The 71,653-nt window shown below is 46.3% G+C and overlaps 2 protein-coding genes and 1 long non-coding RNA gene across 5 annotated transcripts in view; 1 reads left to right on the top strand and 2 right to left on the bottom strand.

The window, feature by feature from the left end:
• Positions 1-28,437: 28,437 nt before the first annotated feature.
• On the top strand, positions 28,438-58,950 carry SLC49A3 (solute carrier family 49 member 3). The gene is made up of 10 exons (XM_032767099.2): positions 28,438-28,804; positions 41,343-41,501; positions 42,372-42,591; positions 44,809-44,885; positions 44,992-45,129; positions 45,662-45,778; positions 47,203-47,355; positions 49,375-49,532; positions 51,337-51,449; positions 55,338-58,950. The coding sequence occupies exons 1-10, from the start codon at positions 28,658-28,660 to the stop codon at positions 55,472-55,474; spliced, it is 1,419 nt and encodes a 472-aa protein (XP_032622990.1). The 5' UTR covers positions 28,438-28,657; the 3' UTR covers positions 55,475-58,950.
• On the bottom strand, positions 41,417-47,289 carry LOC116817211 (uncharacterized). Its single transcript, XR_004371870.1, has 3 exons — positions 47,158-47,289; positions 46,903-47,029; positions 41,417-41,499 (listed from the first exon to the last, which is right to left on the bottom strand). It is a non-coding gene; the product is annotated as an uncharacterized LOC116817211 (long non-coding RNA).
• Positions 58,951-64,961: 6,011 nt separating the features above from the next.
• Positions 64,962-71,653, bottom strand: part of DGKQ (diacylglycerol kinase theta) — a 144,833-nt gene continuing 138,141 nt past the window's right edge. For all 3 annotated transcript variants that reach the window (XM_032767097.2, XM_075067398.1, XM_032767096.2), the window contains exon 23: positions 64,962-71,653. This exon is cut by the window's right edge and continues 1,808 nt beyond it. The gene's annotated coding sequence lies outside the window, so the exon portion shown is untranslated.

The raw sequence follows: 71,653 nt of genomic DNA, 5'->3' as shown, positions 1-71,653 counted from the left end.
GTCTTCTGAAGACTGAAGATTTGCTCGCACACTAAAAAAAGTACTTGGGAAGACAAGTGTAACAGCTCCACATGGTGACATCTGCCATAATTGCTCTTTTATATCTCTAATTTATACAGTTCTACAGGAAGTGTAATTTCTTAAATAGCTTCTTAAAAAGAGACTTATAACCACAACTCACTTTTCCATAAGACTTAGTTTTAATGAGCATAGGCTGAACTCCACATCCTGGCCTAAGAGCCGGGCACATTTCATTCAAACAATAGCTATTTTCTGGACTCCAGAAGATGCATCTAAAACTATCTTTAAAGCTTCTCTCAGGAAGCAGGAGGAGATTTAATTTAAAATGTAGGAAATAAAATCTTAAGCTTTACTCTCAGGCTGAGCACCTTTATTGCTAGTTTGATTTTAAAAAAATCCAAGCATTTACACCTGTGATTTAAGTGGTGCAAGAAGGTTTCAAATGTAAACACTCAACACAACCCTTCTAGCAGCCCTCGGGTAAGTAGGCGCAATTCCACCAAATTGAACCTCAGTTCAACCAGTGGAATTTGGTCCCATGCTGTTAATGAATTGCAATACAGAGTAAGAAAATGAAATAAATACTGTACACAAGGTAATGATCAACTGTTAGAAGCCAAGTTCATTTCTTACTTAGAAGACAAAGGTAAGTAACTATTACAACTAGTTTTCAAAACCAACATCGCTTAACTTTCTGACTAGTAAATGCAGCTCTATCGCCTCTTAGGACTGAAAATCTGGCTAGCCATGATGTTAAGATGTTTGCTATAAAAGCCACAGAATTGCCAATAAAGGAGACAACATACTTCTGTCAGTGCTCGTATGTCTTTCAAGGCCTAGGATGTCTGGAAGGAGTATGAGCAGATGACTTCATGTGCTTAGCTGAATCAAGGCTTAGATCAACTCTAATGATCCATCCATGAAGAACATAGCCATTTCTCCCAACAGATAAAAAGCAGACTTAGGTGAAGTATGGATAAGGTGGCACACGTGAACTGGGTTAATTCCATGGTCACCATCAGGACATCTAGGAATTACAGGCCCTTCGGTTGCCTCACTCCATGTGGTACCAGTCCATAAACTCCCTGTGGCCCTGCTCTACTCCTATCTTTGCATCCCTCTCTTGTTGGGTTTTCTGCTTCACTTGCTTCGACCTTCTGCTATTCCTGTGCCCTCATTATATCACGTTATATTACTCCCCTTGTAAAACATCCCACCCTGGTCCCCCTTTCTCTCACCCCCCCCATACCACTTCTGCAGCAGGTGGGAGAGGGGGAAGGACAGACAGAGGCCAAACGAGTGATTCAAACAAAGCCCTCAACATGAACTGTATCTGATGCAGGCTGTTGAACCAGCAGCAGGAAAACTATCAGCAGCAAAACTATATCTGTATTAGATGAAGGACATACAGTTTTGTGTGAACTTCCGGTGCCAGTCAAGCTCTCAAGTGTTGACTTTCACTGCCCCCGTTTGGAAATTATTAAGATAGGCAAATCCTATCTTAATAATAGTAAGGTAGTTCCTCGCCTGAGGTATTTAACAGATCACACGATTTTGACCTTCTAATGACTGATGTTTTAATTTGGGCTATTGACCTGAAAGACCACAATGAGAGGCCAGGTGGGTTCCTGTTCTCTACACAGTTTGTTCAAGACCATGCCAACTAAAATATTGGTATAACAAATCATCCCAACTGGACATAAATCAAACACAGATAGCTTAATGCTGAGTCAGCTAAAAGAAAAGCAAGCGCCATGATTCCCAAATACAGAGTGCCCTGCAGAGCTGTGGGTGGGTGCAGCGAGGCTCAATCTGGAGAGTTTCATTCCAGGGTCAAAAAACCTGTAAGGTAAAGCCTGGAAAGTGACAAAGCCTAGGGCATCTGGAAGCCAAGCAAATGGGAAGTGATCACAGTGCGGTCAGCTCGCACAGTTTTATCACAAGTCCCACAATAGTGATGTTATATTTGTAGATCACAGAATCTAGTGATTACTTGAGAATCTCAAGCTTTCAATTAAAAAAAAAAGCTTGAAAATGAACCAAGTGCACCCTAAAAGCTTAGACATCACAAGGCAATTATGAAATCAACCATATTTTATAGTTCTCATAGACTCATAGGTCAGAAGGGACCAATATGATCATCTAGTCTGACCTCCTGCACAAGGCAGGCCACAAAACCCTACCCATACACATTTATAACAACCCCTAACCCATGACTGAGTTATTGAAATCCTCAAAATTGTGATTTGAAGACCTCAAGCTGCAGAGAATCCACCAGCAAGCGACCCATGCCCCACGCTGCAGAGGAAGGCGAAAAACCTCCAGGGCCTCTGCCAATCCGCCCTGGAGGAAAATTCCTTCCCGACCCCAAATATGGCGATCAGCTAAACCCTGAGCATGTGGGCAAGACTCACCAGCTAGCACCCAAGAAAGAATTCTCTGCAGTAACTCAGTTCCCATCCCATCCAACATCCCCTCACAGACCATTGAGCAGACTTATCTGCCGATAATCCAAGATCAATTGCCCAAATTAAACTATCCCATCATAACATCCCCTCCATATACTTATCAAGCTTAGTCTTAAAGCCAGATAAGTCTTTTGCCCCCACTACTTCCCTCGGAAGGCTGTTCCAGAACTTCACTCCCCTAATGGTTAGAAACCTTCGTCTAATTTCAAGTCTAAACTTCCTAATATCCAGTTTGTACCCATTTGTCCTTGTGCCTACATTAGTACTAAGCTTAAATAATTCCTCTCCCTCCCTAACGTTAATCCCCCTGATATATTTATATAGAGCAAGCATATCCCCCCGCAGCCTTCTTTTGGCCAGGCTAAACAAGCCAAGCTCTTTGAGTCTCCTTTCATAAGGCAGATTTTCCATTCCTCGGATCATCCTAGTAGCCCGTCTCTGAACCTGTTCCAGTTTGAATTCATCCTTCTTAAACATGGGACACCAGAACTGCACACAATATTCCAGGTGGGGTCTCACCAGCGCCGTATATAACGGCACTAACACCTCCTTCTCCTTGCTGGAAATACCTCGCCTGATGCATCCTAAAACCGCATTTGCTTTTTTAACAGCCATATCACATTGGCGGCTCATAGTCATCCTGCTATCAACCAATACCCCAAGGTCCTTCTCCTCCTCCGTCGCTTCCAACTGATGCGTCCCCAACGTATATCTAAAATTCTTATTATTAATCCCTAAGTGCATGACCTTGCACTTTTCACTATTATATTTCATCCTATTACTATTACTCCAGTTTACAAGCCACTCTTGAGATTTTGGGGAGGGGGGGTGGAAGAAAGAGTGTTTTGTTTTGTTTTTAAATGCTTGGGGTTGGCAAGATGGTTATTTCCAACCCACCCATTTTTAAGTGTTCTACTGTAATTAGGGTGGTTACGATGCCTGGAAGGAGATCTTGTGCATCAAGTAACTTGCACAAGATGTTTTGTTATGTGTCTGTGGGGGGCAGGCTTTTTCCAATTTACGAAATGCTCACTTTCATAAGGCCATCGTTTTTCCCACTTACATTTTTGTGTGGCTGGCTCCCAGGTATACATCGCCTCCTGTTCAAAGCTTTTCATTTTCAAGAGTGCAAACATTAAAAATAGCATCAGTGCAAGGAGCGAAAGATCACCATTCCAACAAGCTTGCAGCTGTTGACTTGCCCCTAGGTTCCTTTACTGCATTTGTATTCACTGTTCTCAGAATATATAATTATCCAAGCCGATAAACATCGATCTTAGAGAGACAAGGTAGCTGGAGCAATATTTTTACTGGACCAACTTCTGTTGGTGAGAGAGAAGTTGCTCCAATAAAGATATAGGCTCACCTACTTTGTCTCTTCAATATCCTGGAATCATCAAAGCTACGACAATACTGAAAACCAATATAAATCTCATGCGCATCCTGTCTCCCTTGGAGAATGTCGCCGACATGAATCTTGATCCAAATGCTAAACAGTTGTGATTTTTCTTATGTGCCTACATCAGTTCGGAGCACAATTCTTTTTTAAAGTCAGGAAGACTTGCCCACCTACGTTATTCAGAGTCTGTCTTCACTGCAGAGTTAACATGGGTTCTTACTCAAGTATTGCCCCTACCTCCCCTCCTGTCCACACACAGACCCCTATCACCTGAGTTTATTGGTGTTTCAAACCGGGGTGGCTGGCGTCCTCTTGGAAGAAGACTCTATTAATGCAAAATAAGGCCCTGTAAGTTTACAGTTGCCGTGTCCACACAGCACTTTGGTGCGCACTGCTGTTCAGACCCTCTTAGTCCTAACTGGTGTGGAAGGTCCTCAGTCATAAGATGTTCTTAATTTTCCTACAGATTTGATTAGAGTAAATAAAGAGGCGGAGAGAAGGATGGAATCACTGTCTCTGTCAGGGAGATAGCGAGACCATTCATGTATTTGGGAGCCTCAGCTCCAGTGCTTAAAGTGGGGGTCATGAGAGGTTGTAGACATAAGAAAAAATTTCATTTCAAGTCAGGGCACTCCCTATCCTATTAAAGCTGCTCCATAGGCTATAGGATTGAGAATTTTTTAGGACATAGCATTGAGGCACAGGATTGAGAATTTTTTTAGGACATTTTAAAAATCTTTTCCCCTCCTAGCAGGAGAGGCCACTGCTAGTAAAATTACCTCGATCCAGAACAGGAAGCCTCTTATGTTTTCTTTAGACAGAAATTAGTTTTGTCGTGCATCAAATCTGAGCTGGGGGGGCCCAGAGTAGTTATCCCAAATTAGTTCCAAGCCATTTTCACTAAAATATAATGGGACAAATGAGTGGTGTTAGGGTTGTGATTCCCTACTGGGTTTGTGGTTCACCAAAAAGTGAAAAACTTCCCTGGGACTCATCCCATCCCTACCAGACCAGTACAGTGGTTCTGAATCTGGGTCTGCAGGCCACAGAGCTAGGAATCCATGTAGCCATGATGCTACTAACTCTGTTTTCCAGTTGCTGAAGTGTTTTTTCCAAGTCAAGAATGACTGTACTTGCCATAGAAATGTTCACGATCACCACTGGGGGTCTATGAGAAATCAAAATGTGGCCCAAACTATAAAAAGTTTGAGAACATTTGATTTAGTAGATTCCTCCTCTCGCCCAGATCTGCCACTTACAGAATAAAGGACAATTCTCTGCAAGGAGCAACCCAGTAAAGTACATTTTCACAACAGAAATTTCCAATTATTGTTTGTTCATTGTTATGTTCCAAGCAGCCACTCCATTTTATAATATATTAGTGATTCATACTATGGTACATATGTTATTCAATCATGTTGTATTAGATAGTCTGGCGTTTTCTTGATCAACTCTTAGTAACATCCTCTCACTGAGAGATTATTGGCTGTAAAATTAAACCCGGAAGACACCCTTATTTAGCAAAGCACTTACATAATATGGGACTTCAGCACATGTTTAAGTGCTTTTCCTCAATCAGGGCCTTGGTGATTAGTTTTCTAATGGTGGTTGTCTACATTAATCTTGATCTTGAACCTAACTAAAGCTGGGTAGGTTTATAGGGCCTTTCACTGCCAAATTAGCATCACCTCACTCATCAAAATGTCCTTAACTTGCAGATTGTGATGTAAATTAATCAGGGGCAGAAGTTGGGAAATCAGAATTCTGGAAGCTTAGGCAGCTGAAGGAACTTGCTGCAGTTTTAAAGTTTGATCCACATTGGTAATTTAAGTTCCAGAGAGGAAATAACATTCTGGGCTGGGCCAAAATATGTTTTTTACAGCTGGAATCAGCTCCGTTTGGTGCCCATATGTGCTTGATTTTAGGCATGAAATCTGCAAATCAAAGCCGAGATATTTGCCATTTAGATGAGCAAAAGAAGCATGATTTTCGCAAGCTATGCTGAAGAAAATCAAGATAGGTTAAAATTGTAAACCAAATCCAAGTTACAAAGAGCTAAGGTTATACCGTCTCCTCTACAGTTCCAATACAAGCTCTGGAGGACACAGTGACAGAAACCTTATTACCTATAACACTTTTACATGTAACCCTTGCTCCTGGGCTAGCTGGAGTCAATTATCATGGACGCAGTGAGGCTCTGGGAGGAGACATTTTGCTTACGATCACCAAAAATGGGTAGTTGAAATTAGTCTTCTAAACCCATGCCTGAGTATCTCAAACAGCCTGTCAAGGGTGATGAGCACCCAGCAGCTCCCATTGACTTCAAAGGACCGCTCACAAGCATCTGTGTGCGCCGGACTGGGACCATAGCAACCTTCTGGGCCTTTCTGAGAGCGAAATTGATGGGCTCTGCTATACAGAACCATCCTCATACTAGTCCATGCACAAGTAAAGGGGAAAGACAGGAGGAATTCCTCCCCTTCCCACCCTTCCCCCACAACACTTTTGGCACAACTTTGCACCTCCCCCCACGCACCACCTTTGTTAGGTCCTTGTCTGATTTTCAGTGCCAAATGTTTGGTGGATGTGGCTGAACAAGATTCCCAATGCCCTTCAGGTTGGTCACCCAGTATTTTAAGGAAATGTTCTACTGTGAGAAAACTGAACAGAGCTTGATTTATTACCACTAGAAAGCACCCCCTTGCACTGTGGGAAACTTGCGTCTCAGGAGACAATGGAAGCTTCTGCTGGAATTCACACTGCTTCTGGAGCGGGAAGTATGTGGGCACATTTTGCGTTCTACCAACGTTATCCATTTCTCTGAAAGTGTAGGGTTAGTCCTGCTTTGAGCAGGGGGTTGGACTAGATGACCTCCTGAGGCCTCTCCCAACCCTAATCTTCTATGATTCTATGAAAACTAAGCCTCCCCAGGTCTATGAAATGGCTGTGCCTGAGTTATCAATTTACATACAAAGAAACTGGACTTTACTGATGATCTTTCAGTAGCAAATCAGTTTGTCTAAAAATGCAAGTGATGGCATGCTCCTTGTGGAAATGTAGAGATGGATTTTCAGAGCATTAGTTTAACATCTTAATAATTGTCTTTCACACAGTTTTTGCTTTTTATTAGTATTGAATCAGTATAATATAGTGAAATACCCATCTGAATGACTAACTGCTGATTTTGCTATTGTAATTTGCATTTGTTTTTACAAACAATCAGTTCCACATCTACTGTCTTTGCAGGCCTATATGGTTCAAGATTTAGCTCAGATATCTTTCATATCAATTCCATAAACCCTCTCTGTCGGTCTGAACAATGCTAGAATTCATCTATTTGAGATTTTTGTAATTTACGGCTGCTACTACTTAATGAATCTGCAAATGAGATGCATTTCATTTTTTAGGGTCCAAGATTAGGCCATTGAGGCTAGTATGAGGCATATTAACGGAACTGGGCAGTTCTTAGAATGTGAAACTGATTTATATTCCTTTAAGGAATTTTAAACTCCATCTGGATAACTTGTTGCCATTTTTCTGTCCCTGCTCCCTGCTTTTAATTTGTGCTTGTGGCTGTGGCCATCTTTATCTGGAGGAAGAGTTGTCACAAAATGGGACATACAAAGGAGAAAAAGAAAGGGATTATGGAGAAGGAGATCAAGAACAGTTGGGTTGGGTTTTTTTTTTTTACTGACATATCTACTCTACAGACCTTATAATCACACATCTGTACCACTCCAGCTGTGCCACTGTAAGGTCTCTCATGTAACCACTCTATGCCAGCAGGACAGAACTCTCCTGCCAGCATAATTAAATCACCCCTAACTACCGGCAGTAGCTATATCGGCAGTAGAGCGTCTTTCTCACCGACACAGCACTATCCACACAGGTGCTTTTGTCAGTGAAACTTTTGCAGGTCAGGGGGTGTTTTTTTCACTTCTATGCAAATTTTGCATATACAAAACAGGTCCCTGCAAGCACAGTGCTCCTAATAGCACACCATTAAAGTGAACTGGACTCTTATCACAGAATAGAGCTGGTTGGAAAATACCATTTTGACAAAACTGGAAATGTTCACAAAATATTATTTTCACAAAAGTCTGTTTAAAAAAAATTAGAAGTCCCATTTACATATTTTTGGAATTAAAAGATTTGATTTTTGTTTCAAATTTTCTTTTCTTTTATATGTTAAGAATTAAGGGTAAAACTCCAAACAAAACATTTCAATTGACCTGAATTTTTTAATTTTGGGGAATTTTGTTTTTTTGAAGTTTTGGCTTTTCATCCTGATTTGGGATAAAACAATTTTCCAAAATTTAAAAATTTCACAAGCCAAAACCTCTGTTTTCTGACCAGATGTACTTCAGAGCTTTTGTGGGCGCTACTATGAGGAACTTCAGGGGAAGCCACATGGGGTCCTTGTTAAATAATTACGCCTTGATATACATCATTTGTTCACAGTAAAGCTGAGCTTTTCCACAAAATAGAGAGTAGTGCAAAGTTTGCCCCCTAGAATACAAATGGTGCTGTATAAAATAAAATTCTAGTCTAATAGGTTATTAACAAATATTACAAGATGCTATTACGTATTTTTTGGCAATTTCCTGGCTCCATGACAAAGCCAACAGTCACTGAGGAGTATAAAAAATCTCAAAAGGGGAGGAAAAAAAACTCTAAAAGATTATTTTAACAAATTGGATTGAATCCCTGGTATATTTGAGCTCTAGAATAATAACTGTTATGAAAAATATCAGGGCTCCCTTTCCGGCCCCTACCCCCAATAGAAAAATAAATAAATCCCATATAAAAAAACCCTTTCCTTAGCTGTGAAAAAAGACAGAGCAGTTCCAAAGCACAATCCCATTCCACAAAAATGAGCCCCACTAATCAAATATTTTTAACACAAAGCATGCTGGGAAAGGAGCAGAGCCTGCAATCCTACAAAATACCACCTCTTCTGTCTTTCACTTAATAGTGAAAAAACATTCCTGGGACTAGAAATGCTGGTTGAAGTAGGGAGGAAAATACTAAGAAATAAGTCCAACCCTCCCTCCCCCCAAAACCCTAGGTAAGACCCTAGAATGCTTCTTTCATTTGAAAAGTTTTAAGTGTATTCTAGAGATACTAGCTGTGACTCTGTTGAGTTTCACACTTAAAGCAAGAACTAAATTACTTTACTATCCTGTATAAATACAGCATATCTACTCCAAATATCTAGCATCCTTGAGGACAGAAAACTTTCAGACTCTATAGGTAAATATTCAGTGGGAGTTGAATTTAATCAAAAAGTCACTTCAGAAACTTAGTATCTTGTGGGTTTTAGATTTTTGTCCCAAATGCTCCCTATTTACATTTTCTCTAAATACACAACACAGAGCAAAATAGATCTGGGCTTTGTAGAGTGGCATGTTCTTGAAAAGAATACGGTTTAAGAATCACCACTTATTACTTTTCATGGCTGAAAGCTTCTCCTCCAGCAGAGGCTGAGAACGCTTTCGGTGAAACTTGTGCAGATTTGCTTTCACTCAAAATGTCTGCCGTCTCCTGATTTCAGTGGGATAGAAGTGAGACACTGCTCTTAGCAAAGATAGCCATCTTACTTCATCTTTTAAGTGTTCTTTGTCTCCTGAAAGCACAGGGGCTAATACAGGGGTGGGCAAACTACAGCTGGGGGCCACATCCGGCCCTTTAGATGTTTTAATCTGGCCCTCGAGCTCCCGCCAGGGAACAGGGTTGGGGGCTTGCCCCACTCTGCATTTGCCATGGCTCCTGGAAGCAGCAGCATGTCCCCCCTCCAGTTCCTATGCATAGGGACAACCAGAGGGCTCCGCACGCTGCCCCTGCCCCAAGCGCCACCCCCACAGCTCCCATTGGCTGGGAACCACGGCTAATGGGAGCTGCAGGGATGGTGCCTGCGGACAGGGCACGCGCAGAGCCACCTGGCCACACCCCTGCTTAGGAGCCCCGGGAGGACGGACATGCCCCTGCTTCTGGGCACTGCTTGAGGTGCCACCCAAATCCTGCACCCCTGACCCCTTCCCATGCCCCAGCTCTGATCCCCCTCCCACCCTCCAAACCCCTCAATCCCAGCCTGGAGCACTCTCCTGCACCCCCAACCCTCATTCCCGGCCCCACCCCAGAGCCCACACCCCTAACCAGAGCCCTCATCCCCTCCTGCATCCCAACCCCCAATTTTGTGAGCATTCATGGCCCACTATACTATTTCTATTCCCAGATGTTGCCCTCAGGCCAAAAAGTTTGCCCATCCCGGGCTAATACTTTTCACCTCTATTAATAATAATGGGTGGCAAGGGCCTTCTCTGAGAGCAATCTATGATAATGGCCATTTTAAAAAAGAACAGTTCTTTGTGAGTTTCTCCCAACATTTTGCGTTAAGAAACTTGTAGATGTGAAAGCAGCAAAGAGTCCTGTGGCACCTTATAGACAAACAGACATATTAGAGCATGAGCTTTCGTGGGTGAATACCCACTTCGTCGGATGTATTCACCCATGAAAGCTCATGTTCTAATACGTCTGTTCGTCTATAAGGTGCCACAGGACTCTTTGCTGCTTTTACAAATCCAGACTAACACGGCTACCCCTCTGATACTTGTAGATGTGAGAAAAATTAGCCTTGGTCACAAATTTCTTTCTTTGAAAGCACCTGTTGTGCTTTATCTACCCGACTAAGAAGGCAAGAAGGAAAAAAATGATGTGTGCGCAGGGGAATGTGGAGCAATGAAGTAGAGAGGGGGAATGTGTATGTGCAGGGGAATGTGGAGGACAGAAGGGAAAAGGGGATGTGAGTATGTACTCTGACTTCTTTGTGCTGATCTGATATTGCAAAGCAGCTGTCAGCCCAGTTTAACTGGCCTATATAGGCCGGCTGCTTTGGGCTGCTTCAGCATAGGGTAAAGCAGCAAGAGCTGAATCTGGCTATCCATTGGGAAAATATGTAAGAATGATACTTCAGCTCTTCAGAACTATTACATGGCAACATCCTCTGTGGCTTCTTACTTAATGTTTGTCACAGGCTGGACTGAGCCCTTTAAAAGAGAACTGTTCCAGCCCACCTGTGTCTCATTAACAGCCTCCAGATGGGGCCCGATAGGGTGTGTCTACACTAAAACCCGTGGCTGGCCTGTGCCATCTGACTCGGGCTAACTGTCTGTTTAATTGCTGTGCAGATGTCTGGCTTCAGGCCCAGGCTCCAGGACCTGGAGGTGGGAAGAGCTCAGAGCTCAGGCTGCAGCCTGATCTAAATGTAAGCGGGGGAATGGTCCCACTATTGGGGGGAACTTTCCTGGCTTCTGCACTACTCCGGTGAAGTGGGCCGGCGAAAGGATCTGAGTCCTCACTCCCACTTCCTTTACCCAGAAGCCTCCCTGCCCTTGAGGACTCCCCTTCCACTCTCCTGTTTGGCAGAGTCCTCGTAACCCCAACAAGGCTGGGCCCAGGATTCCCGGGGGGCTCAACCCCCACCCTGCTGTGGTCACCCAGGACAGGGGCTAGGGTGTCCCCACCCCAGGGTACTCTGCACTGCGCACCTCCCTGACCCACTGACCACATCATACAATTTAAAGCAAATGCAAGTTATTTAATTAACAATTAATTTTAAAAAAAATAAGGAAAAATGGGAAAGGTTAAAGGGAAACACATCACCCTGCTCTGTGGCAGGGACCATCACAAACAGTGTCTCTGGACATCAGGGCACTTCACAGTCTGTTCCTTGTAGGTCCCAGGCCTCCTTCTCAGGCCCTGGCTGTGCTGCAGGGACGCTGCGGGTTGGACACTTGCTCTGGCGGTGGCCACACTCTCTCAGGCTCTGGGTGGCAGGACCCTTCTCCCCAGTGTCACCCCCACTCTGTCACGGTTATGATCCCCCTCCAAGTCTGGCCTGCAGAGCCTCTTAGCTGAGGCGTCTCCCTGTGCTGGGCCCACTGCCCAGGGTCCCACTCGCTCTCCCGAGCTGCTCACCGCACCCAGCTCCGGACTGCTCCAGCCCCAGCTCCACACTGCCTCAGCACGGCTGCTGCTGCTGCTGCTCTGCCTTCAGCTCCCTCTCTGGCTCCAGTTGCTACAGCTCTGCTCCCAGGGCAGGTCTGCTCTGTAGTCTGCTTCTGTGACTCTCTCTCAGCTCTCACCTGCTTCCTGGGCTGCTTGTCTGGTCCCTCTGGCTCTGGCTGCTGCAGCTCCCCTCCCAGGGCAGGTCTGCTCTCTCTGGGCTGTGCTCTGGCTTTGTGGGCTGCAGCTCTGCTCCCAGCAGCTTAGCTTGGGCCCCTGCTCTCTCCTTAGCTCAGCCCCACTCTCTGACCCAGGCAATTTCAGCTCACAGGGAGGATGGGACCCACCCTGGCCTTCTGTCTCTTTGATTAGCCTGCCCACCCTGTCAATCAGGCTGACCTGGAGCATTGGCCTCTTGCCATTGTTCCTGGGGACTATCAGTCTGAGGGTCCTGATTTGCCATCGATCCCTCCCCTTTTAGTGCTGGGAGCTAGCAACCAAACACCCCCACTGAATGTTAGTGAGGTGATAACAGTCCCCTTACATAAAACATCTACACCGCAGGCCATGAAACAGCCCTTAGCCCAAGCCTCTTAGCCTAAGACAGCTGGCATGGGCCAGCTGCGGGTGTCTAATTGCAGCGTAGCCATGCCCATGGGGAGGGAGGCACTACAAAGAAAGAGGAAGCTGGGGCAGAAGCCCTTGAGGACTATGCAGACACTGAGCCTGTGAGATTCCAGGTAGAAAAGCCTGGGAATTCCTGCAGAGATAAAGAAGGGAAAACACTCCAGGCAGGAAGGCCCAGGGGTAGCTGCTCCATGAACAGCAAGGGGTGCTTGAAAGAGTGGAGAGCCTGAGCAGAGCCTAAAAACTGTGCCCAACTTGGAACTGAAAGACAGACAGACCTCAGCGAGAAGGGTCTGAGCCCAATGTGAGCCAAGGCTGGAAGACTCGTGTGTGTGTTGAGTTTCATGTTAATAAACCAGACCCCAAGTGTAGTAAGATGAGACCCTGAAACATAAAATCTTGTATCAGAGGCCCAGTATGAGGCCTGAGGCCTGAACTAGAGTAATAGTCAAGACATTGCTAAGCAAAGCTGGGCTGTGAGCCAGAGGCAGGTCCCACTCACAGAAGTTGGGAAGAAGAGGGCTGCTAGATGTACATATTAATCACTAATAAAATGAACATGGGCCAAGACGGCACCAGAAGAGTTGGGTATGAACACACAGGGCTGGCTTTATGAACTGCGGGGCCCGATTCGAATACCTGGCGGCGGTCCGGGGCTTCAGCGGCACTTCAGCGGCAGGGGGTCTGCTCTGAGTCTTCCGTGGCACTGAAGGAGCTCCCATCACCGAAATGCCGCCGAAGTCCCAGAACGGATTCCCCGCCCCACCGTCGAAATGCCACCGAAGACCCAGACTCCCCCCCATGGGTGCCAGGTGAAGAAAAAAAATTTAAAAGTTAAAAAGGTGCCTAAGGTGCAGGGCCCTCTTAGAGGTAGGGCCCGATTCCCAGGAATCGGGGGAATTGGCCTAAAGCCAGCCCTGCGAACACATCCCACACAGATAACAATGAACAGGTAGACCTAGCCTAAAGATAGTATAAAAGAACAATATGACATGATGGATAGACAATATGAAAGGACAATAGGATGGACAGTTTGTTCGAATCAACCTGTGCCAGGAGAAGGCAACCTCCTAATAGAGGGGTTGTACCTCAATGCGTCAGGAGTAATGAGTAATCTGTTTGCAAACGTGTATAAGAATGCATCCCTGAGTGGACATCTTTGTCTGGCCAAGGGGGCAGTGGAAAGTCCCGCCACTGACTGAGCTGTGTCCATTGTCAGGGGGCACATATTCGTAGTATGTCCTGTACAGTCTATAGCAGGGGTCGGCAGCCTTTCAGAAGTGGTGTGCCGAATCTTCATTTATTCACTCTAATTTAAGGTTTCGCGTCCAGTCATATATTTTAACATTTTTAGGTCTCTTCCTATAAGTCTATAATATATAACTAAACTATTGTTGTATGTATGTAAGGTAAATAAGGTTTTAAAAATGTTTAAGAAACTTCATTTAAAATTAAATTAAAATGCAGAGCCCCCCAGACCAGTGGCCAAGGACCTGGGCAGTGAGTGCGCCACTGAAAATCAGATCATGTGCTGCCTTCGTCACGCGTGCCATAGTTTGCCTACCCCTGGTCTATAGGAAACTATTACTGTGTTTCATTTGACAATAAACCTGGCCGGGTGCCTTTGTACCTTATTAGAGTCTGTGGCCATTGGGGGTTCTCTTGAGGTCTGGTGTGCCAGTGATCTACAGAGTCAGGGCAGCACACAGGGAGAACACACACGCATACAGCCGACTGATATCAACATTGAACAGAGCAGAGCACCACACTGGTAGCATCTGATAACACCAAGAAAGGATATTACTGGACTCATGTCTTCGTGGAGTTACTGAGAAACTCTGAGGGGAAACTGAGGCAGGCTGCCAAGGAACCACCCAGGCAGGCAGCAAACCCTGTCAGTGTTCATAAAATGTAACTTTTAATTTAAAAGGAAGCTCCCAGATATAAAGTAATTAATATAAAATTGAGGTTGGCAGTATATATCAATAATTTAGGGTAAACTACATGACACTAAAACTAGGAAAATCAAAGAGTTTAAAAAAAAACAACACACACACACATGGCCGGACATGTCCAATTTAGGTACCCAAACAATTTCAACTGTGTCCCTTAGAAACATCAGTGAGAAAAAAAATCATAAACCACACTGGCTGGGAGTACAAATAGTAAAATGCATTATCATAACTCTATGATCATTGTATGGCATCCCTACAGGGCACAGTTAAGGTTGTTTGCTTACCTTCACTGTTGACTTCTATTCTGTAGCATCTTTGCAGTTCTTTTAAGCTTAACATTAACCTTGACTTTCCTTTATAGTGCTGTATTTTGGAACAGAGTATCCCTGTAATATATTCTATTACACCCTAAATTCCTGAAAAGTAAATGCCAAGCCTTAATTCCCCATGTAATGTATTTTTCAGCAGGGGATAGGCAGCTTGTGAACAGTATCCCTGAACACTCTAGAGGAACTAGTCTTTATATCAGATGGTTGGTGTAACACTTAAAAAAACCAAACTGCTCCATGCATCCTTTGTCGTATGTCAAGGCAGGTATTCTGCTCTGTGTGGGTGAGGGTGGTGGTTGTTGACTTTCTGGGTAGAGCCATGTTCTGAGCTCAGCCATCAGATACAAAGGCTCAAACAGGCTGACTCGCTGCTGTACCTAGTGATGGCTTCACTCCAGCCTAGCAAGTAAACATGGGTGGAATGACACAAAAGCTTGTAACACTCAGAGGCCCCATTGCCAATGTAGCCAGCTCTAGAAGCAGTGTCACAACATCAACAGGCTAGAAATTGAATTTAAGGACCTAGTCAATTGGTCATATGCCAAAAAATATAGAATATGATCATTTAGGGAGAACTACATGGTCAGTCTCTATGATCTTTATCGATGCTTTAGTTGAAGTCTGTCATCTATAACCCTGACTGTATTTAAAAAATGGCATGTGTATAGTTAGGGCTACCACACCTGGAACACAATTTTAAGTAAACACTGGAACTTGTGAAACAAGTTTTACAGCTGCTCATGTTTGTTACAGTCAGGCAATTCTAAGGGCTCCCTCTGCTGGTTAACTACAAACAAGAGGAACACCCAGGCTTCTCTCAAAGTTATTAACCTTTAGCATGCAGGACCTAGAAAGTATTCTAGGGCAGTGTTTTCAACCCTTTTTTATTTGTGGACCCGTACAAAATTTTGAATGGCAGCACGGCTTCTTTGGAAATCAGATAGGGTTACCAACCCTCTGGGATTGCCCTGGAGTCTCCAAGAATTATAGATTAATCTTTAATTAGAGATGATGTCATGTGATGAAACCTCCAGGAATACCTCCAACCCAAACTGGCAACCCTATGCGCAGACCACAGGTTGAAAACCACTGTTCTATGGTAACGACAACCTTTCACAGACCCCTTAGACATAGTTTGTGGAGCCCAGTGGTCTGCAAACTACAGGCTGTAAACCACTGCTCTAAATGTTAATACAGAAGTTTCTGATGCTCTCAGATAGACCTGAGGATTTATGATATGCCATAGATTAAGCATAGGAACTGAACTTTCAGGGCTGGATTCTCCCTCTGGAGATATGGTCTTGTTTCCAGTAGAACAAAACAGCAGGCAGGTTCCTTCAAAATTCCCCAGGTCTCGTACTCCAGGGAGTCCTGTGCCCAAGAGTCTCTCTCTCTGTTTCCTCTCATGGTCATATCACAACTGCTTCTCCAGGTTTTCTGTTCAGCCCACATGGTTTAGCTCTGATCTGCTGTATGGCTTGGGCAGCCCCTCCATTGGTTGTAGCTGTCCCAACAATATATGCATAGAATCACAGAATCTCAGGGTTGGAAGAGACCTCAGGAGGTCATCTAGTCCAACCCTCTGCTCAAAGCAGGATCAACCACAACTAAATCATCCCAGCCAGGGCTTTGACAAGCTGGGCCTTAAAAACCTTTCAGGATGGAGATTCCACCGCCTCCCTAGGTGCATACTTAGCTGCTCCTTTGCTTGAGTCTGAAAGAGTGGCTGGCACTAGAGAGAGTGCACTGATTTTTTTTTTTCAGTTCAGCGCTGAACTGAAAAGTCTGAAAAAATGTTTCGTTTTTGGACCAAAACTGACTGTAGGTTTTTCTCGCTAAAATGAAAAAAAGAAATATTTTGTTGATTCAAAACATTTCAAAAATTTGTTTTCATTTTTTTTTTCTGGCTGAAGCTATTCACCAAATTTGACCCAAACTTGCAAATAGTTTTGATGTAACCAAACCATTTTCTGATAAATGTACTACTTGCCAAAGCTCTAGTTGGCATCCCACAGATTTCAAGGAGGTCTGTGATTGCCTCTGGATCAGACTCACCAGACAGTTGACATTAGCACCTTTTAATCTACCAACTGGCTTTTAACATGGCCATGGAAGTCGGTGTAGTTCTGCCACCTACCTGGGGGCCTCACTGCGTAACTTAGGTCTAAGGTGGCACAGTTGCCTCTCTACCATTGTCACTGCCTCATGCATGCTCCCTATGATACTGAGCCCAGCTACACGGACTCCTTGTCCTGTAGGGAGACGCCAGCCCCAAGCTCCTGAGTGGAAAGGGGAGAAGAGACAGCTGGGCTTGGGTCAGCCTTGTAGTAGAGAGCTGGCAGTGACCACGTTCAGTCTTGTATTTGCTGAGCTCAGTACCGAAGAGAGGCATAGATTGAGTAAAACTCGGGCAGGTAGCAACCCTGATGGTCCAGGTTTTGGCTTCTGTGTCCGGGTGCCTTTTAGGGTTTCCAGGTGCCTGGTTTTCAGGGACCTGGAAACCGTAAATGGCACCTGAACCAAAAGCCTGGTTACCGTGGGGTGTGGGGAGGCGCCAGGTCATTAACCCACGCCAGCTCCTGCTCAGCCAGGGCCGGCTCCTACCTGCAGGCAGGCTCCTGGAGATGATCCAGTGAGGGGGAGAGGAGCTGGCAGCAGGGGTGAGGCACGGCCTCGGGGCTCCGCTTGCCAGCAATTAGAAAGGTGGCAACCCTAGGCCTCGGAGAGCGGCCATTACCTACTGTAGGAGGCCAGCCTTTCTAAAGCCTGCCTGCCCTGTCAGAGAGAGGGAGCAGGAACAGCCTGGTCAAACCCAGTATCACCAGGCAGCCGTGGCACAGGAGCAGGGAGGCAAGGCCAGGCAAGAAGCGGGAGGAGTCTGGTAACTGGGCCTATTCTCAGGGCAAGGTCTTAGTATCATTTAACATTTATTTTGCAGGGCAGCTATCTGGTCCGGGGGCCACTGTAGTAGGAGTTGCAAACTCCTTGTTGTCAGTCTGCCAAGTTGCAGCAGATTGCAGGGCCTTACAGGCCAGTTTCTCATTGGAGGAGGGAGTCAGTGACATAGAATCTAGGTATTTGGTCTCTTATGTAAACTATTACATACAAAAATTGCATTCAGGATGCCAAATCAAACTAGGGTGACCAGATGTCCCAATTTTATAGCGACAGTCCCAATATTTGGGGCTTTTTTTTTTTTATATGAACTCCTATTACCCCCCATCCCATCCCGATTTTTCACACTTGCTATCTGGTCACCCTAACTCAAACAGCAATTAGGAAATGCAAAAAATGAAGACTGCCCCTTTCAACCTCATTTCATCCCACTTATGCATATGCATGATGATATTTTTCATTACATGATCACATACTTTTTTCGGTCCCATTCATTGCACAGGGTGAATGATGCTGGGGGATGAATCAGGGCCGTGTAGTGATGTAGACTGTGGTCTGTAGGACTCCTGGACCTGTTGTTGCAGAAGCTGGAATGTGTGTGATATAGGAGTGTTAGGATATAGATATTCAGGCTTGTCTGCAAAGGCCTCTACTTTAAGAATTCAGATGTATTCTTATCACTTAGCTAGTTATAGAGGTATAAAAGAAAGAATCAAAATCACTGTCTGTCTGTATAAGGGCCTTCTCTTATTGTGACAGTCTGAGGCCTGGCTCTTAGGCTAAGGCCTTCAGCTAAGCAGCAGAGGCCAGCCATAAACTGGGAAGTGTGTGGTCACATCCTCACATTCCAAACTAGTCACATTGAAATAAGGTGCTATTGGACTATTATCCTGTCCTGATATTCCTATCAACTCCAGAGAAAGGGAAGAGCCTAGAGGATGTAAAAGGAAACTTAGTTTGATAGCATCCTGTCTGGCAAGAACTCACTTATCCAGGGCCGTCCTTAGGATTTATGGTGCCCTAGGCGGGATTATTGAACTGGTGCCCCTGTGCCTGTCTTGCTCTTAGCAACACGAACATAAGCTTACAGTATTGGAAAACTTGCCACATGCATGTTACTAAAACCAGTTTAACTTAATTAAGCACACTGTAATGCTGATGAACTAGCACTAAAAAGTAGCACTATAGAAAAAATTCTGATTTGACAGAATGATGCAAATAAAGTTAAATTTCAGTAAAATGATTGATTAAGGTATAGCTAAGCAGAACTCAAGTTTTACTATATAGGCTGCAGTCAGTTAGGAAGTAAGAGGGGGCGGGGAATGGGAACGGGGACTGGGGTGGGGGAATTGGGATCATGTTTTGCTAAGGCGGGGAATGGGAACAGGAACAGGGACACAGGCAAGGCTCTGTGGTGTCAGAGCTGGGAAGGGGGACACTAAGGAAGGAAACTGGAATCATGCTTGCTGAAAGTTCATCCCAATAAACATCGAATTGTTTGCACCTTTGGACTTTGGGTATTGTTGCTCTCTGTTCATGCAAGAAGGACCAGAGAAGTGAGAGGGTGAAGGAATAAGCCCCCTAACAAGGATTAAATCCTATGGCACCTCATTGATCCCCCCAGCTTGGGTCATAAGCGGGTTTAGAGCACAGGTGCTCTCCACATGAGCTAACAGAGTCACTAGTAGAAGCTGAGTGTGAGGCTCAGACACTAGAGGGAGATGAGAGACAGTTTGCCAGTGGGTTCCACAGTTGTTTGCTGAGAACAGATGAGTGTTGAGACTATAGACTCCCTGGTCCCACTCGCATTCTGAGCGGTGTGCTACAGAAGCCACAGAGCCTTCTGTCCCTGTTCCTTCCAGGCTGTCAGACCCCACTACCCTCACAGTCACTGCAGTCAGGCTGCAGCCTCCTCCACACTGCCCAGGGGGCACTGAAAGAACAGGAGAGACAGTCTCTCTGCTTGCAGTTTCTGTGTCCTGGAACAGGGTAGGCCAATAGCAATTGCAGGGTAAGTGTATGGCTATACTTGCACGCTTTGAAGTTTCGAGTGTGGTTGCAGCGCCAGCATGTACTCCACATCCTCTACGGGTGTAGCTTGCAGCAATGGGAGCCGCGCTCCCAGCGCTGCGGCATTGTTTACACTGAGGCTTTACAGCACTGTATCTTGCAGCGCTCAGGGGAGTGTTTTTTTCACACCCCTGAGCGCGAAAGTTGCAGCACTGTAAAGCGCCAGTGTAGCCATGGCCTAAGTCTTGTTCAGCCTCTACACCCCTGGGATGGAGCATGATCACTTAGGCAGTATCTTCAGAGAATTTAGCTGCCGTATTCTGACTAATCTCCACTGAGCATGTGCAAACCGAGATGTTTCAGTGACACACAAGCTGGGCAAATTTTCCCAAGGCTGGCAAGAGGCACTTTCCTAACTCCAGAGTGGCCCCCGGCCAAATATCAAGTGCCTGGCTCCACAGCCTGGAGACTTCAGAGCTCACCAACAAAACAGTTAAGCATCCTTAACACGAGCAAACCACCTCTTTTTCTCCAGGCAGGTTCTGAGAAACAACTGAACCATTTTTGAAGAATCTTTCCCCAAAAAATTCAGCCAGAGGCAGACACTCAACACGGTCTATTTCTGCCCAAACCAATCCAGAAACTGGATGTGTCTAAAAAAAAGCTAAAACAGTGTCTGGAGCAGCGTGCGAAAAACAGTATCCAGCAGGAGATTTACACAGCAGTGGAGGGAAGCTCCTCTGTATCCCCTGCAATGTTACTGTTGATCAGAAAAGGGTCTATAAACAGGCATCTATACTCGGGTACTCAGCAAACAAGAGAGGTGGAAATACACAGCAGTATAGCAACTGCTTTACTTGTGACAAAACAAAAAATGGTGACATTTTGTTTCACTGTGCTTCATGGGTTTCAGTGGCATATCACTCCCTACATTTTGACCAGACAGGCCTTTAATCGCACAACCATCCCTCCTGAAAAACTGGACAATCAAAAGCGAAGGGAATTCTTCAGATGGGATGCAGCAAATGGAGCGATTCCTTCATCAACCCAGCAGAGATCAATTTTTATCTAATGCCGCCAAGTGTCACAAGCAGGAGATTATGGAATGAGTGAAGCAGTCAGGTTCTTTGTCTGGTCACTGACTAATCAACTGAGGCCTGTGATCAGACGGTGTAACCAGGTGCCGGGATGGACCACACTGAGAATGCCACGCTCGGGGCAGACTGCAAGAATTAGGACAGACAATCCCCAAATAATTATATTCACCAAGCCAGTAACAAGAGAGCTTCTGCAGTACCACACTGGTTGACCAGAAGCCAAACACAGTCTGTTAGGCATTTCAGCTCCTATCCCAACAAACAGATATAATATAGTGAGAGGCTAGTGAAAACCCATTTCACCATATGCAAGGTTCTACTAATCCCAAAGGATCAGACACGTATCCCCAGGTGAACATGAAGCTCAGATCTTACCCAAATATCACACTCTGTCAGCTAATCCTCAGTAAACTCACTAAAGGTTTCTTAAAAACAGAAAAAAGAGAGTTCTAAATGGCTAATAGATCATATACATACAAATGATTGCAAAATCCTTATACCGGGTGCGTAGCAGTGATGGACTAGAGAGCTGGCTTGTAATGTTTCTCTGGTGACTTCTACAAGATTGGAACATCCTCAGTCCTTAGTTCAAGATGATCCTTTTTGTGGTAAATCCACATTCCAGAGAATTAGAGCAGGAAGGCAGCAAAATGGAGTGTCTCTATGATCTTTTATATCCTCTGTCCTGTGCATGGAAATGTTCTGTCCCAAACAAAGCCTACAGCCCCTGTACATGGAAAGTCACTGGCCCAAGGTGGAGGCCAGGGTTCCAGGAGCATATCACCTGCCCTAACATGTTTTGCTGAATCACAGGGGCCCGGCCATTGACTCTTCACTGTCTGAGGCACCAATGGCCCATTGTGAGAGTGGAATATCCTTGATGGGCCGTCAACACTTGGCTGTCTAGCCCTAACATAAATGTATCTGGGAGGGTGTCACCCAGCAAAACAACACATGTTTAAGATACCAGTAGCCAATATTCATAACTTCAGATACAAAGATACCTGCATATAAACAAGATACTCATACTTAGCAAATCATAAGTTTTCTATTGACATCTTACATGACATGCTTTGTATAAGATTTGTTGCAATTTGCCCCAGGCCCCACAGGGGCCCCCATGAGAGTTTTCGGCGGGTCCTTCACTGCTGCCGAACACACCCGGAGTGAGTGAAGGACCCACTGCCGAAGACCCAGAGCTTCTTCCGCTGCAGGTCTTTGGCAGCAATTCGGCAGCGAGGGTTTCTTCCACTCTGGGTCTTTGGCTGCGGTTCAGGGGCGGGTCCTTCATTCGCTCTGGGACCCACCGCCAATGTGCCCTGAAGACCTGGAGCAGAAGGACCCCCGCCGCCAAAGACCCCAGGCCCCCTGAATCCTCTGGGAAGCCCTGAATTTCCCAGACATTTAAGAAGCTAACAGGCAAAAGTTTTTAAAAACCATCTGAGCAGAAATTTGCATTTTAAAGAACATCCACAAAGGGCAGTGCAGGCTGTGGGTTCAAATCTTCCTGTGAAATCACCCTCTGAACCATTCCAGCAGTGCTGAGTCCTCACTGAATAGATAGTAGCCCTGCCTTACCAATCCGAGCCTCCAGCGGGGATGCTAGCTCTAGTGCCCTCTGAGAGCATGGCTAGAGCTGCAGGTCGCAGCGCTGCGTGTTTCCAAAATCACACCATGCCACGGCAGGGAAGCAGCCGTTGCACATGCAGAATGTGATCTATTGCTCTAACCGGGGGATTTCTAGGCTTGTTTGTAGCTTTCCTTTTTGCACAACTGATAAGCCCTTTAGACACGCATAGGGTGACAGACAGCAAGTGTGAAAAATCCGGACAGGGGATGGGGGGTAATAGAACCCTATATAAGAAATAGACCCAAAAATTGTGACTGGACTGTCCCTATAAAATCAGGACATCTGGTCACCCTAGATACGCATAAGGATTGGATGTCGGGAATTGGGGCCTGCAGAAGAGGCAGTTTCCAGGTGTAACCCTTCTGCCCCTCTGAGTTGGCAGCAACAAGGGCCGGGTTCAGTATCCAGGAGTTCCGTTTCAATAACACCGTGCATAACCGGCTCGAGCCCCCACCCAGTGACCTGGGACACTTACATACCACACCCTCCTGAGCGCCTCTAGGAGGCAATACTTCCCCACTCACAAGCACAGAGTCTGAGTGTAGCAAGATCTTTTTAATATAGGAAGGAATCAATGCGGCATCCCATTGGAGAAACACCACAAACAGAGTTATAACACAAACCATAACCACCCCCAAGTACATTTGGCAATGTCCTTTTCCCCTTAGGGTCTTAAGTCCAATCACTCCAAAGTCCAACAACCCAAAAGTCTCTGGTCAATGCCACCCCAGAATTCAAGAGTCTATCTGTAGAGGTCCCTCCCCCCAGCCTGGGTGAAAGGGGCACCTTACGTGGTCCAGGGCCAACTGCCCTGCCTCTCCGTGGGTTCTGCTTCCGCCTTCTCCACGAACTGCTCCGCCTTACCAGCCGCTCCACTCTGCTCCTCCGGCCGTCCTCACAAACTGCTCCGCTCCACCAGCTGCCTCGTGAGCTGCTCCAGTTGTCCCAGCAAACTGCTCGGCTCCGCTCGCTCTGTGGGCTGCTCCACACGCCCCACAGCTACTCCGCTCTGCCAGCCGCTCCACTCCACCAGCTGTCCTGTGGTCCGCTCCAGCCATCCTCATAAACTGCTCCACTCCGCCAGCTGCTCTGTTCCACAGTATAGCTTCAGGCTCCCCCACTAGTTAGCACAGTACTCAGTGCTCCCAGCTCAGTAATTTCAGCTCTTTTGTGATTTCAGCTCTTAGTGATCTCAGCACATAGTAGGGGAGCCCAGTGCTAGTGCACCATTAGCCCAAAGTGAGTTCAGCTCAGCAACCTGTATCTAGAGTCTTAAGGGAATAAAAAATCAACTCTGACATTCCACAGTGGAGAGAGGAGGGGGTGCAACTGGTGCTTCTAGCTCCACAAGGAGCCTGCACCACCAGGCACAAATACCTGTCCCCAACCTCTCTCTCTTCACTGGGTTTTGGAACCCATGTCCCTTGTCTAGCAAGTACCACTCAACTGAGGTTGAGTCATTTCTGTCACAAAGCAGTACCACAGCTCAGCAGTCTGGGATGGGGCAGGCGTGCCTATGCAAATATTTGAGATTTCACATTCCGGACATTCTTTCCACACTTCCCATAATTCACCACCAGATGTCAGGGTACAGCTCATCCTGACTCTGCTTACACAGGCAAAGGTACTGGAGCCTTCCCAAAAGCGAGATGGGCCCTGTCCCCCGAGGCCCCACACCCACCCCTCCTCTTCCCCTGGAGACCCCAGGGCAGATGGAGGGAACCGGGCTCCCCACAGCTGCCCGCATGGCTCTCTCCAACCTGGCTCTGGTCAGGGACCCTCAGCCCAACCATAAGAGCCATGCAGGCAGCTGTAGGGAACCACGGCGGACCCTCAACCTGCCTGTGGTGCAGGGGGTCCAAGAGCAGCCCCCAGACCCCCCCCCCAGGGCAAGTGGAGGGTCTGTGGCTCCTGCGCTGCTCTTACCCTGGCCAGCTGCAGCTCCATAGGCCCCCCAACCATAGCCTGGTTGGTTTCAGAGCCGCGCAAGCAGCTGTCATGACCCGGCATGGAGTTGTGGACCCTCCACCTGCTCAGGGCGGGATATGGGCTGGGGACTGCTTCCAGCCCCCCAGCAGGTGAAGGGTCCATGCGGCTCCCACAACTGCCTGGGCTCCCCGGCCAGGCTCTATGCTGGCCTGGCTGGAGGGTGGGGCCTCAGGGGGGAAGAAGAGGGGAAGGGGGTGGGGTCCAACCCCCGGCAGAAATTGGACAGGCCACGTCCATCCACTTTCAAGAAGTGGGAGGGCTATGTCTCCCCCTGGCCTCCCGGGTTCCAGCGCCGCTGTCTCCCAGCTACTTAATGAGCACTGCGGGCCTGTAGTTGGCTCCAGTGCCTGAGTGGTTGGAAGAGTCACTAGACCAGCTCTCAAACCCAGTGGCTGCTCCAAGCACTCACCCATAGCTGCAATAGCTCCTCTGCTTGCTTGTTCCCAGCTACGCTCCTGCTGTGCCTCGCCGCAGGTAACCTGGTCCTGATCCTCAGCTCCCATTCCTGACTCCTGGCTTCAGCACTGACCCTTGGCTCTGGCATGTGGCCTCTGACATCAGCTGCGACTCCTTGGCTCCAAGTCCTGCTCTGACCACTAGGCACGACTGCCCACGTGCCGATCACTGACGCAGGGGAACTCTGGGTGAAGATTCCCTTTTACTTTTCCAGTGGAGAAATGGGACAACCTGAGCCCTCAGTTTTCCTTAGTCCCTTGACGTTTTTTCCCCTGAGGATCCCTGACCAAGGGTGCTTTCAAATCCATGTACAGACCCACCTCTGGATCCGACTGATGTACCTGGGCCACCGCTGGAAGGGGGAAGCGGACAGTGCCAGGGAGTCTGAAGTTCTCTCTGGCCTCTTTTTTGGCCACCATTTTTGGAACAAATATGCTTGTTCCATTTAGGGTATGACCCTCCGTTGGGGCTTTGCTATCACAGACCCTTTGGTTTGGGGGAAGGAGGAGGTTTCAGCATGGATCTGAGGGTGTCCAGGCGTGCAGATGGGCTCTGCTAACAGGGGCCACCCCCTGCAGGCTCCTGCCATAGTAAGCGATCAGCACTGATGGCTGCGGATCTGGCATCCCTGCTAATGGAGCTCGGTACTTTGTGTGATCTCTTGCACTGTTTTTTAGCTCCCGAAGGAGCTGGGCAGTGCTGAAGAACGCGAGAGAGGCTCTCACATGCACAGGAGCAGCTTTAATAGGATACTGGGTGCTCTGACTTGATTTGTAATTTTTTTTTTTCAACTAGGTCTACAACCTCTCATGACCCCAACTTTAAGCACTGGAGCTGAGGCTGCGGCAGGCTTAGCCATACGCTCAGATCCTTTAGCCTTGAAATCAGAGGGCTTGGCAGCTAAAGCCGGAGAAGCAAGGCTGTGAGCAGGTTTTACTGCCCCTTAGGAGCTCTCGGGGTGGAGGTGCTGTGAGTCTGGGTGTGGTGCAGCAAGCTGGAGAATCTCTCCCTGCTTCCCAAGCCAACCAGGCACCCAACATGGGCATCTGAAGTGGGGAATACTGCAGGACAAGAAGCCCGCCTCTTAAATCCTGGCCAATTCCTTTCTGGATCTGGGCTAGTACAGATATAAACATAAAACCCTCCGGAATGAGTCAGAGCCACCCAGCGAGGTTTCTGATCTGTCTGCAGCAGCAGCAGGAGGACGGGGCCCAGGTAGGCAGAGCAGCTCGCCCCCTTTTATAGCCCCGGCCTGAGGCTGTTCAGGAACAGCACAGGGAAGGCCAGGAGGGGGCGGGAGAGAAGGCCTACAGGCTCTGCCATGAAACTCACTGCTGTCAGCAGCCCCACCCAGGGGCTGCAGCTTATATGGGCTCGAGGTTCTCAAGCACCAGGAATATTCAAGACTGGGGGTTGTGCTCCACCAATATTTGGAGCTGGGTTTCTCCCCTGCCCCCACCTCTGAGCTTCTCTGCCTGAAAGAAAACAGCCAGTGCCTCTCTCCTTTGTTTGTGCTGCTTTTGCCTAAGGCTATAGAGATCAGTGGCGGGCAGCTGCTTGGAGCTCCGGGGGAGGAGAAGAGGGAGAGAGGAGGGGGAAGGAGGCACACACATGCTTGGGAGCTCTCTCCCCGGCACCCAGGGGCAGCAGCAGGGGTGGAGAGGCCACACATGATGGCAATCCCTTGCCCCCGTACCCATCCTAGGGGAGGCGAGTGGGCTTTCTGGATCTGAGAGAGTCCCTAGGAGCATTTGCAGTGACTGTGGTGCAGAGTAAGTATGCTGCGGGGGGAGGGAGGGGGAAGAGAGGAGGGGTCCCTCCCCTGGAGCTTGCTTCTGCCAGTAAGGAAGGGGGAAGAGTCCTCTCTGGCCCTAGCCCTGGGGCAGCCTGTCTGCATCCCAAGTTCCTTATCCCTAGCCCTGCCCCACCCCAAAGCCTGCACCCCCAGCACCCCAACCCTGAGCACCCTGCTGCAGTGTGAACCCCTCATCCCCAGCCCCATCCCAGAGCCCTCACTTGAGGGGGAAAACGTGCAACTTAAATTTGGTGGTCAGTGTGGCGTATCATTGTGTTTAGCACAATACTTGATTATTTTACACCCTTTAAAGTATACAGGTGTTACAAAGTGGGAATGTTCTTAATGTTTTCTCTGACTACTGTGTGGGTGCCTCAGTTTCCCCTATGCATTTCTCAAGGATCTAGCTGGTGGGATAAGGGGGTGTGATTGTTGTAGAGCCCCAGAGTGCCAGTATCTCCTGCAAGATGCAAAACTGAAGATGTGGAAACAGATCAGGTCCGCAATGGCCTGTCCTGCAAGGTGCCAACTGAAGGTGTTGGAGAACAAAGAGATCAAGTGGCCTCCTAATGCCTGGAAAAGAGACAAAGGCCAGAGGAGAGTGTGTCAGTGCCTGTGTGAACTTCCGGGAAGCGCATGGTGTGGAAGGGGATGCTGGGATGCTTTGGAACTACTCCATACAAAGCCAGTCAAGACTCTGGGGGAGCCTCCTCTCTCTGAGCATATTGTCTCCAGGGTAAGAAGCTTACACCTTCCTGGGTCTGACCTTGGAGCATTCAGCATGCCCTTCCACACTGTGCGCTTTCCGCAGCAAGTGTGCCCAGGCAGGTCCTGGGGCAGCCAGAGGTTCCTGCACCCCAATTCTGCAGTCAGATGTGACTCTCAGCCAGCTGGTAAAACAGAAGGTTTATTAGACGACAGGATCACAGTCTAAAACAAAGCTTGTAGATACAGAAAACAGGACCCCTCAGTCAGGTCCATCTTGGAGGGTGGGGAGCCTAGACCCAAGTTCTGGGCCTCTCCCCATTTTCCCAGCCAGCTCCAAACTGACACTCCCTCCTCTGGCCTTTGTCTCTCTTCTGGATCTCTTCTGATCTCTTTGCCCCCAGCACCTTCAGTTGGCACCTTGCAGGGGAAACTGAGGCACCCATACAGTATTCAGAGAAAACATTAAGAACATTCTCACTTTGTCACAACAAGTGCAACAAAATATAATACCATATATTGAAGCAGGCAAGTGCTGCTTCTGACTTTCCACTTTTAATTGACCCTTGTAATCTTGTGGTGCCGATGCACTGTAGCTTCATTTTATATCAGCTTTCGGGGGCGGGGGGCAGGCACCACCATTTTGGGCACCACCAAAAATTATACAAACCTGCCGCCTAGCCCCCACCAGCACACCCTGTGAGCGGGACTTTGCAGAGCCCCCCGAAGTACAAATCAATCCGCTGTGGGGGATGAGGGAGAGCAATGCTTAGCTTGCAGCGCTGATGTGGCAGGTGTTGAAGGCCTGCATCTCCCCCCACCCCCAGCCACTTGCAGGCCTCGCTCCCTTGCACTGCAGCTGAGGAGTGCAGCACTCTGTTTGCGCTTGGCTTTGCAGACTTTGCCAGACAGAACTTGCTGTGCTGGCTCCAGGCTGCAGAGCTGAGTGCTTCAGCCAGGCCAGCACTAGGACCCTGTGGGGTGTGCAGGAGGGAGTGGGTGTGGGAGCAGAAAAAGGAACTCCTTTATAAGCCCGTCAGGTCAGGCACTCCTCCTGCTGAACCAGGCAGGAAGGGAAATGCAGGGACAGCCTTGCCCAAGTGCAGCTGTTGCACCCAGGAGAAAGCAGCCAGCATTCAGAGCGCCTGACAGGAGAGCGGGTGCTGTGCACTGAGCAATGTGCCCAGGGTCTGCCACTCACCCCCTGTTGCTTCCTGGCCTCCCCCAAAAGAACCACCACCAAAGCTTCCAGAGACAGGAGCTCTGAGGAGGGGAAGATGGATGGGGAAACAACAGGCGACTCTGAGACCTTGCTGGAAAAGCCAGGGCCGGCTGAGCTGAGGAAACCGGTGCTGTTCAGAACTTACAGGCGGCGATGGTTCCTGCTGGTGGTGGTTTGCCTGCTGAACTGCTCCAATGCCATGGTGAGTACCGCTGACACTGCCCTCAGCGCTTAAACCTGTTTTCTTGTGGAAACCTGACATTCTGGTCTGGAACAAGTCTGCCTTTCTGTGACACTGGTGGGGAGAGAACAGCTCTGTCCCAACAAGCATCTGCAGCAGACGAGCTTCTAAGAAACAAAGATTTGTCTTAATGCATTACCTGTGACAATATACTGTGTCCTAAGTGTCTGTCTAGGCAGCAGCCACTTGTGATTTGAAAAGAGATCGGCCAAAGCAGGAACTTTACTCCGTGTGATGAGCTAAAAGGTGTGGCAACCTTAACCGGGCCGAGAGATTTCACAGCAAAACTAAAATATGGAGAACGCTAACTTCAAATGGATTTAATGAGGAGGAAAAAATCTGATCTAAGCAGCCTGCAGAGGATTCCTTTGGGAACTTCCCTTGTCTCGTGTATTTACATAGTTTGTTTGGGAAGTTACAAAGAACTGTTTTCCATGGCAACATAACAGCAGCAAGCATTAAACAAAACTGAACTGGAAAATACACTAACACAGCTGGTATAAATTTAACAGTGTGCTTGGTTAATCATTCCTGGTTTTTGTAGGCTTTTATTATTTTAAAGTGTTTGGAGAGCTTGGATGGGTTATTTGAATTGGAATCCTGCCACAAAGGCCTAGTTCACACTAGGAAACGCTTGTCAGTACAGCTATACATGTAGCCTAGAGGCAGCTTGTACCAGCAAAAGGGTGTTTTGCCAGCATAGTTGATTCCAGTTCCCCAAATAAAATAAGCTATATCACCAATAGAACTGCAGCTACACTAGGGCTTTTGCTGGTATAAATCACAGAATGACAGGGTTGGAGGGGACCTCAGGAGGTATCTAGTCCAGACTCCTGCTCAAAGCAGGACCAACCCCAACTAAATCATCCCAGCCAGGGCTTTGTCAAGCCGGGCCTTAAAAACCTCTAAAGGAGATTCCACCACCTCCCCAGGTAAGCCATTCCAGTGCTTCACCGCCCTCCTAGTAAAAAAGTCTTTCCTAATATCCAGCCTAGAGCTCCCCCACTGCAACTTGAGATCATTGCTCCTTGTTCTGTCATCTGCCACCATTCTCTTTGGAACCCCTTCAGGTAGCTGAAGGCTGCTATCAAATCCCCCCCACTCTTCTCTTCTGCAGCCTAAATAAGCTCAGTTCCCTCAGCCTCTCCTCACAAGTCTCGTGCTCCAACCCCCTAATCATTTAAATTAAAAAAATTATTAAAAAAAAATCACATCCCTAACCAATATTACTACACTGGCAAAAGTTTTAGTGTAGACCTGGCCAAAATCTTGTACCTTGGTCCAGGACTGGCCTTGGCAAACCAGTGGGGGAAGCCAAGACGTTGTGTCCTTGGCTCACAGCAATGTTTCTTCCTCTGAGAAATTTCAGTCACATTGCAAAAAGAAATGAAAAACCTTAAATCATTTTAAAGTCAAACATACTTGCCAATGTCGTGTCTGCAGTGATGTGAACGTGGATGGCATCTTACTTTGTACAAGTAAAATACTGGACATTTTAAATGTAAGAACATAAGAATTGCCATATTGGGCCAGACCAATGGTCCATCAAGGCCAGTATCCTGTCTGCCTACAGCGCCCCATACCCCAACTGTGGGGGTGGTGTACAGAACAGGGCTGTTGGAGTGATCAGCCTCTGTCTTCCCCTCCTAGCTTCTAGCAGTCAGAAGTTTAGGGTCACCCCTGGGCTAGTCCCGTGGCCCTGCCCCTTCCACACAAGGCCCCACCCTCTGCAGCAGGAGTCCTGAGCCCCCTCCCGTGGCCAGAGAAGTCCTGGGCTGGCTGGAACTCAGAGCCTCCCCTCCCCCACTACTGCCAGAGCAGCCCCGGGCCAGTGTTCTGCGGCAGAGCTTTCTTTGGCCTGTTATACTCATTGCTCATGGGGGTCACCCAGAGCATGGGGTTGCATCCCTGCCCATCTTGGCTAACAGCCAGTGATGGACCTATCCTCCATGAACGTATCTAGTTCTGTTTTGTAGAGTCAAAGTTCTTCAGCAAGGAACTCGAAAGTAAGAACTGAGCACACTAGAAGACCTAAACTTGCCACCAACCAAGTGCAAGTAACGCGCATCTTCTCATCTTGAACATGCTGTTTCCTTGCTGCTTTTCCAATCCACATCACAAACACTTCCTTTCTCACCAGCAAAATACAATATGGGATCCCCCTGGAAAGCTGCCTGCCAAAAAGCAAAGTGGCTAGCAACCAGAATGGCAAGATCACACCAGACTGAAATGGTGCAAATGCTATTAAACGGCATTAATGACACTTGCTGCTTAAAGGCACGGGTGTTCCCTAAGTACACTGACTAGCTCCTCAGTCTGCAAAGAGCTAGCAGGGCTAGTAACAGAGGAAGGTGCTATTCAGCCTGAGCAAGGGTGGCACAATCTAGCCCAGAATGTTTTAAAGATAGAGTTGGAAATAGCTTGGCATCGGTGAGTGGGCATTAGCTTGGTTTGCTAACTGGCGTAAAGCAACAGGCTCATCTAATTCTCAGAAAATGGACCAAATGTGCTTCCTTTAGAGCCTCTTATGAACTGTTTATGATCCGGGTTCAGAAAAATTGGATTTATCGAACAAAGCAGGTGTCTTTTCTGTAAGGGCTTGCCTGCCCTATGAGCACTATGCAGTTATTGTGAGCTTCCATGCTCTGATCTAATCCTGCTCTCAGACAGGACTGAATTGTGCCCGGGCAGCAGCTTTCCAGAGCTGTCAGCTCATGTGCACTCACTCCCACCTCCCTGCCCAAGTCCTGCACATGAGCAATCCCCAGGGGCTACTCGTGGGCCTGTGTTTACAGGATTGGGGACCCTGTTTGCATAAGTGCATTCTCTGCATAGCTCTCCTATACTGCCTCAGCCAGGGATCAAGTGGCTTTTGACATGCCTGCAGAATGGCACTGTAACAATGTGGGACTCACCCCTGCGGCGCCTCCTGCTGGTCATCTCAGGGAATTAGCTCTCCAACCATTGGAGCGCCTTCTGCAGGCTGATGTCCCACTAATGCTTGGCCCCTGTGTCCCTCCTGGACCCGGTGGCCTGTTGTCCTGTGGCACTGCCCCCTGGCAGTAACCCCTCAATCTTAGGGTCTTGCCTCCCCAGGGACCCTCACCCTCTATCCCCACCTCGCCTCAGTACAGGGCTACTGCCAGTCATCATTTAGCCCCATGCCCTGGGGCAGACTGCAGTATCACCCTACTCATCACTGGCAAGGTTGGGTTTGAACCAGCTGCCTTGGCCTACCCCTGGGCTGCCCTCTGCAACCTCCAGTACCTATTAGCCTTATGCTAGGCCGCAGCCTGGGGCTTTCCAGGCAGGCGCTCCCCAGCTCCTTTGCCTTTCCCCAGCCCTGCTCCACTCAGTTACCCTGCCTCTAGCCCCCTGCAGACAGGCCCATCTCCCTCTACAGCCAAAGTGAGACTGCTGCTCCTGGCTTCCCTGGTCTTCTTATAAGGCTCTGTTGCTCAGTTTGTGGCATGGTCTCAGCTGCAGCCACTTCCCCAATCAGCCAGGGTTTTGCTCCCTTCCCCAGCTCCAGCCCTCTGCAGGCCTTTTCCAACTCCTTCAGGGCTGGAGCAGGTGCTCACCCCGCTACAGGCACCAATAGGAACACTGTGCTAATACCTGGGAGAATAAGCTGAACTGAGTTCCACAGGTCCTGGGGCCCTGTTCACGGGGCAAAACCAGTGTCATGAATAGATTGCCAGGAACACAAAAGGCAGGCAGGCCACGGAGCTCAGAGAATAGCAAGAGCTGGAGAAAGGATGACAATTCCTTGTGATTGTTTTATTCTAAAAGTTTTGCAAGACTTGTAATATTTGAAAACGGCTACCCAGTCCTACTAAGCTGGCAAATAAAGAACTAAACTTTAATCAATAAACAGGTGCAACTTTTATTCCACCAGGGCCAGCAACAAACAGTTGAGGTGCAGCTGGAAAGACTTGGAGCCTAAACTCATTGCCCAAAGTCAATGGGAGTATTTTCATTGGACTTTGGGTCAGGTTCTAACAGTGAGGGGCCTGAAAAGTTACTTGTATGCTTAAGTGCTTGCAGGACCAAGCTATACACACCCAAATGTTGGCTAACTGACAGCTAAGGGTGGGCATGAGAATCATTCACAAATATTAGAAGGCCTTAAATATGATATAAGAAGAGAGTGATTGGGAGAAATAGGATGAAATTAAGAAAGGGAAACTCTAGGTTAAATATCTTGAAAAATCTGACTGTTAGCGCTAAGATTGTGGAACAATCTCTCCAGGGAAGTGATGGAAGCCCTGTTTTTTGAGAACACAGCTCTAGCAAATACATGGCAGGAAAGCGGATGAAGTAGATGTAAGGATGGAAGGTTCTGGCCAATGGGAGCTGCGGACCAGCGCTCAGGGACAGGGCAGCGTGCGGGATTTCCCTGGCCGCCCGCACTTAGCGGCCGCAGGGACATGCCAGCCACTTCTGGGAGCTGTGCAGAGCCAGGGCAGGCAGGGAGCCTGCCTTAGCCCTGCTGCACTGCTGACTGGACTTTTAATGGCCTGGTCAGCAGTGCTGATTGGAGCCAACAGGGTCCCTTTTCCACCAGGCACTCCGGCTGAAAACCGGACACTTGGCAACCCTACTTCATGGGTATATAAGGGACAGGGCATCACCAGGCAGTCTTATATGACAGAGATAAATCATGCATGCAAATCGTGCATCCAAGTCATGAAATTATTCCTACAAATGCAATAAAAAATAAGGTATTCAAAGGTTTAACAAATGTGGGGGGTGGGACGCCGAAGACGCTCCTCACCTGGGGCACCGTTTGGTCTAGAACCGGCCCTGATCAAAACTGTATGAATAATGGACACTTAAAATGGGTCCCCCCTCCACAGTATGCAGATAGAAGTCTGTGCTGGCTTTCCTCTTGGTCTCCTTCCCAGCCCCCGAGATTCAAACCCTCCTGCTGCCCAGTCAGCCTCTTTGCCACCCTCCAGACACTGGCTATGGGATGGGTGAAACTCTCTCACCCAGTATGGTCCCACGCCAAAGACAAACACGGTAAAATGTGTGTTTAAATAAATCCATCAGTATAGAAACGCTGCGATCTTAAAACAGAAATAAAACCCGTGAGAAGGGAAACCCCCCACACTGCCAATTCAGTCTCATTCGGTGCCAGTCTCAGATTGTCCTGCAGTGCCTACGTACCAATGACTACAACCTTGGAAAATCAAGATAGAATTATTGACCTTCTCAGATTTAAGAGCCGAAGTATACAGAAGTGCTCTCTCTGCTCCAGCTGTCCATGGGGGTCTCCAATGTGACAGAAAAGGAAAGACACTTAGATACATGATGTAATAAACTGCCCATGTAGCTAAACACTGGCCCCAGTTCCCCGCTGCTCTGCACCTCATCATGTACAGCCGTGCACAGTGGCTGTGTGCCGCTGCCATTCTGCTCTCGTGCTTTGCGGCCATTGTACGGCTCTGCAGACTGGTGGGGAATTGGACCCACAACGCTGACTTAGAACTTAGGCATAAGGAAAACTCTTCTAGGAAAATGTCCCAGGTCTCATTACCCAGGTCTGTATGTGGGATCTCATTAAACTTAAGCCATAATACTTGGTAATCCGCAAACTTGAAAATGTAGATATTGCCCCAGTACGTTTGGGAATTTTTAAAGTAAAGTTACAATAATTTCTATAAGGGCAATATACTGTAGGAAACAATTGGCTTTTGAAGCTCCTTCCTTACTTAGAAAATGCAATAAATTGGCCTTAATTAAATTCCTTGCCCCACAAAAGCTTGTGGCTGAAACAGCCACACTTGTAACCAGGCAAGAAGCAAAAAATGTATTAGGGAGGGCTCAGGGGAGGGAGGTTGTGGCAGGGAATATTCTGGCTTCAAGAAAGGTTGTATAGGAAAAAAGTTGGAGTGAAGCTAGCTACGTCTAGTAAGCTAATTCCTTTAAAAAGAACTACCTAACTCCTCTGCCCAACACCCAACTGAGTCTTAAATCAAAAGATCACGTAAGAAGTTTCGCCTAGAACTCAAGCAGCAAACAGAAAAAGAGAGGCATAGAAAGTCCATCCCCTGAGCCCTTCCAGGTCCCTTGTGCCAGAGCTGTAGTTGCTCAGTTGAGGCCAGTATTGCTGACAGATGATCGTAGGAGGAACACAGAACTCAGTGCGTCTCCGGAGGCTGGTCTGATTTCCACACACCCGGGTGTGGTCAGATCTCCTGATGCAATCTGACTCACGAGTCTGGAGCAGGAGGATGTTCCCACAGAGCTGTACAATACTCCACAGTTGGACATAACACCCCAAAGGGTCCACACGCTCCTTCTCCGGGTTATTCTGCACAACCACACACTTGTTACGTGCCTCTGACCCTGACCTCTGCAGAAAGACAGACCAGGGTTGATTTGCCCCAAGGGGGTGGGGGTGAGCATCCACCCCCTTAACCCCAAGAGGGGAACAGATGATAGTGCTGGTTCCACCAGGGGTTGGGGGGAGGGGGCAGTTCTAAATTCCAGCCAGGGCTCCATAGCACCCCTGCTGGTAGCAGGCGGCAGTTCTCTGCACCTTTGCACCTGGAGCACCTCACTCGCTTTCTGGGCTACTTCAGCCAGCTCTGGCCTCCCAGCGTGGCTAGGGGGTCACTGAGCCCATTCTGGGAGGATGTCCTGCCAACGGGAGAAGGCAAGGAGTGAATCTGCACTGCAGAGACTCAAAGTGCCCCAGGGTTAAGCTACTTGTTCATGGCAGGCTCGGGGCCAAATTCTATTCCCAGTGCATGGTGCAAGTCTCACTGACTCCACTGGGATTGCACCTGTGTAACTGAGCAGAATCTGGCCCTCAGCTTCTGGTGAGAGAGAGACATTCTCTCCCTGTTAGCCAAGGACCTCATCATACGAGTGAGGGAAGGAGGAGCAAGTTGGATTCATGCAGAAGGACTACGCGTGCATGACTGAGTAAAACAATGCAGCCAGCCTTGCCCGGCTGGCTTTGTTGGAACAGTTTCCTGTAAAGCCAAGCCCTGACTCTGGGGCATAGCATGCTGTTAGCTTTGAAAGCCTGCAGAAAGAAATCACATTAGCAGTACAAGCTTCCCAAACACATTGCCACATTGTGCAATGATACTGTCCCACAGCCAAACAGCAGCAAACTAATTTGCCTGGAGGCTTCATTCCATCAATCGCCTACACTAGGTGCCCCTCTAGTTAATGCTGTAAAATGGCTTCGCGTCTCACTACTGTACAAATCAGTTCACATTTTTGACTGACTCTCCTGGTTGCCTGATGTTTGGGTTTCTCGGAGTTGGCTGAAAATGCTGCCCCTGTTGCAAAAGAAACATCCCCGCAATGTTTTCGATAGGGCTATAGCTAAATGTAAGTGTGAATCGTCAGCATGTGAGCAGTCCTCACTGACAGGTCTTGGGAAGCACAGAGATGGTGTGTTAGACCTATTGCTGCAGGGAGTTGCCAGAACTCCCATTGGAAGCGAGGGGTAACCCTCTGGCTACTCAAGCAGGCAGGGAAGAGAAAAGATGGCCCGTGAGCCAGGGAGCTGCCCGGGTGGGGAAAGGCAGCATGAGAGGAAGGGGAAAGATAGCCAAAGGTGGGATTTCAGGTTACCTCAGAAGGATGGAGAGGTGAGTCCTGAGTACGAAGAAGCCAAGAGCCTACAGGGGAAAGGAAGCAGGTCAAGAGCCTCGGGGGTGGAGGGAGCAGAGACCTATGGTCGCGGGGATGGGGGCGCTCCAGGCTCCAGCAGGGGAAGGGTCCTTGGGTGGGGGGCAGGGCCAGCCGGGGGCTAGCCTCCCCCAGCCAGTGGTTCACCCACTGGCCATGCTTTGGTCTGACCCAGTATGGCCGTTCTTATGTTCAGAGTGTAGAGACAGCAATGAGGAAAGCTTACGTCACAAACATTTTGAGTGTAAGATTAGCATGATTGGGGTTGAGTAGAAATCCAGTACTTTCCTTGCTCAAAAAGTGAACACTGCACATACAGATATGAGCTCAGCTTGGACTCCCCGTTTCAGATCTTCTTGTGCTTTTCTATAGAATAGAGGGGCCCAAACTGAACCGTGTGGTTAGAATCCCACTAATGCCAGAGCTTTCCAATCTCAGTCCAAACTGTTCTGGGCTCAGGCACGTCTATACGATTGATCCAAACACAAGACTCCAACAACTCAAATTGTGGACAAAGCGTGGTTCTGGATTTCATCTAATTTGTTAGGCAGATATGATTTCCTACGAGAACCCAAGGACTGCAGAGTTACACTCTTAGAACTGGGGCAGGATATTTCAGGCTGTGAGGAAGAGGCAGGTGGATCCAAATTCCTAACAGCATTGTTTTCCTGATGTGAATCATCTCACACAAGCCTAAAAGTGTTAATTCTCCCAAACATTGCAAAATATTTCCCTGTTCGTATCACCATAGTATAGTTATAATTAAACATTTCTTTTGGCTAGCGAAGCAGCAGTTCTGGCCTCTTAGACCCTTGGCTCTTTCCTGAAGTGAGTCCCTCTAGTCTAGCTGGCAGTTTTAGCACTCACACTTCCACTGAGGTGGGAGTCCTTTGCACAGTTATTTTGATTATCGAACGAGTAGAGCCATCTCAAACTCTCAGTTGTGCAAAACAAAATTCCACCACACGTTTGTAGACCACAGTATGCCTCATCTTCTGAGGCAGTTGCTGCTGGCACTTTGTTTCCCACACATCAGAAGCACTTTCTAAAGACTGAGTTGAATGCAGTGCCATACTGAGAAGCGATTCTTTATGTAACAAGTTTTGAGGACAGGATGTGCATACTGGGGCAACTTCAGAACATCTTATCTCCTTTAAAGCTGTAGCCATCCTATATGTTTGTCTGATCCTCCTCCTCCACAAAAGATGGAGAGATGGATGCACACCCAAGCAGTGTTGCTGTACTGCACGTTTAAAAACCTTTTGATCTTTCTGGTTCTGCAGGTCCCTGCAAATTATCTTCTATTCAAAGTTTTTACATACTGTCATTTTTAAATTGTGTCAATGTTTCTATTGCAGCTGTACTAGCAGCTCTTAGAAGAAAGCTAGAATAAGATCCTATCTGCAGGGTCTTCCTTGCAAAAAAAACTTGTTTTGGGCCTGTCTCTCTAGTCCAATGCCTGATGTGAACATCAGTTCCGCTGTTTGAGTTAGTGCATGTCAGGGGAGAAAAGTCCCGGCCTTTAAAAATACTTCCCTTGCATTTAAGAATATACTTTCAGGTTCCACTTTTAAATATAGGAATCTCTGGTTCTTCAAGCATCAGGGCATAGGGGAGAGACGGCACATTTTGACTTGTCAGCAAGAGAGTCTTTGAATTAGTTTATTGCTAGTGTCAACAATGAATGAGAAGCCACACACTCTGGGCGACCAAGCATGGATGGGACTAAGATAGGAACTCTTGAGTTCAAGCTCTGGGTCAGACCTGACTGTGTACCCTTGAGCTACACTCTAAAAGACCGATTTTCTGGCTTGTCCGCTAGTTCTGGGTGTGTGGTGTTTGGGTCCCATCGTGCACAGCTAGCACCTGATGTTGAGACAGATGAAAGCAGCGGGGTTCTCAGTATGTTCAAACAATCCAGCCCCTTTAAAGCATCAAGCTGAGTGCTCAGATGAGCCACCCAAAGCTCATGGACCCTTCTGGAAGTGTTGGCTTTCACCTCTGTCTATTTCAATATGGAAATAACACTCCTTATCTGACGGGGTGCTTGGGAAGGTCAGGTCTCCCACATCACCAGTGCTTAGGGGAATAAGCTACTCCGGTGCAGGAGGCAGATGTAATGTGGCTTTTTGCACTTGGTGTAAGGGAGGGCCAAGCTCCTGCTTTCAGCAGTGCTGAATGCTCCAGCGGGAATGCGTCCATGACTTCACTCACTAGCCAGTGGTTGCAGGGCTGTGCTGGGGAACAGGATGTTACACCTCTCCCGGGGGGGCTGGAAATAGTGGCTGAAGTTAGCTCTGACTGAGACTGCTCTTCGAGAAGCTGCCAAAGAAGGAAAACACTAATCTGTGCTCAAACCTGCTTATCAAATGTATCTGGAGCATATTGCACGGAAAGTTGAAGGTGATCTTTAAGAGCTGCAGTAGCTTCAATCAAGTTAAATGTTGCAAACCCTCCCCCCCCCAATTAACTGGACAAAAGCCTGAGATTGAGAGAGTTCTGTGTGTTTGTAACCTGTTTAGGGTCTTGGTCCTGTCTTAGCTCAGGGAGCTGGACTTGATAACGTCTCAAGATCTCTTCCAGCCTGACATTTCTATGATTCTGTACAATCTCTAGCTAAAATAGGCTTTGAATTGAAATGTTCTGTGGGATGAATTCTCAGTGTTGACCAACTGGTCTTTAAAAACATTGACACAAAGTCTATGCAGGCATTTTGAAACTCAGCCAATGCCCCACATTTTTCAGCATGGTTGGATGCTCTCAGGAAAAAATTGCCTGATATTGAAAGGTGCTGAGCACCTGATCACAACAGGAATTCTGGGCGCTCAGCAAAGCAGGCTGATGATCCACGTGCCAGAAAGTCAGATTTAGGGGAAGAACTTCAGGCACCAAGTTTGGAGAAATAGATCGACATTTCCCTTCGTGGGAATGGAGGCGGAGATGGACTGACACGCAGGGTGTAAGGAACCCCATTATACTGATGGTTTGTAGTTACTCTTCAACTCTGAGCCTTCTCAAGTGGGTAACCATTTTAAACTGTAAGCTACCAGCTCTCTTGCTCACTAGCAAGGGAAACGCTGTGTGAAACAAGCTCTTCTCTGGCAAGATAAGACCTCCATTTAAACCAGTTGTTGACACTGATCTCATATGTGCAAATTATGTGAGAGAAAAAAAGCTCTCTTTTTAGGGCTTTGTAGCCACACCCATATTTAAATTCACAAGACATATTCTGAATGCAGACAAGCTGATGGGCTCAAAAGGCACAGCGTGAGCACTCCATTAACCTAACAAAACAGTATTCATATAAATTGCCTAACAAACTACGTTGTAGCTACCCAAAGCATCTCTACTTTTGGTGATGTGTAGCTACACGCTGCAGTGAAAAAAAAAGCTGCATCCACACTGCGGTGTCAATAATAAACTGTGGCAGGAGGAAGGCAGCAGGACAGTTAAAAACTGCAGTGTAGGTAGGCAGGCAAGGCTTGGGCTAGAAGAGAACCATATACACGTATTCGCATACATACCCACGCCCTCCCAGTGTGGCTTTACTCACCTAAGGTGTGCCTTGCCGTCTACATTGCTACTTAAACCCCGTTGGGGGCGATGGGGGTCCCACCTGAGTGCATATTCTACAGGCCTCCAGAAGAAGCGTGCAGCATACACAGAGCTTTAGAAACCACTTCAAAGGACATATTTTGACACCATTTGGAAGGAAATGTTAAATCTCAAAATTGAGGTTTTTAAGAAGGATCTTGTATTATCCAGTGTGGAATACAGATAATTCCATCAGTTCTGGATAGCTGCAGATATCTGCTACTGATATAACCAGAAAGATCACGTAGCTTGTTAGTGCTTGGCCTATGCCACCTGCTAGACTTGCAGTTATAGGTAAATGGTGCCCATTGTGAAGCTGGGATGTCTAAAAGGCTCTCATTCCTTTAATATTTAACATTCCTGCATTGCAAGGGGATGCAGGAAATACCTGGTGAAATCATATGTGTGCGCTACACAGGAGGTCAGACTAGGATGATCATAGTAGTGTCTCTTATGGCCTTAAATTTGGCATTATAATCAACAGTATTTTGCATTTTTAAAGAGGACGATGGACTATAAATGCCTCTGCCCTCATAATGGCTGGGTGCGTAGAGTACAACATCCACGTAACATTCTTTGTAGCAAACTCTAGAGTGTCTCTCAACTTGTAGCTGTAATCAGCGGTTTAGGGCCAAATTCAGTCATGACATCACTCAGCGGGGGTGTAATTTACATGTCAGTCTAATTGACTGTAAGGCAATCTAATGGGGCCTGCTCAGCTTTCGTACAGTAACTCAGTGGGGTTACTCTGGGTTCACACCAGGGTAAATGACAAAACTTGGCCCAGGAAGTCCTAAACTTGTGATGTAAATACCGTAGAAAATTGGGAATTACACCAGATTAGGCTCCCTACCATCACCTCTGAATCTGACCCAAATGGTGATCACCACCATGGTGGGGCACCTGCACTGAAGAAGCCTCACTGAGGGACATGGTGGGGGCGCTGACAGACTGGCCCTGCAGGGGAGTTTCTGCATTCATGTGCCATCCAGTGGCCGTACTCTCCCCCCCCATCCTTCCCCCCGCCACTGGGGAGTGGGCTAGGAGCCAAGAAAATGCTGATCACTGTGACCACAGCAGCAGCGGAGATTCTGGCCTTTGCACTGGACTAGCAGATTTCCAATGGGGGTGAAACTACACCACCACCTGGTGTCCCTCCAAAGCACAGTCATGCAGGGATTGAATGGGGCAAAGCTCACCCTGGCCGACCGAGTGTTAACTCTTACCCGCTCTGTTCTGGTTTTGGCAGCTGTGGCTGACGTTTGCTCCAGTGGCTGACAAAACAGCAGCCTACTTTCACATCTCCATGGATACGATTAACTGGCTGTCTCTGGTGTACCTTCTCATATCTATCCCGTTTGGACTGGTGGCAACCTGGATTCTTGACACCGTGGGACTCAAGTGTGCTGTAAGTTTGAATGAGAAGCTGCATTAACTAACTAAAGTTGGGGCCATTGTGTGTTTTTGTATAGCCAAGCGTAATCTTTGCTAATACTCTGAATGTACGTAGCAGCCCAAGTCATGGCATTCTGACTAAACGTTGTGTGAGATGAATGTATTTAAAACTATCCTTCCTACCTTGCAATGAATAGAATCTGATCCAAGAGGAAATGAAGTGGGGAACAACAAGAAAAGAAAACACAAAGGAGAGTGGGAATGACTGTCTGATACCTTCCCCTTTCTCTCTTTAGGGCCACTAATTTACATTTCTCCCTGAACTTCACTTGTTTGTTTTTTCCATGAAGTCTTTCCTGATAACTTGAAACTTCATCAAGTTACCATGAAGCGCTTAGAGATGGTCTGTGCCCCATACCAAACAAACTTTAGTCAAACATGAACTTGATCAGAGTATTGAGACCAGATGCATTATGCAACCTGAATGTCTGTCTGTATTTCAGTCGTCCAACTGAGATTGGTTTTGTTGCACATTTACAAGTGTCTTTTGAGGCCAGACACTTCCTAAATTAGCCAGGACTAAACTTGCTTGTCATGTGATAAAAGGTGGCTACCTGAGGCTCAGAAGACCTGAGTCCATCTTTCAACTTATGCAAGCCCCAGTCAGTTAATGGCCGTGGTGAGACTGTATGGAATGAAAGATGAAATAAAACGATGGAACCACAATGCTGCCAGCACCTCTGCACATGTCTGAATGGCAGGGAAGGGATTAGGAGCCTGGGATATGCCAGATTGGCCATCTAGAGTCACGCCACATCCTAGAACTTAATTCAGGCTGCAGCTAAGTCAGCAAGTGACTGCAGTCCCTCTTTACTTGTTGTAGGTGATACTTAGTGCCTGGCTGAACATGGCTGGAAGCGTCATCCGGACTTTCAGCGTCATCAGCTTCCTGAGTCTGGGATCCCTGACCTACACGTACCTGTTCATAGGACAGTGCCTCTGTGCTCTGGCTCAGCCACTTGTCATTTTTTCTCCAACAAAACTAGCGGCGCTGTGGTTCCCAGACCACCAGAGAGCTACAGCAAATATGATCTCTTCGATGTGTAAGTAACAGCTACAAACATGCCGAGCTGGAGCAAGGTCACTCCATAGCAGAACTTGCCTGGGGTATACGTGGCCTATGGAGCTGTATTATAGGATTCTGTTGGTCAGCTATTCACACTCAATACTTCACAATTACAGCCCTTCCTGGGGATTTCTCAGCAACGTGTAAGTGAACTAAAGCTTTACAAAACCCCATGAAGTAGGCAGGTAACTCCACACTGCAGATGGAGACTAGGTCACATGACTTACTCATCACATGGAAAGTCTGGAGTAAAAACCCCAGACCTCCCAATCTCTTCCCTCTGCCTTAGCCACAAAACCATTTTCCTCCTGCAAATCCCATGCAGGCTGCTAATAGCTCAGAATAGTCACCAAACCTTAACCCATCACTTGAACCCAGCTCCTCGAGTCACCAGGTGTCCAAATCACAATGACTTGAGCGGCTAGCTGCTTTGGCAGTGTAAGGGCTTGTCTACACGGCACCGCAGTCTGGACTACAGGGCTGTGAACTGCAGAGCTCTCTGAAGTGGTGACCTCTAACTGCCCCATGTAGACTCTGCTGGTCCTTCCACCCTGTAATAAATACACTCTGGTCTTGTAAAGGAGGAAGATTAACTGCAGGAAAGGGAAAAGAAAAACCAAGAACACAGAAGAAAGGAAACCTGATAACTTAATTTTCTCCCTAAATTTGAATAGTTTCCGGTGTTAGAAAAGGCTGTGAACAGAAACTAGTTCATCATAAAATGTTGCACCTAGAAACCATCCTTCGCTGTGGATTTTTGCCATTTGCAGAGCTAGCTTCTCTCCCGGCACAGTATTGTTATTGACAGCTCTCTCCATTGCATGCAACAGCTAGTTAAAATCCTTAAAAATCAAAAACATCCCTGCTATTCTCCTGTTGAAGAAATGTGCACTGGAAAGGTATGTGCTATAATTAATATTGACTACCTAGCTGATAAATGTCAACATTCCTTAAAATCTTCGAGCATCTTTAAAATGTGGATATAATCTGTATAGTGTGTGAGGAGTCCCTGTTATTTTTAATGGAATGTCACTTGGAAAGTTGTTTTGTGATGGCTTGAAAAATAAATGGTGGTGTCAGATCTAGGTAATGTTCATTACTGAGAAGTATGAGAACAGAAAGTGTATCGTGCAAACACACTAGAATATGGTCCAGGATAACTTGCCCAACACCTGCTATTTTTGTTGGCTCCCCAGTGGCCCTAATTAACCAGTCTAAACAGAATCCACTGCAGTCATGGGAAAAATTGAAACAGAATCAGAGGTAGCCTGGATTGTCTGGCTGAGCTGCAAGGTGCTTATAGAAGTCTACAAATTGTTCCAGTTTGCAACGAAAAACCCTCTCTGATCTGGTTCTTAGATCTGCTAGCTGTGGAGTCAGATAATTGCATTATGACGGAGAGATGAAAGTGCAAACGTTGTAAAATACTATTAGATGTTCAGTTAGTGGCAACAACCGCGGAGACATTATGCAGTAATACACCGGTATGTTTGAAAGTGGGTCAGCTAGTAATGAGGTATGTTGTATTTTACTTGAACATGGCAAAGGATATGTGAGTCTGTGCTGCATAGCGTCTGGGCCTGTACTGGAACTGCAGGCAGATAGCAATTGGACTGACAACTAGAGTTGTTCCATCTTCGTGTTTATTCCTTCCGTGAGTCATTTACTGGGGCAACTTGGTGAGAAAGGATGAAGAACCACTCAAAGGCCAGGACGGATGTGTTTTTACCCTGCTTTGGGGGGAACAATTACATCAAAAAGTGAAGGCGACACAAGAACAAATGGAGGTAAAGTGGCCGGGAATACATTTAGGCTGGCAATTAGCAGGTTTCTAACCATCAGAGGAGTGAGGTTCTGCAAGGCCAAACACCCCAACTAGCTTGAAGAGGGAAAGCTTGACAAATTTATAAACAGGATGATAGGACAGGATTGCCTGCAGTAGCAGGGGACTGGATTTAATCCGGCCTAGTCTTATGTCCCTAGTGGAATTCCAGGTAAAAACTTCCAGAAAAGGCTAACTTAAGTATTTTTGTGAGTTTTACCCTCCAGATGTAACCTCACAGAGGTCTTGTTCCTGATGTCCCTCCCACTCCCAGCCATGGCTTCATTTAAGCTGAGGATGCTGTGAATTGGTAAATGTGTAACATGCTCTCAATTTGTATAGAAAAACATTGTCTTTTTTATTTCAATCCAGCTAATCCCTTGGGAATTCTTATCGCTAACTTGCTGTCCCCTGCACTTGTGTCTGAAGAAAAAGATATACCACTGATGGTAAGCGAAAGCTCATTCATTAGTACGCAGTGTCATTTGGGTTTATATATTCAGTAGCTTTGGAGTCAGGCAAGCTGGTTATGTGTCTTTGCTTTGGGTTTCATAGCTTGGATTGTACGCCATCCCTGCAGTTACAGCCTGCATCCTGGCCACGGTTGGTGTTCATGACAGGGTCCCTCCAACTCCACCATCAGCAAGTGCCACTCATTCTACCTCGCAGCCATTTTTCACAGGCTTGAAAATGGTAAGTGTCTCAGACTCAGACTTTAAGGTCAGAAGGGACCATTATGGTCACCTAGTCTGACCTCTGCACAACGCAGGCCACAGAATCTCACCCACCCACTCCTGTAACAAACCCCTAACCTATGTCTGAGTTATTGAAGTCCTCAAACCGTGGTTTGAAGACCTCAAGGTGCAGAGGACCCATGCCCCACGCTGCAGAGGAAGGCAAAAAACCTCCAGGGCCTCTGCCAGTCTTCTCTGGAGGAAAATTCCTTCCCGACCCCAAATATGGCGATCAGTTAAACCCTGAGCATGTGTCATACAGTGCAGAGAGATAAACCCCAGAATCCAACATAGCATCCTTGAGAGGTCACCAAGCCCAGTTCCCTATGCTGGGGCAGAACCAAGTGTACATACTGCCTGGCCTGCATGGTGTCACTGTCACCCTCAGCGATCCTGTTGTTGTGGGCAGGCCAGCAGGTGGGCGGGTGCTGAGATTTTCTGCCCAAGTAACTCCAACCTATTTTTTTAAACCTATGTTCTGAACTTTGCAGCTTCTGAGAAATAAACCATACGTCATCCTGATGGTCTGTTTTGGAGCAGGGATTGGGATGTTCACCTGCTTTTCGGCTCTTCTGGAACAGATCCTGTGTGTAAGGGGGTATTCAAATGTAAGGCCTTTTTGCATCTTAAGCCTTATTTGTTATACGATTGAAATGAACGCCCACTAATTACAGTGATCAAAACAAGATGAAGCCACTTGATGCGGTGCACTTGTCTACACTAGCTTATCAGTATTTGAGATTTGCTAACTAGCATACTAGTCTGGTACATTATCAGTCTTTCAATACGATACATTATCTGACGTTTAATTTGTATCCTTGGCTGGGTCATCATTTGTGGATGAAGCTCTTCTCTTGTTGGATTTTACTTGGTAAAATAAAGGCTTTTACTTGATTGTATAGGAGTTAAATGCAGCCCCTTATGCACCTCTCCCAATGTGCAGATATGGGGCAGAAGCTCAGACAGAGGTGAGAGGGAACTGGAAACTCAAAACAAGGTGGACTGGGTTATTGCATTTGGCTAAGGCCGTATGTGTCCTTAGCCAAATGCACATAAGCAGAGGAGGTCACCTCTCAGCTACATTTATACTCTCCAATAAACATCTCCCCCAAGGCCCTCTCTTGTGGCTCAGCCTTGCATTGGTCTCCAGCATCAGTGTGTGTGGCATGCAGTCTCCAACATAGCATGGTCACAGCAAAACTCACAAGCACTCCCTCCATTGCAGTAGGTGATCCCAGGGCAATGGGAGGAGGATGTGAACTATGAATTCTTCTCCCTCAATTCCAGGCGTGTTCAAAGGGAAGTTCAGGAGGCTATACATGGAAGGCCATACTGGGTCCTGCTGGCTAAGGCGGCCAGACAGAGAATAAACAATGGTGTTCTGCATGGCTAGGCAAGTCATGACAAAGCACAAGAGGGATGAGATGAGGAAAATCCGAAGGGAGATAAGGCTGAGGAGCACACCAAACACACGGGTACCACTGCATGTGGTTCTCTGTATTCATGACACTTTGCCATTCAAGTCGTTCTCTATTAAAAACAGAGTAATATCAAAAATGGGTTTTTGCCCTTTGAGGTACACGACCACCACTTAAAGAGGCCCCTAGCACATTCACTTAAAAAGCAATGGTACATGGGGACTGCTTCAGAGTAACAGTTGTTTGCTCTGGGGGAAATCAAGCTCCATGTTCCACGTATACCACATTAAAGTGACCAGCATAGATGCACTTACCCAGTCTGCTTTTATCTGCGTATGGTCTTACACCACTCCCGTCTCTATGGGATCCGAACTCTTTATATGGACACCTTTTGGGACTGTCATCATCTGGGCCAGTTGCTTGCTATTCTAGATGTGTGTCCTGGGGAGGTTTTGAGTATTGTGATGGTTACAATGGAAAAGCATGTTGAATAGACTATGGTGGCCTACAGCCTACTGTTCATAAACCTGTCCGTGTGGTTAAATATCGGTAATGTCACAAACTCTCACCTCCTAATTCTAGTTGCTCAGATGCTCATTTCTCTTCCCCTGTAGTTCTTTGCAGGCCTGAATGGTGCGTTGTTCACGGTGTTTGGGTTACTTGGCGCTTTCCTTCTGGGACTGTACGTTGACAAGACCAGAAAATTTATAGAATCCACCAAGGTCTGTTTCTGCCTGACTGCGCTAGCCAGCATCGCATTTGCAGTCGTAAGTTTTGTGTCACACTTCATCTGGTCTGCGAAGATGAAATTAAAGCCCATTTCTGCAGTTGTCTGATAAAACATTCAGTAACTCCGCATAAAGAACAGGAATACTTGTGGCACCTTAGAGATTAACAAATTTATTTGAGCATAAGTTTTTGTGGGCTACAGCCCACTTCATCGAATGCATAGAATGGAACATATAGTGAGATATATATACATACAGAGAACATGAAAAGGTGCGAGTTGCCCTATCAACTGTAGGAGGCTAATTAATTGAGATGAGCTATTATCAGCAGGAGAAAAAAAACTTTTGCAGTGATAATCAAGATGGCCCATTTCAGACAGTTTGACAAGAAGATGTGAGAATACTTAACACAGGGAAATAGATTCAATGTGTGCAATGGCTCAGCCATTCCCAGTCTTGATTCAAACCCAAGTTAATGGTATCTAGTTTGCATATTAATTCAAGCTCAGCAGTTTCTCGTTAGAGTCTGTTTTTGAAGCTTTTCTGTTGCAAGATTGCCACCTTTAAGTCTACTGCTGAGTGACCAGAGAGGCTGAAGTGTTCTTCTACTGGTTTTTGAATGTTTTGATTCCTGATGTCAGATTTGTGTCCATTTACTCTTTTGTGTAGAGACTGTGACTTGAATCCGCTACTAGTATCAGGAGGTAATCGTGCTAGTCTGTATCCACACAAACAACAGGGAGTCCGGTGGCACCTTAAAGACTAAAAGATTTGCAAATTTAACACCATTAATTTGGGCTTGAATAGGGACTGGGAGTGGCTGGCTCACTACAAAAGCAGCTTTGCCTCTCCTGGAATTGACACCTCCTCATCTGTTATTGGGAATGGACTACATCCCCCCTGATCAAACCGGCCCTGTCAACACTGGTTCTCCACTTGTGAGGTAACTCCCTTCTCTTCATGTGTCATTACATAATCATAGAATATCAGGGTTGGAAGGGGCCTCAGGAGGTCATTTAGTCCAACCCCCTGCTCAAAGCAGGACCAATTCCCAACTCCCTAAATGGCCCCCTCAAGGACCGAGCTCACAACCCTGGGTTTAGCAGGCCAATGCTCAAACCACTGAGATATCCTTCCCCCTATAATGCCTGCATCTGTAATTTTCACTCTATGCATCTGAAGAACCGAGTTTTTTTTACCCACGCCCAAATAAATCTATTAGTCTTTAAGGTGCCACTGGAATCTGCTACTAGGTCACTCTCACTGACGATGATGCTGTTTACAAGATTTGGGGTTCTTTGTTACAGTATAACTTGGGGGATTGTTCCCCACGGATTGGGGCATTTCAATGAACACCATTTCCAGAATCTGCCACTAACTCACTGCGCAACCTTGGAACAGTTGCCTCATCGTCTTCAATCTGGAGCAATGGGGTTAATTTATTTAATTCCCAGAAACGTTGTGAGCATTAATTAACATTGGGCCAGTGCCTTGGGAGCATAAAGCATTTGGATTGCTAAGGATCATTAAACACCTAATCCTGCCTGCTGGCTGTGACAGTGGCCAATACCAGGTGGCCAAGGAACGCCGGGAACGCTGTGTAATGCATCAAATTGGGCAGCCTATCCCCCAGAGGCGAGGGTTAGGAAAAGTCATCTCCTGAACTCAGCTAGAGATCAGTTTAGGCCCTGGCACATGAGTCTTGATGGATTTTATCCCAGGTAGCTCACGAGATCCTACATACAAAGATGATGGAAATGTTTGCCAGAGACAGCAAAGCCCTCGCATATAACCCCACCATAAAGAGCAGGAAAGAGGCTCAGTGACTCGCCTGACTAGCACAAGATGTCTGTGGCCAACCTGCATTAGACCCCAGATCTCTCAGTTCATGCAGATAGGTCACATTTGGGAGCTTTAGATAAGGTGGGGAGTCCTCCAGCCGCAATGGTAAATACTGCAGACTTCATATTGTTGACTGCTTGACGTTGACTCGAAGCACCCTGCAACTTGCCAGGCTGCTGTGCTGATGTAACGCCCGGCCACTCTCTCTCGCCGCAGATGTCTCGATTCAGGAATCAGGCCGTTCCGCTGGCTCTGATCAGCTCGCTGTTTGGGTTCTTTGGATTTTCTATCTACCCCGTTGCTATGGAGCTAGCGGTAGAATGCTCCTTCCCGGTGGGAGAGGGAACATCCACAGGCCTCATTTTTGTTTCAAGGTAAGTCACCAAGTCAGACTCAGCTGGGAATGTAGCTCAGCCGGGGACAGCAGTGTCTTGCAGATAAGGAACAGCAGAGCGCTGTGTTTCTTCTACCGCCGTTACCTACAGGAATTAGTGACGTCCTTGCTGGTAGCAGCCAGCTGTCAGTGCATGTCTGAGGGGGGAAGGTAAAAGGATAGCAGCCGCTCTGTGAATGCTGGGTGATGCTGTGCAGCTGGTTCACTGCCACTGGCAGCGATGTTTCATGTTGTTATTCAAAGGAGTCACTGCAAAAGAAAACTAGTGAGATGTAAAGAGAGCTGTGGGATTGGTGTATGAGAGGGGACCAAGAGAAAGTCAAATGGGAGCTCAGGATCCGTCCCACTCTGTGTGATGCTGGGAGACAGCCTCTTAACAGCTAGCTTTGAAACCTGTAGAGACCATGCTGCTCCATGCTTCAGCTCCCAGCCACTGGATCATGTTACACCTCTCTTCGTCTAGCAGAGGAAGGCCTAACACGACCCAATGGCTGGAAGTGGAAGCTAGACAAATTCAGACTGGAAATATGTCCTACATTTGTAACCGTTTGGAACATTTTACCAAGGGTCGTGGTAGATTCTCCATCACTGACCCCTTTAAAATCAGGATTGTATGTTCTTCTAAAAAAATCTGCTCTAGGAATTATTCGGGGGAAGTTCCCTGGCCTGTCATGCAGGAGGTCAGACTAGACAACCACTTCTGGCCTTGAAATCTGTGGAGCTATGAAAACCTATCAAAAAGAACAGAAGTTCCCTAAGCAGTGAGAAGAACTTCAAGGTGAAGCATAGACGATGTTGCATACTGATCTCCCACTGGCCCAGATTTGATCCAAATGCTCCTCTGGGACAGACAGAAGTATGGTAGCATCCGTCACAGGTCAATCACGCTTGGTCTTCCACTGGCTTAGGTACCTGTTTGCTCAGCTAATGGGATTGGAACACTTCCTTCTACAGTCGCCTGGCTGTGCCTTGGGCAAGGTGCTTTAGAGACTGGTTCTCCTTTAACGGGGTGCAGTAGTGCTGAATTTACAATGGTGATTCTGACATGACTGCTGTGCGCACTAACCAGGGGTGCATTTGGCCCATGGGCCAGGAGAACGATTCAGGAAAACGACAAACACAGGGCACTCTGCAGAGTCTAAAGCAGGGATTACCAGACCTTGTCACAATCGGCTTCTCTGTTGGATTGGTCGTGTGGTTTGTTACGGCCCCACTCCAAGATAAGCAGGGTGGGAGCAAGGATTTTTCTGCTAACTGGAGCAGCAAGGAAGAGAATTTTAAGCCTCTACCACTGGCCAAGCCATCACTGTTAACAGTCCAAAAGGCTGTGGTTTGACTGGAGGCATGGTGGTAGCCGTAGCATCCTGTTATTCATACTCTGGTGCACATCTCTGGGATGCAATCCTCCCCACACTGGAAACACTGCCATTCGCATACACTTGTGTGCTTGGTTAAGTGCTTGTGGTCTCTGCCTGTTGTACATCTGTGTATAAAATTTTCAAAAGTGCTACATTACTGGATGTTTGTTAATTGTATTCTTGTCTACACACGAAACAAAGGCTTAATCTAGTAACTGCCTTTGGGCAGCATATCTACATCATATAAGACAAGAGGATAAAAGGCCCTTGGAGAATTAATCGTAACTGTCCCCGTCCCCACTTGCAGATGAGAAGCTAGCTGTGCAAGGAGAGACTCCATCTGTCCGAGGGGTGGCCCTGGTTTGGCTCTGGGACTGATGAATCAAAACTAGGAGATTAGCTCAATGATGGTTTCTCCCTGTGCAGTCAGATCCAAGGAGTGATCTTAATGCTGCTATTGCAAGCCCTCACGGTGCAGATTTCCGCAGCTCCATTCTCCACCTGTGACATTGAAGAAGGTGGAGCATTAGACTGGACAGGTAAGTACCTCCTTTTCTTAAAACGTATTGATGTGTATAACTGATGGGTATCCTACCCAATCCTCAGGCAGTCTATGAACAGAATTATTTACTGTGCAACGGAATGATTCCTAGTGGAATATGCTTCTTTATCATCCCTTGGGCCGATGCCATGCTGGTCGACTGATTCAACTCCAGTTTTCCAAATACGCAGGTTTGTTGGTGACTGAGCTAGTAAAAATAAGACGTTCATGGGATCTGGACACTTCAGAAGAGGGGGCGGGGGAAGCTCTGGTTTTGTTCAAGCCAATTACTGAACATAAGAACAGCCACACTGGGTCAGCCCAAACGTCCATCTAGCCCAGTATCCTGTCTTCCGACTGTGGCCAATGCCAGGTGCCCCAGAGGCAATGAACAGAATAGAGAATCATCCAGTGATCCATCTCCTGTCACCCATTCCCACTGTCTGGCACTGTATTGAGTCCCAGAAGAATGCATTTTAAGATTGACCCCTTCTTTCCGGAATTCATAACAATCAGGAAAGGGGAATAAAGGGCAGTGGTGAGGGATGAAGTTCCGGGGGTGAGGGAGCAGAGAAGCTGGAACAGTGGAGTGACAAGGGGATGAGATGGGCTGGTCATGGGGCAGCCAGAGCAGGAGCTGGCTGACACACTATTAGCAACAGTAGCTGAGAGAGCGTCCTGGGAAGAAGAGCGATGGCAATCATGCTGCAGTGGGGGTTGAGCTCGATTAGGAGCTGCAGAGCAGCTTAGGGAACCTGGATCTATGAAACCTTAGCCCTGATGCTGTTCCCAATGTGCCACTAACTTGGTCTTCATAATCTACTAGTATCGATAAACGCTGCGTCCCCCAGTGCTGCAGCTGCATGGCTTGTCATGACTGAACTTCCTAAAGAAACATGTGGGTGCCGAGTGTCCCTCACCAGCTAGAAGTAGACAGGCCAGGAGAAGGAAAACCTGGAGCAGATATTGGACCTGCCAGCAGTCCTACAGCAATGACACAAACAAGTGTTAACACCAGAGCAGACAACAAAATCATCCAGGTCTTTTGTTCACAAGTGAATGGCATCTCCTCAAATTGGCTGCGCTCTCCTGAAAAATCTAATGCACCCAGTAAAAGAGTTGTCGCTACTCCATCTCTGCCCTGCAATGTATCAGTCCATTCATGTTAGTGCAAAGGGAGATTTCATGCTAATAACGCCTGAGCCCAATCTATACTAGAGCCTTTATACAGGTGGGAGGAGCTGCAGAAAGAGCAGGTAAGTATTTTCTCAGAGTGGCAGTCTCCTAAGGGCAATATGGTCACTTTGTTTCCAGGGCCAATCAATTTTTGACAGCGTGCTTAACGGTCATTTTTGAAGGGTGGGAGCTGAGCTGGTCAGGAAATCCCAAAGAGATGATTGCATGTGCACCCTGAGCTATATCTCTTGTGATCATGTAATTAGAAACAATGCATATGCCCAGGTTTTTCTATGGTGAGATACAACATTCGAGACACACACACACACACACACACACACACACACCACCTAACACCACATACACACACACACACACACACACACACACACACACACACACACCCCCCATTCCTTTACACTTATGCTATATTCAGCATAATGGGCAGTTATGTCTCAGTGAAAACTGGTTTGGCTGTGATGGAGGTAGGAACCTTTCCAGAGTGCCATCCGGCTGTGCACTGGGTGTTTTTCATTCCTTGCATTGTGCCCCTCTGCTCTCTAATCCATTGCTGTACAGCCAGATGAACCCCTTTGGAATTCCTCTAGTTTTTCACCAGTCTGCCAGGGCACAAGCTAGCTCCGGTCTTCCTCAAAATGACTCCCAGCTGACAAATGAATAGATTTTTCTCTTCCATCGCAGATCCCCTTCCTCAGGTGAAAGTTGGGCATATGGCTGTTAGCTACAAAGTGCATTTAGTTGAAAGCATAGCTGGCCTGTATATGCTAGCAAACTGTCCCTTTGTGTTCTAGAACAAACTGCATGAAAGGAGTGTTGTTTGGGTTGCAAAGTCAAGCAGGCCAAAGGTAGGGAATGCTAAATTTAGTTGCCTGTGTAACCTTAATTCTGCCCATTAGGTATCCATCCTGTGCACTGAATGACGCAGGGATCCTGTGGGAAAAAGTGTGATCATGTAATTAGACTATCATAATGCATACACACAAGGGGCAGAATCAAGGTTGCACAGGCAACCTTGATTCTGACATTTCCTAATTTTTTAGTGCTTTAAACGCACCCTAATCAACTCCTTATAACAGTTTTGCTAATGCAATTTCCTAATTTATTTTTAAAAAGTAAACATTCTACAAAGTGCAGCAGTTTTGCATCCCTGCCCCTCCTGGCTAACAGCCATTGATGGACCTATCCTCCATGAACCTATCTAGTTCTTTTTTGAACCCTGCTATAGTCTTGGCCTTCACAACATCCTCTGGCAGAGAGTTCCACAAACTGACTGTGCGTTGTGTGAAGAAATACTTCCCTTCTGTTTGTCTGAAATCTGCTGCCTAGTAATTTCATTGAGTGACTCCTAGTTTTCATGTTATGAGAAGGGGAAATAACACTTCGTTATTTACTTTCTCCACACCAGTCATGATTGTAACATACACTAACATCCCCATCAGGAGGGTAATTAACCACTGGAATAACTTACTGAGGGTCATGGTGGATTCTCTCTCACTGGCAATTTTTGAATCAAGATGGGATGTTTTTCAAAAAGCTCCACTCGAGTAGCTCCGTTATTTTGTAGATGTTCTATGGCAGCAGGAAGTCAGACTAGCCGATCGCAGGGGTCTCTTGAATCTGTGAGCAGGGTTGGACCCCACAATCTTCAGCACAAAATTCTGCTGCGGGAACTACCGAACATATTGCCTTAGCAGGTAACAGAAGAAAGCAGTTATCCTAAGGAGAGAGGAAGTGGGGTTACCGGCACCAAGTGCTGGGTCCTGGTGGTGGTCGGAAGAATCATACCGCAGCCTGGTTGTCCACCCCTACCCCCACATACAATACAGGAGATGACTAGCACCTTCCCCATGTGATGCTTCCAGGGCAAGGCATGAGATGAGGGAGGCATATGCTAGGTCAACATCTTAACTCCCCATCTTAAAAGTTACGCATTTCCAAATGGAGGGGAATTAGGCATTGATATTGCCAGATTTCACAAACAAAATGTTGAGGCTCTGGAGAAAGTTGTTCCAATAGTTAATTACCCTCACGATGGGGATGTTACACACAGCATGGAATGTTTTACTTCTTAAAAATAAACTAGGAAATTACCTTTAAAAACTAGTTATAAGAACAGGGAACTGTTTAGGATCCAGTCAGAGGTTTTAAAGTCATCTGAAATGTGGCTATTGTATTTTGAACATTTTCCAGGTTTTCCCCATTGTAAAATATGCTATGCGCACCTTGTGGAAAGGCAGTTATATTGGAAGGCTCTCACATAGTTACAGAACCTATACATGGGAGGTATAATTATGATGATCCAAATTAGAAGAGAGAGCACCTTAATATGGTGTATTATATGCCAACATCCAGAAGAATCGCAAAGCACTGTATTGTGTGTGCATGGATGACTCACCCACTACTGACATGCAGCTGTCTCTGGGGTGGAAGGCACAAACCTTTCTATATCAACAGTGTTGACAGGGGAGGTGAAGACTTTCTGAAAATGGGAGGGAGAATCTTACCCACTTGTAAATTTGAGCAAGATATGGGACTTAGCACTCCTATACTGTTAGTGTCATAGGATTTTAGATGATGTAGTTGAGGACTTGATTCTGCATCTCTTCTGGAAAAACACCACCTAGATCTAGAGCAGAAAGAGTTTGAAGTGGGCATTCACTTTCTAACACGGTTATTTCTTTGTATACAGTTTCCACGCTGGGGATGGCTGGAGCGTGCAGTGTTGTAGCCTGCTTCTATGTTATCTTCTTCCACACTGACTACAAGAGACTCCATGCCGAAGCATCGAATGCTGCCTCAATCAACAAAACTGGAACTGAAGCCTAAAATGTCTTATTTACAACTGTACACTAGCATGCTGGGGAAAACGGACTAATCTCTGTGGGAAACAGCCAGTCACACCTGTGCATTCAGCTGCCACGCTGTGGCCCTGAGCCTGGTATGGATCTTACAGGTGCTACTCCATGTTTGACAACAAAGGGGCTGAAACATCGTCTGCCCTTGCGGTTCTTCACCAGAGCCCGAGCTGGACTTTTAGGACAAGATTCAAGGGAGGGATATTTGTGCTATTTGGATCTTGCCAAAGTGATTAAAAGAACCAAAGATGGATTAGACATCTACAGAGATAAGAATATTCAGTAGCAACAGTAATGCTGAAGTATTGCAATGGAGATAAACCTCATCTTTCAGGAGTCAAGGCCATTTTTTAAGTACTAGAGGTTGGAGTCCCTGCATCTTCCTCAGAGGTATCTGGTGCTGGCCACTGCTAGAGACAGAATGCTGGCCTCGAAGGACCATGGTTCTGATCAGTATGGCAATTCTGATGGCGAGGGGTGACCTTTCATCAAGCGATGGGGGTGGTAAAAACTGGTGGGTTTTATCTTTGTTCAATGTTCTGTAAGCCTCCATGGTGGGCACAGCACACGCTTCTAAAATCACCTGCAGCATCTTTACCTGGAGACATGCGAGGGGAATTCCTGATATTTAAGCACCAAATGTAAAGGAGAATTGACACACACATCCCCCCAGAAGGAGAGATTAAGAGCCAGCGCAGGTTACGAGACTGGGTTTTATAACACCCTCCCTCCACCTGCTCCCCTGCCATACGGGCAGCGATGCAGAATTCATTTCTAGCCTGTTGCTACTTCTGCCTTAACACAAACCCTTGACTCCTTTCTAACAGTTACAATTTAATAAGCAAAGGAACCCGCTAACCCTGGAGCAGGCCTGTGCTCACTGCCCAGGAGAGGGTGAGGTTGAAGGGGAGGCACAAGCACTGTTGGGAAGCAGCATGGCAGGAAAAGGATGATTTAGCTCCTTCCCACAGCAGGTGTTGCCCATGGCAAACCCAAAAACCCCAGGCAGGGGCAAAGGCCAATCCTCAGTGGGAACCTGCTTGAGGCCAGTAATGGTAACACAGGGGGCGATTCACCCCTTGGGGGTCGAGACTAATGCACAGTGTCCTGGGCTACTGCAGGGAGGTGTAACTAAAACTCTCCCCGTGGAAAACTGACATTTCCAGCATGGGGCTCAGTCCAATTTGAAACAAAACTTACAATTTTCAGCCTTTCCAGGGAAGAGGAAATTCCTAGGACTAGGGACAGAAGGTGTTTCCAAGAGGAAATATGCTCCTCGGGCCTGGTCAGCTGCTGAGTGAAATTAACAGGATTGACGACAGTTTCGCAGCTGCCCACCATCAACCAGCAGCTGTGAAATCATGTCAGTTTTACTCAGCAGCTGCCTGGCTTTGCAGGGTCTGCACTTCTGGGGCCTCCTGAGCTGGGGCCACAGGGCTCCCAGCTCCAGGGAGGAAGCTTGGAAGCGTCGCAAGCCCAAGCTCAGGCGTGGGTCTCAGGGCCACCCAGCTCCGCAGCAGGGAGTCTGGAGGCCCTACAGTCCCCAACTCTGGTGCAGCCTTGGAGCTGCAGACCCTGGAAGCCCTGGCTGTCGGGCAGCCTGCCAGGTGGGCTGGCAGGGAACCAGGGAGGTTTCATTTCAAACTGCCACCTGTTGTTTGATGAACGTTAACTAAACCTGCCACATATCTGTGAAACATTTTGGGTTAGACAAACGAGCATTTGCAACCCTGTTCTGGCGGACAATTCCTGACCAGTTCTACCAAGTCCACAAGTAGCTGTCCAAGGGACACTAATGGCTCTGTCCCTGCCCCCTGCCATCTCTCCGTTGTAGCATTCTACAGCCCAGGCACTATTTGCACTTTGGAAACTGCTAAGAAGTAGTTGGGAAAAATTTCACTTGCAGTAAACCTGAAGTCTCTGGGGAACGAGCTACGTGGTGTGTTCGCTGTAACACAAACTTTTTAGAACAGAGGCAGAACCATTTCAGATTCCTTCTAGGAGGCAGCAGGAGTGTCTTAAAGTGATGTTTGGGTTGTTTCCCAAGGGCCATGCACAGATGTTCTCATACCTGCATAGAAAGGGGGCTTGCTGCCTTTAAGACCCCCACCCCCGCTCTCCCCACAACCAAGAAAGGTGAGGCCTCAACTGGTGTATTGTGTCCAGTTCTGGGCACTGCATTTCAAGAAAGATGTGGAGAAATTGGAGAGGGTCCAGAGAAGAGCAACAAGAATGATTAAAGGTCTTGAGAACATGACCTACGAAGGAAGGCTGAAAGAATTGGGTTTGTTTAGTTTGGAAAAGAGAAGACTGAGAGGGGACATGATAGCAGTTCTCAGGTATCTAAAAGGGTGTCATCAGGAGGAGGGAGAAAACTTGTTCACCTTAGCCTCTAAGGATAGAACAAGAAGCGATGGGCTTAAACTGCAGCAAGGGAGGTCTAGGTTGGACATTAGGAAAAAGTTCCTAACTGTCAGGGTGCTTAAACACTGGAATAAATTGCCTAGGGAGGTTGTGGAATCTCCATCTCTGGAGATATTTAAGAGTAGGTTAGATAAATGTCTATCAGGGATGGTCTAGACAGTATTTGGTCCTGCCATGAGGGCAGGGGACTGGACTCGATGACCTCTCGAGGTCCCTTCCAGCCCTAGAATCTATGAATCCTCAGTGTAGAAATGATGGGCGGGAGCAGAGGATTAGCTTCAAGCAGCATTAACTCCCTGCATGGTCCTCATTAACTGTAAGGGAGCAGCCAAAGGGGACCCCAGTCAATAGCAACCAGGCAACTGCTGAATCCATGCTGCCAGGACGTGGGAGGAGGGGTCCAGAGGAGCCAGGAGTCATCTGTGATTTATAAACTAAACGACTGTAATGACGGTGGTCTACAGAAAAAGGATTCCTACTTTTCTGCAGCGAACAGCAAGCAAAATGGCTGGTATCCAAGATACCTCCGCAGCAACACTGCACTGCAGTTCTTTGGCAAGGAGTTACAAATGAAGTTGAACTGTCCAAGTCGGGATACTTGTTCCCACGTACGGCCTTTCTGCTAATGTGCCATCTGCGATGGTGCTTGTAAAAAACTACTGCATAAAGTGCTGTAAATGACACTTGCAACTATTAGGATCAGTTTGTCCTGCTCTTCAGTCCACTTTCAGGAAAAAGGGACTTGATATCCTTCAGGACTTAGTTTTAGCACTGCAGATTGTATACAGCCCTTTCTCCTATTGGAGGGAGCTAATTGTTCAAAAGCATGAATTATTTCACTCTCGATACACTGCAAACTCATTCTTCCTGCCTTTCTGAATTTAAGGCATGTGCTGTCAAGAGAAATCTGACTTTGTCTGCAGTTGAGTTTCTTCCTGGTGGGCTATAGTCTGTGTGAGTGAGGGTCAAACTTCAGGCAGTGCAGTGTAGTTGTGTGTGTGAACTGCTCAAGCCTGAGATTAATCCGACACTCGTTGAGGACCGGGTGCACTGGTCACCTTCACAATCTCTCTTACTAGCTGATCACCATTTGTTAGTTTGTACAGCTACCCATTAGGCTCTGTCTAAACTGCAGATCTTACAGCAGCACAACTGACCCGCTGCAACGTTTCTTGTGTGGCCGCTCGATGCCAGCAGGACCCACCTCTCCTGCTGGCATAATTAAACCACCCCCAATGAGCAGTGGTAGCTATGTCGGCGGGAGACGCTCTCACAGGGAAATACCACTGTCCATATCAGTGCTTTTGTTGATGAAACTTATGTCCATCAGGGAGGTGTTTTTTCACACCCCCAAGTGGCAAAAATGTTGCCAACAAAAGTGCTAACCTAAACAAAGCCTTACATTTCTATTAGACTCTAAAATTCACAGAACAAAGGTGAGGAATTGGCTAAAGTAGAGGCTTAAGCGGATAACAGATTAAGATTCAAGGAGATTAAATTTAAAGTGCTTCAGAAGAACAGACCATGAAGTTATCTGATAAGCAGACTTTAGTTTGTCAACTCTGCAACTGTGACACTAAATGCCTAATAAAGTATGACTGAAACTTGTCAGCCATTCCTCAATCCTGATCAAAATGCTGTTGTTACACGACTGTTTTGTATCTCTGCAAACTGTCCAATTTAATAAATGGTGCTTTTTAAAAATGACAACTTTGCCACCACTTATATGTATTTTATACATGTGAGGGTGCCCAAAATGAACTAATCAGAATAATTTGGCTACACTAGAGACGTATAGAGTATAGTGTACAAAACATGCATTTCAGGCTCTCTCTCTCAAATGCCTTGAACAGTTGGTGGCAAATTAATCCCAGGTAGACACCTGACTTCAACTGGTTGAGGCAGTGGGGAGAAATGCAGTGCGAGCCGGTGTATCCAGATTCAGCTGTCACACTGCGGCCTGTGGGCCTGCATTAGACTGAGCCAGAAAGCATCAGCCTGATTTTCGTGGGGCATTTTACAGAAGAATAGCAAGAGCAGAAAGGAGGCTTTTGCACTTTCTAACTACCTGACGTGAAAGTCTGACCCAAGCCAAACAAGGATGCATTTGGCCCGTTTAAATGATAAGTGTGAACATTCTAAACGTGGGACAGGGCCATGGTGTTGGTTATGTGATTGTTTTTCCAGATATCACAACTGTCTGTTAGCAGGATGTTAGTGCAAACCTAAGCCATCACCCCTCTAGCTTCCCAGGGAGCACACCCTGCCGAAGGGTGGTCATTTATCTGTAAAATGAAGTGTCACGCCTGAGGACCTGCAGCTGGGCCTGGGATCAGGTAACCAGCTGAAAGACCTAATTGGCCAGATCACTGGATTGGCTGAGCGGCATTGCCCCAACTGCTCTTAAGTTCAGCAGTAGCACTTGGCCAGTGGTTGCCGAATGCTGTGATTGCTCCTTTCCCTGCCTTCTTCCCAGCCTTGCTTCAGTCTGCTTGATCCCTGCTTTGTTTCTGACTCTGGGTTCCTGACACCGGCTCTGACTCTTTGATCTTGATTCCAACTCTGACCACTAGGATGGGTTGCTGTTGCTCTAACCATTAGGCTTGACTGCCCATACCCCAGTCTGTGGCACAAAGCCTGGCACAAGTCCCTTCAATTCATACACTCTGTATCAGAGGGGTAGCCATGTTAGTCTGTATCTGTGAAAGCGGCAAAGATTTCTGTGGCACCTTAGTATAGACTAACAAATGTATTGGAGCATGAGCTTTCATGGGTGAATACCCACTTCGTCAGATGCATGATGTGCATCGACAAAGTGGGTATTCACGCACGAAAGCTCATACTCCAATACATTTGTTAGTCTAAAAGGTGCCACAGAAATCTTTGCCACTCTATGAGTAGTAGTTCCCAGTCAACGAGAACTGCCTTTTCCCTGTTATCTATATACCTATTGCTCCGAACACAACGTTTTGGGGATCATCCTGGCCAGTGAGGGATTCTGTCACCATCTTGGATGTCTTAAAGCCGTGCTGCTGTGGTTCAGTGCTCCGACACCCGTACCCACCCTGCAAGCAGGAGGTCCCACCCTGACTTCCACCAGCCTTGTTACTTCTTGCAGGATGAGCTCAACAATCCCTTCTAGCCCCAAGTGCCCCCAAATCCAGCTCTCTGTGTTCCTCACTACCAGACACACTGACTTTTCCCTCTGGTTCGTTACCGCCAAAGGCGTGAAACCCATCCCAGGTTAGCAGTTCACCTTGGTGCACTCCAGTTTGCACAACAGAGTTGCTGCTTGAGGTGCATATGAACAAAACAAAATCATTGATTCAAAGATGAAACAAAAAGGAAAAGCAAACACAGGTGAGGTGCAGAGAAAATAAACAAAGACACGAGCTCAGGCTTTACATTTCCCCATTAGCTAAATTCCCTCGTCTAATACAAGTGACCTATTGCCTCTGGACAGGTTGTTCCCAGCATGCTCATTTCACGGAGAGCACCCCACTGAGATGCTGGCCCTCAGTTTCTGGATACCCTTCAAATCCCTTCCCCGTTAAGAGGGTGTTTTCCCCTTTTTCTCAGACTCTGGCAATTCATGGTTACACAGAGCAGGGTGTTTCCCACACAGGGGGGTTGTTTTCCAGTTCAGGTTGTTTCAATGGTTGCCAATTAACTGTGATGTCCTGGCTGGACAATGTTAGATGCTAGGGAAACACCCCTGCCTGATTGTCTCCCCCGCTGCTGTGAGGGAATGGTGCAGTTCCACTATAGTTACAATGACAATGCTCTACACACACATCCCTGCACACCCAGAACCTGTACACACATCTCCTAATGACCAGCAAGTTCAGGACATTACAAGCTTTCATAACAAACCTTGACATATTTTGATACACAATAGCATTGTCTATAAATTCACAGCCATGAAAAATGCATCACAGACCATGAAACCTGGTCTTCCGCTGTGAAATCTGGTCTTTTGTGCGCTTTTACTCTATACTATGGAGAAGACCAGTCTTTCTCAAACTGGGGGTCATGACCCAAAAGGGAGTTGCAGGGGGGGTCACAAGGTTATTTTAGGGGGTCACAGTTTCGCCACCCTTACTTCTCTGCTGCCTTCAAAGCTGAGAGGCCAGAGAGTGACGGTGGTTGGCTGGGCGCCCAGCTCTGAAGGCAGCGCCCCGCCAGCAGCAGCGCAGAAGTAAGAGTGGCAATACTATACTATGCCATCCTTAATTCTGCACTGCTGCCTTCACAGCTGGGAGGCCGGAGAGTGGTGGCTGCTGACTGAGGACCCAGCTCTGCAGGAAGCAGTGCAGAAGTAAGGGTGGCGATACAATACCAGGCCATCCTTCCTTGTGCGCTATTGCTGGTGGCAGCTCTGCCTTCAGAGCTGGGCTCCCGGCCAGCAGCCACCGCTCTCCAGGTACCCAGCTCTGAAGGCAGCGCTGCCACCAGCAGCAGCAGAGAAGGAAGGGTAGCAGTACCACAATCACCCCCTACAATAACCTTGCGACCCACCCCCAACAACTCCTTTATGGATCAAGACCCCTACAATTACAGCACTATGACATTTCAGATTTAAATGGCTGAAAACATGAAAATTACAATTTTTTAAATCCTACGAGCATGAAAATGACCAAAATGGGACCATGAATTTGGTAGGGCCCTAGTCATGAGGAAGTATCTATAGAAAATATTGTCAATCCAAGGTTTTAAGGTCTTGTCATTTTGAACTGCAAGACCTTTAAAGCAATGATGGATTTACATGTCACCAAATCAAATGTGGTAGAACCGTGGAAACGTTTAAAATTGAAAAATCCACAGCAGCAGCAGCACAAGAACTGCAAGCTATAATTGTGTGAAGAATCTATATACTGGGGTATTGTGCTAATTAAGTCTGAAGGCAAGAGGGCCGCAAACCTAAATGGCCAAATAAACTAGACATCAAAGTCCATCAATATGTTCTAAGTGATAAATATTTTATCTGGCAAATAAATCAAATAAATAGCCAAAAACAAAGCCATATGCAACTACAGTAATGCTGTCATGATATTCTCTCCCTCCACCCCCAAACTTAGTTCTCCCACTTGGGAGTCCTTTGTCAAAGGTTTAAGATTTTAAAACTGAAACTACTACAACCGCCAATGATCTCACTGACATTTAGATTCAATGAGGCTCTGGACACACATTATCTTATGCGCAAAAAATATGATCAAAGCTTGGGATACACCTGTCATAAACAGATGGTTAAGGGTTAATGTCTCTTTTACCTGTAAAGGGTTAACTAGCTCAGTCAACCTGGAACATCTGACCAGAGGACCAATCAGGAGACAAGATACTTTCAAATGTCGGTGGAGGGAAGCCTTTGTTTGTGCTTTTTGGTTTTTTCTTTGTTCTCTCTGGGTTCTGAGAGGGACCAGACATGTATACAGACTCTCCAATTTTCTGAAACAGCCTCTTCTGTTCAATTTAGTAAGTACCATTTAGAAAGGCGGTTTAGTCTTTTGATTGTTTTCTTTATTTGCAAATGTGTATTTTGCTGGAAGGATTGTTATCTCTGTTTGCTGCAACTTGTATTTGTGCTGGGGGGAAGATTCTCTCTAGTCTCTATAAGCTGAAAGACCCTGTAACATCTTCCATCTTGATTTTACAGAGACAATTTTTACTTTTTTTCTTTCTTTTATTAAAAGCTTTTCTTTTTAAGAACCTGATTGATTTTTTTTTATTTCTTGTGTAAGACCCAAGGGGAGGGGGTCTGCACTCACCAGGGAATTTGTGGGAGAAAGGAGAGAAGGGGGGAGGAAAAGCCTGCTTTCCTCTCTGTGTTAGGATCACTGTCTCTCTCTCAGGGAGTGGGAGGGGGAGTGAAGAAGGGGGGGAAGGTGGATTTCCTCTCTGTTTTAAGATTCAAGGAGTTGAATCACAGGGATCTCCCAGTGTTACCCAGGGAGGGGAGAATCTGGGAGGAAGAAAGGAGGGAGGGGAATGGTTTATTTCCCTTTGTTGTGAGACCCAAGGGGTTTGGGTCTTGAGGGTCCCCACGGAAGGGTTTGGGGGCCAGAAAGTGTCCCAAAACACTATATTTTTGGGTGGTGGCAGCTCTATCATTTCTAAGCTAGTAATTAAGCTCAGAGGGGTTCATGCAGGTACCCCATCTTTTGGACACCAAGGTGCAGAGTGGGGAATCATACCTTGACAACACCATAATATGCATATAAAAACTCCTTCCAAAAAGAAGCATCATTTAATCTTGTGTCAAAAAAAGGGATGAGTTTGAAAATACTGTACAAGATTTTTCAAGTGAGTATAAATACCTAAAACAACTGTGTGAACTGAACTTTGAAAATCTGGACCATTGTTAATATTATCCACAAGGGAAAAGCATAAGGTTAAAAAAAACCCCAAAATTCCATCAAGTGTGCTAACAAATAAAGACAAAAGCAGCTAAACATTTTTAAGAAGCTGGCGCAAGAGATATGGTGTGGGATAAAATACAACAAAACAGCAATGTCTAAGTTGCAGAGAAAAACGAAAACTAGCTAAATACTCAGGTGATCAACTATCAAACACCATGATCTGCAATACAGAAAAGAGAGCAATTCTTTTTCAGAAATTCAGGAGAGAAGTCAATAGTGCAGCATCAGAAAACAGTAGTCACAACAATGGCACATTAGGTAAGTTCATGGAGGATAGGTCCCCAATAATGGCTTTTAGCCAGAAGCTGAGAGTGAACGACAGGGGATGGATTGCTCAATATTTGCCTGTTCTGTTCATTCCCTCTGAAGCACCTGGCACTGGCCACTGTTGGTAGGCAGGACACTAGGATAGATGGACCATTGATCTGACCCTCTATGGCCGTTCTCATGTTATGTTGAGCACTAGGTATTCTTGGACGCTTGAACTGTCAAATGCTCGATCAAGCAGCGTCTGGAGAATGAGTGAAACAAAGCAAGTTTGTTTGCTCTTTGCAGAAACACCTTTCACCATTTGTAACAAGAAAATTTTAACCAACACGCACAGACTCATCCAGGGTGTAACAGAAATTACCAATTATATTTGTCACAAACATAAATTCTAGTTATAGATCTCTGGTACTCACAAATTATACTTAGAATACAGAATTTCAATCAGTGCAAAATGTACAGTCAAAATTACACACAAAACCATATTGCAAAATATATACAGAATTATTCTAAGAACAATCTGAGCACAAACTGATGTTTAAATATAAAAGAAAAGTCAACCTCTTTTTTATTTTTTAGTTACTACATTTCAGGAACATTAATTCATAGAGACAGATTACCAGCACAATGGTCTGCAAGGCAGAAAACTAGAAACTAGTTATACCATGACAACCCTTGTTTAAGCTCAAACCACAAGTAAACATGTGTGATATGCTTTATTAATTTGAGGCACACAACACAGAAATAGAATTCAACCACATTAAGAGGTACACAGTCAACAAATTGTTTCTAAGAATTATCAGGCAGGAGCACAAAGAATCAGCACTTCACACTAGCTGAACTATTCAATGGTCAGTTTAGCTTAGCTTGTCAGGTAATCCACGTGGCACAACATGTTACAACATTCACAAGAAATGCTGTAGACATCATGAAGTACCTTGTTTTTAAAAACCTGTTCATCTTATTTAAAGAGCTAGTCCAATAAAATGGGCTGCTTGGACTAGATGGAAATGGAAAATAACACAATTACTCAGGTAATGATCATTTACCACATAATGGAACTTTTGCATACAGGAGGATAATCAAACTTTTCTATGGTTAACAAAACAATCTGTGCTTCTCTGATTTTGATATCAAGATATCAGATCCTGCCCCCAGCCCCCACCCTTCATCTCAATCTGCAGCTTCACCAAGGTATCTTACTGTTTGTCTCTCAGCCATTTCCAATTTAAAATGTTCTCTTAGCACTTTTGAAAAGCTGAAATGAGACAACTACTTCTATGACACAGACCTCGCAAGATTTTGCTTTAAAGGAGTCAGGTTTAGGTTTTCTACGCACCTGTATTTGCTCACTTTTAATACTTACTAATTTCTTAGGCACCTCTTGCTACTCCCTATTTGACAAATTTAAAAGCATAAAGGGAGGAGAGCAATTGCCAGAGCAGCATTTGTCCGATATAGGATTCTGCGTCCCTTACTGGTATACATTTGGCCCAAGAGACAGCTGCCTTTGGAAGCAAGGGATGGCTGCACGGCACAGTCACTTTAGGTAGACAAGGTAATAACCAGAATTGTCACAATTTTGTGCCCAAATGAGGAATTTTTGTCCTTTCATCTGTAGGAATTCAGAGATGGAAAGTTAAGCCTCTTAAACAGGCGTTTATATTGTGATTTGCTACAAGAGAAGTGTAAAAGGTCCAGGTGGTTAGCACAATATGGCATAAATTGAAGATAAATGAAACCACCTCTTCTGAGAATAAGTTTTCTCTTAATAGATAAGCTAAGTGCATTATGTCTTAAACATGTTACAAACGTGTTGCTAAACACAGAACAGAACTAAGGGGAGTGAAAGGCTCATTTCACTACCCTATAAAGAAAAAATGCTTATCTGCTTTGAAATACATTTTTAAATCACAATGTTCACTTGCTTCTAGAGCTCAGACCAACTTTTTCAACACCACTTAATTGTTTATAAAACCATTTTATACATTATCAAAAATAAACTGGTCCTTTCAGAAGAAATGTTCAATCTAATACTTTTATCAGCCCAGAGTCAGTTCTATCAGTTCATGGCAGAAAAGTGAACATCCACAGTGATGTATTTCCCAAGGGTTACTTAAGAGCCCAAACTAAAAAGGCAACGATTCCATTCATGGGCACGGGAAGTAAAAACGGTGCTTCCAAAACATACAACAGTGCACGGTGTCAAAAGTGAACCAGGGTGCATACAATCAATAGTCACCAATCTGTAAACATTGGAACTGCTGCTCTAATCAGACATTTAGAAACAATTTTAGTAAGTTGTGTTCAAACCACTGCATTCCATGTAACGCCTTTACACTGGTCAGTGCAAATGCACAAAGAGGTCAAAGAAGTGAAGGTCTTTCAGTTGGACTTCTTCTCACACATTCTGTGTGTCAAATTAACTACTTGTTAACATTATAAATACATTTAAACTGAATCTCATGCATTATAAAAATTAGTCTAGTAAACCTAATTCATAGAATAGCAGCCAATTTATAATGGTTTAAAGTTTAAATGAACTTTCAGTCAGTTAGCTATAAATATGTATTGCAAAAATGTTACAATCTCCTCTCCTTCCCTAATGGGACACTAAACGAGAGTACAGTAATTTCAGTGAAATGGATGCTAGGGAATGTTACAATTACAAGAATAACCAGCATTTTAAATGGCATTCTACAGACTTTGTATTTTAACCTGAAAGTGCATCTTAAGTCTGCAAAAAGGTTTTCCTTATTTACACTACAAACACAAAAAGGCAGTTCTGCCATACACTAAACATCATCTGTTCTGCATTTACTTGTTAAGTGAAAAATGTCTGGAAAATAATGGCAACCCACACAATCTGGGATCTACATTTGAAAATGAGCCAAAGTTCCCAATCTGAATCTGAGCCAGGTCAGTAGTAACGGAAGATCTTTGCATTTCGTGGCTGTTGAAGGACGTAAGTGGAAACGAGTGGGTGGTCTCAGACCCCTTGCTAGTGGACAAGCGTTTAGATCAAATAGCACCATCAGAATTGGCACTAATTAGTCATCAGTTTCAGCAGAAGGGCTGAGAACAACGGACATGAAGATGGCGCCTACAGAGGATGGCAGAGGCACACAGTCATTGTAGTGGCAGTGAGAAAGCAGCCTGTGTTGTAGATTGAAAAAAATTCTATTTCCAGGTTGCAATACAGCACTTTGCAAAAAAAAAATCCAGCTGAACGATAAACAGACTGCACAAAATACACAAAGTATCAGGCAATGCTATGGTACGTTTTAAAGCATTTGTACTGCTACAGCTTTATCCTTGTTAAACCTTACCATTTTCAACAATTTACCCCAGGTATATACATTTACTACAATGGTTTAATTTTGTTTGACGTTAGGCAACGTTTAGCAATGACTGTACTTACACAACAATAGGTTGGGCAACTGGGTAAATAACATACGTGCATAAACGCATCCACCATCCAAACATTCATCCACTAGATAAGATCTGGATTGAGTAGACAAGGTACTCTTTAAAAAATGCCACTTACACAATAAGCTTGTATAGGATATGAAGGATTAAATGAATAAATATCCATTCATAAGAGTTTCATTCATTATTTACAGTCTTGTGACTACTAAGAGGTTTTCCTAGTTTTTCATTAAATGTATTACACATGAAGAGTTGTGGTTTAGTTTAATATCCATGGCCTGATTAAAATCTACAGGAAGATATACAGAGGTAAAGCTAAAATATATGATGATGCTAAATTCTAAACTCGTTGCTGGATTTTATAACCAGTGAATCATGTTGAAAAACACAGGTTCCTTAGATCCATGAGGTTTGTGTTGGGAATCTTAATGACGGTGTATCTCACGGACCGGCAAGCAGGGCCTCAGACCACTTGTGTGTTATCAATAAGGATGAGAAGCAAATGACATCAGAACTTAGTCACCTAGCTAAATCCACACGAGGATATACTGTGACCAGATGTTCAATTCGCCCAGATGACTTAACCATTTTTTGGCAAAATGAGTCACTAAGTTCGCAAAGATCAACTAAGATTAAGCATCACTAAGTAGAAGCTTATACTACCCTAAACCAAACCATAAGTGTTGGAATAACATTGAGGGAATAAGTTACAACCATAAAAGCCAGACATTGTGAAGTTATGGCTAAAACTCAGAGCAGACATTTTGTCCTTATTCAATAACATACTTATCTCTGACTGTATACCTTAAACATGCATTTGGCCTGGGTTGGAAAGCTGAGATATTGAATAGCACTTTTAGTGACCTCCTTCTCCTCCCCTGCTGACAAGGGCTGGAAAGGCAGCAGGTACAGGCCAAATGCAACTTTCCAAGCAGGAAGCAGACAGGCAATACAAGTGTGCCCTGAGGCTTGCAGAAGAGGTAATCAGACAGGGGCTTGGACAAAGGATCATGCCTGTGCTTGCGACAGCACAGTGTATGTCTCCCTTTGAGCCCACAAGGACCACCTGCAAGCACAACCCAGCCTCACAAGGATTCAACCTCACTCCCAATATCGTTTCTGAGCTCTCTGCGCCATGTTTTCTAAACCACTCTAGCTTCAAATTTGTTAATGCTATTTTAAGCACTGGCCGGGGGACCACTGTAAGTTTATATAATTATCACATTTTACAGCATTCTCCACTCAGAGCTGATAATGGCATGATCCATGCCATTAGACCATCAAAATGTAATTATATTGCATTATCTCACTGGATTTACATAAAACCTAATTATCAGCTGTTACACATGTTTACCGTAACTTATAAGCAATGCCACCTTTCTGCAGGAAGCCTCCGAGTAATTAATATGAATGCAAAGACTGTACATGATTAACCCTATCCCCACACATAGCAGGTGTAGTTTTGATAAAAACAGCTATAACTCTACAATTCCCTAAGCATCTTAGCCTTTTTAAATACCTGACATTGAAACAGCTTAAAAACAGTTACTCCAGAGAATTCTTCTCCGTTTTTCAATTGGTTTGCTTATTCTGTATATATTCACTTTTCCATTCCACTTGCCCAAAAATCTGTTGTGTCTTGAAAACATACAGAAGATATTTCAGAACCAGACTAAGAGACAGAAAGGGCATGGACATTAAGCTTTAAAAAATTGTATCTGTTTTCATTTCCAATGTGCCAATCACCAAACTGTCTAGATACCACATATGTCAGACTTCATTTCTGCATGAGCAAGGACCAGAAGCTTCTCATCACTTCTTCTATCCCTATCAGTGTCCTCTCTGGTGGCTGCCTGCCAGGAAAGCACTATTGCACCAGACTATGGGAGGTATGCACAAAGAGATGGATCTTGCACTGTGCTCAAAGTGTGGAAAGAGTCTGGCATTTATATCAACCAGATGGCAGGAAATTCCACAGCCAAAATGTTTTCCACTTAAAATATGCTGTCCAAAGAGCTTCACCTTTGGGATTGTGAACTATACTATTTCAGATAACAGTCACTGCAATGGGGCAGCAGGAGAAAGAGATAGGACTGAGCACATTACGATCTGTGAAGGTCAGGTCTAGCAGCATGAAACAGATCCAAAGTGTCAACTGGAGCCAGCATAGGAATGGCGCACCGGTGAGATGGGCTCTCTGGTGTGGTCTGTGGAGGAGAGAGGCCTCTGTTTCTGCATCGTCTTTGCAGTCAACTCAGGCAGAGTCTACAGATGACAAAAACATTCATCTCCATGGCTAGGCTGCATCAGAGAGAACAGAATCAATCTCTCAACTATGCAAAGTCTAAAGGCAGCTTTCCTGGCCAATGTTGTGCCTTGGGTACCCATGAGCATTGATGTATTTCCTTAGTCTGTTGACATCACCCTGCAAAAGCAGACAGCTTAAAATACAATGCTTTCCTCCTCCCACTCTCAGCAGATGTGTCCACACTCAAGCTGAGCTCAAACCGCCTGCTATTCATGCATGTACCAATTTCCAAGCGCCGAAGTGGAGCTGATGCCGCGTTCGAAGAGGGAAGATGCACATGAAGGATCTGCACCATCAGCATGCAGATATCTCACTCTCAACAGAAATATTGTTCTGATGTTGAATAAGAGGGGATGGCATCCTGTAGCGTCCTTACGGTAACAACACGTGGGGAAGAGGAGCAGCTGTCCCATAAGTCATCTCTTGATGACGGATGGTAGAAACTGTTGTTAGATCAAGCCGCATTTGCACTGAAGTTTCAGCTCTGTCCATGGCAATAAGCCGATTATCAAAGCCACTGCCATGCCTTAGCCACATCCGAAGCATGATTAGAAGGTGTCTATAACACTGGTAGAAAACAACCACTGCGGGCATTGACTGGCAACCACTTGCTGAGGAGACTGTGAAAAGGGAATGGCTGGCAAGAACACTGGCATCAATTGCTTGCTAAACAAAGGCTGGGCTTTTACACGTTTTACAGTCAACAGAACGCCATCCTGGAGGTGGCCCTCACTTGGCTTCGATGGTCCATTCCACAAGCAGCGACATTAAGAGTCTTTTCAGAGCCTCTGCTTGAGTCATTGACCCACACTACCAATGTGGTCACCATTTTTCTCTGATTTGCTGCCCCCCGAGCAGAGGTGGCTGTCATGTATTTCATCAGTTCTTTCTACAGCCGAGGGTAAGCGTGCCTAGCCACCTGCTAATAGGACTCAGGTTCATGAGGACATAGCTGGGAATAGTTCCATTGGTCAAGACTTACCAGATACAACACTGAAAGGTCTTAGTCCCCTTTCCTTGTGCGGGGTAGGACTGCACAAATTCCTTCCACCACCATGGTTCGGTGTCTTTCCACACTGCTGTTCAAGCCCATGGTAAGCTGAGAGGGTTGTAAAGAGGAGGGGTCTTTAGAAAGGCGCATGCAGGAATGGCTGTGGACAACAGCTGTAGTGTTCTACTAGACTTCAGCACATTAGCCTGGGGGCTGGGTAGCATTCTCAAACACCCTGACCCACCAGTCTTCAGCAGGTGGACAAGCACCAGATCACCTTTCTGAGAGGCTAGTCATGCCCTAGCATGGGCTTAC

Source organism: Chelonoidis abingdonii, chromosome 6 (genome assembly GCF_003597395.2).
Source record: "Chelonoidis abingdonii isolate Lonesome George chromosome 6, CheloAbing_2.0, whole genome shotgun sequence".
Taxonomy (NCBI): Eukaryota; Metazoa; Chordata; order Testudines; family Testudinidae; genus Chelonoidis; species Chelonoidis abingdonii.
This window is presented reverse-complemented; position numbering and strand designations above follow the sequence as displayed.

What these genes read in the sequence shown, in the direction of transcription:
- SLC49A3 (XM_032767099.2), top strand. Translation starts at nt 28,658, where the DNA reads ATGGATGGGGAAACAACAGGCGACTCTGAGACCTTGCTGGAAAAGCCA. An exon ending in TTTTCACAGGCTTGAAAATG is followed by an intron (nt 45,130 to 45,661) that starts GTAAGTGTCTCA and finishes TGAACTTTGCAG; the next exon opens with CTTCTGAGAAATAAACCATA. An exon ending in GTGTAAGGGGGTATTCAAAT is followed by an intron (nt 45,779 to 47,202) that starts GTAAGGCCTTTT and finishes CTTCCCCTGTAG; the next exon opens with TTCTTTGCAGGCCTGAATGG.